We start from the raw sequence: 65,796 nt of genomic DNA on the forward strand, positions 1-65,796 counted from the left end.
AGGGCAATCTCGCTGCATATGGCCAAATCCCTGGCAGCGGTGGCACTTGATGTCGGAGGTGCGACCAGTGGAAGTGTTTGGCACCATAGCCTTTGCTGCAACACCAGGAGGCGTCTAGGACTTGCTGCTGTCTTGTCCCTTTGATGTTGAAGATGCGGTGCTGCGTACAACACCGCTGGATGGAGGTGTGGCCGCACGTACGCTTGAGGATTGGTAACCCTGCAGTTCTTTTTCTGCCAACATAGCTAGTTGAAACAAACGTTGTATAGAATGATATTCCTTATAATCAACTATGTCCTGGATCTCACGCCGCAAGCCCCCATAAAACCTAACAATCTGGTCTTTATGATCCTCAACTATCCCACAACGAAGCATACCTTTCTGCAACTCTTGGTAGTACGCTTGGACAGGCATGTCACCTTGATCAAAGCATTGTAATTTCTTACGAAGATCACATCTATATGATGGAGGAACAAACCTAGCATGCATCTCTTCTTTTAACGCAATCCATGTCTGTGGGGCATTACGTACATTGACAAGTTCATTCCACCAAATGATAGCAAAATCTTTAAACTCACTAGTGGCTTGTCTAACTCTATGATGCTTAGGAACAAGATGGGAGCTAAATTTTTGTTCTACCATCATCTCCCAATCCAAGTAAGTGTCAGCATCATAAGATCCATATAATGGTGGAATAGAAAACTTAATCTTAGCATAAGGATCATTATCTTGCTCAAGACCATGAGGACGACATCTACCATTACCTCCCATACGTTGACGATGACGTATAAAGCGTCGGTGCTGCTGTGCATCAACCTCGTCGTCGTCGAACTCATCCTCCGTCTCATTGTGAGGAAGGCCGCCGGCAGCAGGACAACGGGGGGTGGAGCATGGTGTGGAAAATGAGCCTCCACCGCGTCCAGCCGTGCGGCAAGATCATCAACACTTGTATGAATCCTCTGAAAGGTGGCTGTTGTAGTGGTCTGGTACTTGTTGAAAGCGTTAGTCATCGCCCGCATCATGTCTTTTAGTTCCATATGGGACACGCACTCATTATCGTCCGGAGGTGTAGAAGGAGAGGTCACGTCCATCGGCTACTTTGCTGTCATGGTTACAAGAAAATAGAAATGAAGGCAAAAGGTTGTGAACCCTATGACTACACTCTCTGAAGTGGAAGTGGAAAACAAGCAGTAAGATGTGTCTTACCCCGCTCTTACAAGTGTCTTACCAGCACTGCAGGTGACAAATGGTGACCGGTATGATAACACGAAGAGAGTGGGTGTGATTGCAAAGATTACCTGTTCTGCTCGAGAGAAGGTGGAGCTTGGGAAGGCTCAAATGCAGTATGTGTATGTGGCATACAAGTTAGTAACAGATAGCAATGCTGAATAAGTGTCCAAAGAACTTGACCTAGTTGCCGGCCTAAAAATGTATTAGAACAGTTGTGGTAGCAAGCAAGGAACAAAGATGAAAGATGATGAACAACAAAGGCAGTATCAGCAAGTAACCAGCAGCTCACAGAGAAAAAACAGCAAATTTGCCCCCTGTTTTGTCTTTTAGCACCAGTAGGAATCAAATTTTTGTTTTTTACTTTTATTTTTTTGATATTTTTTTCTCAACTAGGGGCACAAGAATAGAAACAACACCAAATATCAGCTCAAATCAATGAAAGATATGATCGGTATAAATTCAGGAGTGTTTGGAAAAACTGGTGCTAGAATTTCGGAGCTCGAATCGAGTACCTTCCTGATTTTTTTTGAATTTTTTGAGAACGCCCTTCCTAGAAATTTTATGTGCAATTTTTTGAGAGCTTTCCAGGAAATTTTTTTTGACAACAATCGGAGTTCCAAGTGAAAAGTTGTGCCCGTTTTAAGGAGGACCCTCCGAATTAGGTATTTGTGGCGGTGGAAACTGAATCGGATGCGAATCGGTGGATCGGTGGTGGATGGAAATTTTTTTTATAGATTTATTTTTTGTTTGTAGATGGCAACAGATGGAAGAAACAAAACTGAACTAAAATAAATCTAAACCAGCAACCAAAATCAACCTAGGATATGAACTCAGAACTACGGACTCCGAAACTAAATTGTGCAAAAGGCTGAGCGAGGGTTGTAGGTCCGAAAGAGTAAAAAAATTTTGTGGCTTTTTTGTGGACTATAGGACGGAAACAAAACAAATCTAAAGGCACATGAGTATACCTCATGGGCAACCTGATAACTGATACCACTTGATAGGAGGATGAGTCCTAATCTTCCGAGAGGTACGGTAAACTTGATTGGTGGAGAACTCAATGTTGATGAACCAAGGCTCCAAACGAACAGATCCTCGCAATCACTACACCATTGCTCCATTAGTTATCACCCATGTTGTAAGGATGACCTTGCCACGAAGGCTTATCCCTACAAGCGCAATCAAGAACACAAGCAAGAACAGGTGATGCAATCAAACAAACTTGATTACGAGATGGGGTCTCACAAACTGATGAACGGCGACACTGTTAGATGATAGATTGAATCTAAGCAAAACCCAAACCCTAAAGTGGCGATGGCTACTGAATAAAAAGGAGTTAGGGGCATGCAAGTCCCCTGGACGCAACCCTAACAGGCTCCAACACGATACACGGGCCAGCAGCCCAAAAGATGGTGACGCAGCACACGTCCACTTGTTTCCACAATTCCCGTCGACTCAAAAGGAATTTTGAGGTAGGACTAGTGCCATTGGAAGTCTTATAAAATTCTGGTCCAACGATATATAGAACGTCCAAACCCGACTCCGTATGTGGCCTGGGCATCAATTTTGGTGAAGTCAGGTTCTGGAATCTGAGGTGGAGTTGAAGTCGAGTTGGACCTTGACCCCTCCTTGGTGTGGGCGTCGTACTCCTTGACTCCTTGGCCTTCTCCAAGTCCTTGCTGGTCCTCTCCATTGTTCCTAATCAATAAAACATGCATGGAACCAAGCATAAGTTCTGAAAAACAATTGACAAGGTTAGAACGTACCTGGAGATCCAACTGTCGCGCATGTGCTCTAGTGATCGGTCCTTGCATTGTATGCAAAGGAGAGATGCCCTCATCACTTACTAACTGGAAGTGTGATATATATCGCCTTACAGAGGAAAAGGAACACCTTCAGCAAGCCTTTGAAAGCTTTCAAATGAATTATGCAAATCTTACTAAAGCGCATAAAGTTTTCGTCAAACAACTCCATGATGCAGACAAGCAGCTGGTGGCGAACATGCAGATGATCCAGTCCTTGAATGCTACAAGGAGTGAAAACAAAAAGAACTCGACAAGCTCGAGACCGCTACATGCATTGTGGCTGAGATGGTGGATCCCACCGTAGATGTATGTACCTTGCTAGAGCATCTTCGTGATGCTCCGTGAAGTATTGCCAGCTACGCATCTGGGATAGCCAAGGTGCTGCTGGCGCATGTCTTGGGGCTGGTGAAGTCATATCAACCAGCCATGGACATGAAGCCATTTGTAGATGGTGCTGCTGAAGGCTGCACGGAGGAGCAATTCAGTAGGTACTCTTAGGAGGTAGAGCCTGTGGCTTACAAGATAGTTGATAACATGCATGAGGACTTGTTCTGATTGCCTGTAGTAGTCAAAAAACTATCCTATCTTGTAATATATGATGTATTATGCCTGTTGATTGTACGGAGTACTCGTGTGGTACTATCAATCATAGGACTTTAAAAAGACTCGATATGCGTGGGTTAAGCTTCTCAGAGTGCAACGACTCTAGATGTAGTCAATAACTTGGCATTCACTAGTTAGCCCCTTGCAAGGGTTTTGAGCGAATCAAAATTTACCCGCATCGTGTGGCCCTCTGGTTTGCTTATGGTAATAGACATGGTGACCTCTTCAACTTTCTCGTAGTGACTTGCCCAATTAGTTCTGGTGAACCGTATAGGGTAGTACTCGAAGTAATCGGATTGTGCACAAATAGTTTTGCGGCTTAGCCAGAATGGCTTGTGGATAGTAGTCATTTAGGTGGAACTTGTGGCGGTAGCCTTCGAGCACTCCTGGTGACTTAGTGTAGTTAGCCCATTGTTAGTACTCGTGGCCTGAGCCCCCAAGTTTTACAATCTAGCTGAGAGGCAAAAGTAGTCGTTTGGGTACCAAACCAACTCTTTATTGATAAAAAATGTTGCACTGCAGCTGACAAATTTGTGTACAAGTTATCTAGGGGTAGAAATGGCGTAGGTGCTTGATATATATTGCAGGAGTTCGGAACCTCCTAGCCATCAAGGTACTGTAGCTGATACGACCCTGGTCTTGTAACTCTGGAGACGATGAAGGGCCCTTCCCATCGCGAGTTGAGCTTGTGGATCCCAGTCTCATCCTGGATGCGATGAAGGACTAGATCACCAATGTTGAAGGATCTCTCCTGGATGTTGCGGTCGAGGTAGCGTCGGATGCCTTGTAGGTAGTGGGCTGATGGAACTAGAGCATTGCATCTGACTTGTTCTGCCGAGTCCAGCTCTAGTTGTCTTGGCTCGTCAGCCTCGCCTTCTTCCTACATTCCAATATTGGAGATTGCTACAGGATGTCGTAGGGAGGATAGCTTCTGACCCGTAGATGAGCAAGAAGGGTGACTATCCTGTGGCTTTGCTTGGTTGAGTGCGAAGCCCATAGACGGCTAGTGGTAACTCGTGGATCGACTTACCACCTTTTTTGATGTTGGTGTCATAGAGTCTTTTCTTCAATCCATCAGGGATCAGGCTGTTAGCGAGCTCAATTTGGCCATTGGCCCTCGGGTGAGCCACCAAAATGTATTTGACCTCGATGGCGCTGTTCCCATAGAATTCCCAGAACTTGTGAGAGTGGAAGTTTGATCCTAGGTATGTGATGATAGTGTTCGGGAAGCCGAATCGATGGAGGATGTCGCAGATAAAGTTGACTACTCTGTTTGCTGAGAGCTTTGTAATTGGCTTGTACTCGATCCACTCTGTGAACTTATCGATGGCTACCAACACATGAGCAAAACCTCCTGGCGCTGTTGTCAGATGCTGAATCATGTCCAGGCCCCAACATGCGAATGGCCAGGAAGGTGGTATGGTGATGAGGTTGTGTGTTGGGACGTGAGCTTGCTTGCCGAAAAATTGGCAGTTGGTAGTTGGTACACCAGCGGACGAGCACTTTAGCATCTGCCAAAGCCGTTGGCCAATAGAACCCTGATCTGAATGCTTTCCTAACTAGTGTACATGATGCCGCGTGGTTGCCACAGGTGCCTTCATGGATCTCTCGGAGTATGTCTTTGGCCTCCTCGATGAGGACACACTTCATGAGTACCCCTATTGCTGATCTGCATTTGTATAGCTTGTCGCCAACCACAACGTACCCTTTGCTCCACCTGATGACGTGTGTAGCCTCAGCGCTTTTTTATCAACACTGATGTACTCTTGAAGTTGGGTTCTCGATCTTTGATGAAGTCAATGAAAGGTACTCGCCAATCAACCTCGATCATCATGACCTCTTGATCGGGTTCAGTAGGACCCTGACCAATGGTAGCTTGATCTAGTTTCTTGATGGGCGGATGGTGTAACTCATGGATGAATACTCCCGGAGGGACGTTTGCTCGATCAGAGCCCAACTTCAAGAGTACATCAGCCCCAAAATTGTTGTCTCAAATCATGTGGTGAATCTCTAGGCCCAAGAACTTATTCTCCAGTTGGCGTATCTCCATGACATACGCATCCATGGGGTCCTTGTTGACGTCCCACTCCTTGTTGACTTGTTGAACCACCAGCAAGGAGTCATCATAGACAAGTAATCGCTTGATGCCAAGGGAGAGTGCTAGGCGTAGCCCGTGCAATAGTGCCTCCTACTCAGCTTCGTTATTTGATACCTCAGATAGTATTTGCAGTACGTATTTGAGTTGTTCTCCTTTGGGTGAGATGAAGAGGACTCCTGCGCCGCTGCCTCCGAGCTTGAGTGAACCGTCAAAGTACATGACCCAATGCTCTAGCACGCTAGCTGGAGCTGCAATTTGATTTTCTCGCCACTCCGCCATGAAATCGACTAGTGCTTGTGACTTGATGGTTGTACATGGCTTGAAATCAATGCTGAGAGCCCCCAGTTCCACTACCCACTTGGAAATACGTCCAGTGGCATCCCAATTGTGAAGTATATCTGCCAATGAGAAATCAGTGACAACTGAGATTTGGTATTCATCGAAGTAGTGGTGGAGCTTCCTAGATGTGATGAGTATTGAGTAGAGAAGTTTCTGAATTGAAGGATAACGAACCTTGGATTCAGAAAGGACTTCGCTGACGTAATACACTAGCATCTGCACACTAAAGGCACGGCCTTACTCAGAGTGCTCCACCATAATAGTTGTGCTGCTGACATGAGTAGTCGCGGCGACATACAGTAATATGTTTTTGCCTGGTAATGGAGCTGTGAGGATAGGAGGTGTCTGCAGATGATGCTTGAGATCTATCAGAGCCTGCTCTGCCTCTTCATTCCACTGGAACTTGTCTTACTGCTTCAGAAGCTTGAAGAAGGGTAGTCCCCATTCCATGGTTGTGATGGCGGTGTTCTTCTCCGGCTTAGCTTCAATTCCTCGGTGAGTGACGGTGAACCTGAGTAGTTTCCCTGTCGGTACGCTGAAGACGCACTTTGTCGTGTTGAGCTTCCACCTAAACTTGCGCAAGCTACTGAAGGTTTCCTCAAGATCTAAGATGAACTCGTCATGGCTTCTGGTCTTAACGACCATGTTGTCCATGTAGGCTTCAACATTGTGATGTAGCTGGTCGGCGAAGCATAATTGGATGGCTCGCTGATAGGTGGCTCCCGCTTTCTTCAACCAGAAGGACATAGTCGTGTAGGCATATACTCCAAACAGGGTGATGAATGTTGTCTTGATCTAGTCTTCTTCCTTGAGGGCAATCTGATGGTAGCCCGAGTAGTAGTCAAGGAAGGAGAGCAGGACACAACCATCGGTAGAGTCAACGACTTGGTCAATGCGTGGGAGCCTGAAGGGATCCTTCGGGCAGTGTTTGTTGAGATTGGTATAATCCAAAAACATCCTTAATTCATTATTGTTTTTTTCAAAACAAGTACAGGATTAGCTAGCCACTCTAGGTGGTAAAGTTCTTCGATGAAGCCAGCCATGGGTAGTTTTGCTAACTCCTTCTTCATGGCTTCCCTCTTGTCTTGAGCGAAGCGACGTAGTCGCTGCTTCTTCGAGATGGCTTTTGTATCAACATTTAGGGAGTGCTCAATCAGGTCCTTGGGCACCCCTGGCATATCTGTTGGATTCCACGCAAATATGTCTCAGCTAGCCCGAAGAAAGCTGATGAGCGCTCTTTCCTATTTGTCACTCAGCCCTGCTCCAATCAGGGATGTCTTGGATTGGTCGCCCTCCAGCAGTTGGATGGGTTTCATGCCGACATCGTTGGTGGGCTTCACCGTGGACTGTCTCAACTTCTTAGTCGGAATCACCATCTCCGACTGGTAGAGCTGCAGCGCGGCCATGAATACTTTAGCTAAAGCATCTGGCACACGTGTACGACTTCTTCAAATCGCCATGGAAGGTCAGCACCCCTGTCTTGCCTAGCATCCTGAGGAGCAGGTAGACGTAGTGGGGTACAGCCATGAACTTGGGTAGAGCAGGTCTGCTGAGGATGGCGTGTTATGATGACTCGAAGTTCACTACCTCGAACTTGGCGTACTCCATGCAGTAGTTGTTCTTTGTCCCAAAGGTAACTAGCAGCATTACCGAGCCAATTGGTGTGGCCGAGTACCCTGGGATGATGCTGTAGAAAGGAGACTTGCTGGCGGTGAGCATGTTGGAGATGTTCAACCCCATCTTCTTCAATGTACTCGCGAAGAGCAGGTTGAGGCCGCTCCCGCCATCGATGAGTACTCATGTGAGTTGTGAGCCTGCCACCATAGGATCTATTACGAGTGGTAATTTTCCCATCTCGGCGAAGTTGGTCCACTGATCCTCTCTAGAGAAAGAGATCGGGACCTCACTGTATCTAAGGGGTCGCTGCATGACTGACTCGATAGCCATGATCTCACGCAGAGTGAGCATCTGCACTCGCTTGGTGGGGAAGCCGGAGTCGCCACCGAAGATGACGTTGATGATGTTCGCAGGGTGTTGGTAACCCTACGCCTCCAACTTGTCTTCCTCAACATCATTCTTGTCCTTCTTCTTCGCGTTCTTATCGGGACGAGGCACGTTCAAGGACTTGCGGAGGCTGACGGACTTGAAAAGTGTGTGCTTGGACTTCGGGTGCATCGGGCATTGCTTGTGCAGGATCTTTACGAACTGCTCCTACTGGCTCCCCGACTTCTTGCCTTACGAGTTGCGGTCAATAGCCGCGATGAGATCATCTTGCTTGTGCTTTTGGGAGGATCCCGAGTAGTCCCGCCGGCCTTTGTCGGAGCGATTGTCGTTGTTCCATTTGCCCCCGTTGTTGGTGTTCCACTTGGGGTAGCGGTTGCGTTCCTAGTCCTCCTGGTCACCCCATCGCTGCATCATGTCATGAAGTTCCATGATGGTGTTGGGCCGGTTGCGTCCAAAGTAGCGGTAGAGGTGCCGCTCGGCGAAGCCATTTTGGAAGCAGTCGATGACGTCCTCGTCGAAGATGTTGGCGATGGTGGCACGGGTGTCGAAGAAGCACTAGGTGTAGGACCTCAGGATCTCGTTCTGCTCCTACTTGCATTGAGACAAGTCATGACGAGTACTTGCCCGAAGCATGGAGCCCTAGAAGTTGTCGATGAAAACATTAGTGGAAATCAATGCTTCAATGACAAATGGTTTTTGTCACCGTAAAGGCCAAATACATCATGGAAGAAGTTGCATCAAGTTTGATCTACCATGATGAAATGCCCAAAAACATCACAGAACGGATTTTATCTGTGATAAAAAACTTTCATCACGAAAGTATATTCCGTTCTGTGACGCGTCGCAAAATCATCACAAAACAACTGGATCCACATGCCCCTATCCACGCTGGCAGCTGATGTGGCGCCGTCCATGCTGGCAAGTGACGTGGCCAAGACACGCTAGCAGGCGATGTGGCTTCGTCCACGCTGGCAAGTGACGTGTCGGGTGGCACGTGTCGCAAAGGGACCGACACGTGGTGAGCTAGCATAAGGCCACATGGCATGCCAGCATTGCACCACATGTCATTATTTTGTCCACCCATGTGTCCTCATCTCATTTTGACACATAACGTCTTGTAATCAGTCCACGTGTCTTTTCATGATGTGACCACTTGTCATTTTTTGATTTGTCCACGTATCGTTATCCTGTTCGCCTACGTGTCCTCTCCTGGTTCACCCACGTGCCGGCTTCCTGTGTCTCCACATGTTGTTTTCCTATTCGTCCACATGCCCTTTTCTGGTTCGCCCACGTGTCGATTTCCTGTTTACCCACGTGTCCTTCCCGGTTTGCCCACGTGTCGGTTTCCTGTTTGCCCACGTGTCCTTTCGTTGGTGATCAATTGCTTTGTGGATTGTCTCTTGATTAGTTGGTGTTTATCCCCTAAATATCGCAAATTTCTTACATCCAAACAAAGTATTTATGTGTTACTAACAAAAAATCAAAAAGTTTAGCCTACGTCCTTCTTTAGATCCCTTCTTTTACTCCGATAGTATTGCGGATTGAAATCGATGCGAAGAAAATGAATGCATTTACATACTATAATAAAAAGTAAGTGTGATAAATATAGAATTGGATCATATCACATGACTTATTCCATTTATGCTTTATGGGATCTTACGGAGCCTGTTCATGGATGGCATGGTTGGGGTACGACTATAGAAAATATTCTCCTCGAGTTAACCAGCCTATCCTTCCTAGATAGGGGACTTCCGTGTTGATTGGATGTGGAGACACCTTTGGTCGTGAGTTTTAATGTGGCAGATCCAATTCTCTATCTGCATGGCCAAATTAATAATTCAAGTCACACACTCCCATAATCCGCCTTATTTTCTTTCATAAAATTAACTTCAATACTTCGAAGTTGAAGAGAAGTATCCAAATGAAAAATCTTATTGTAAAATAAGACATGTTTGTAGCAATGAAATACAACAACCTACCCTATATGATATATGCGAATTAGAATTCTCTATGATACGCCTTCCCTATGAAGGACCCGAAATACCTTGCTTACGTATCATTGGAAAGCGCATTAACATAAATACGGCAGTAAGCAGAGCAGTACAAATGTATGTAAACTATAAAAATGAGTCAAAGTGGATTGACCCACACTAGCACTTCCACGTAATAATTCCACTAAAGGGGATCCTATTACCGGAGTCGCTTCAGGTACACCTGTCACAATTTTAACAGCCTAATAACCAATTTGATCCCAAGGCAAAGAATAACCAGTTACGCCAAATGATGCAATCAATACAGCAAAAACCACACATGTGACCCAAGTTAATTCACGGGGTTTCTTAAATCCACCTTTGAGATACACACGAAATACGTGCAGGATCATCATTAGAACCATCATCCTTGCTAACCATCAATGACCTGATCGGATTAACCAACCAAAGTTGGCCTCTATTATTATATATTGAACGGAGGGAAAAGCCTCTGTAACGGTTGGTCGGTAGTAAAAAGTCATAGCAAAACCCATAGCGACTTGTACTAGAAAACAAGTAAGTGCAATTCCCACTAAACAATAAAAATATGTTAACATGAGGAGGAACATATTTACTAGTTATATCATCCGCAATTTCTTGAATCTCAAGACGTCACTCAAACCAATCATATACTTTATTGAGATAGATAACTAGCCTCACTCTCCCTCCGAGAACCGTATATGAAAATTTCATCTTGTATGGCTCAAGCAGAAACACACAAATTTTCAACGGATATTAGAAAAAAAAGTTCAAAACTTCACCGGCCACGGTATTCGATTGATTTGCCTTGAAGATATAAAATAAGAAAAATTCATAATTACTTCTTTGTGATGATAATGCCAAAAAATCTCAAGTTGGCTCATCTATCTTTCTTTCCCATATGTTGATCATTAGAGGCCTATTGACTTTTCCCTTCCCTATTTTTTATTTATTTGATTTTTTGATTTTTACAAGTCAAAAAATTAAATAAAAATTTATAGTGGTTTTCTGATAGAAATTAACTTGTTGCGATCCTATGAATCAATTCAATTAAAACCTTAGATTCATACTAGAGCTACGATGATTGAGTCTCAAGCTAAACAAAAGGCAAGGGTTCTTCGAATAAGAACCGCTTGACGAGCATTTATTGAAAGAGAAAAAAGTTGTCTTTTGGGCAAAAAAAAATTGGAAGGAAGAAAATTTATTTTTTTATTAAGAACTGCTTGAAATATTTTTTCAGTCTGGTTGCGAGGTCTAAATAATGAGTATGAATCACAGTTCCATTTTTTTCTTGATCCACTCTATGTATTTCGTGTTCAAGATACTAGAATAAATAATATCCGATGAAATAGAATCATCTTGATGCCCTTTCTATGTATTATTAATAGGATCAATTCTAACAAGTCACACACTCATATTCCAGAGATACCGAGACAAAAAAAAATCCACGGTCGAAATACGAGAATGTCTAGAAATGTGGAGCTTAAAATAGAAAGGCTTTTTCTGGATGCTAAAACTATGACTTCATAGTTTTTGTTAGTTGAAATCTAATTCTTTAAAATTCCATCCAGTAAAACAGAAGATAGATAGATAGGAATATCGCGGATAAAGCCGTTGCAACCCCCAAAAAAGGAGTAGTCCCCCAACCCGGAGCTACTTTCCCATATTTCGAGTTCAAGAGTTTCAATAAACTACCTGCGCCAGTCCGTTTTGGCTTGGGTCTAGAACTATCTTCAACAGTTTGTGTAGCCATAAATTCTATTTAATCATTGGTCTTGACTTTGTATCCTATTCCGTTATAGTTGTAAATACACAATCTTTTCATAGATCCATTGTAATCTTGAAATTCTATAAAAATGGAAACAACAACTTTAGTCGCCATCTCCATATTTGGTTTACTTGTAAGCTTTACTGGGTATACCTTATATATCATGTTTGGGCAACCCTCTCAACAATTAAGAGATCCATTCAAAGAACATGGGGACTAATTGAAGTAGGACTTCTTACTTTAATCAAATAATTTATTTCCTGCAATTAAATTATTTCATTTTTTAGTCAGAACCTTAGGTGGTTCTCGGAAGAAGATAGCGAAAATATTATTCCTAGAGTCGAAACTAAAAGGAACATATAAACCAATGCTTCCATAGATTCAATCCTGATTTATTTACAATTATAACTTCCACACCTATTCACTTATAATTTGGTATCATTTCCCATATAAAAAAAGAAAAGAGCCAAAGAAAGGACAGGAGAGGAGATGTTTCTGATGTCAAATCAAAAAAGAGAGGTGAAAGATACCATAACAATATGGTATCAGGCTGCCAGTCTCCTTGTAGTTGGATCTCCAACTTTTTGGAATGTTCCAAATTCCACTTAAGCATCTAAGTCTGGATCAATACCAGCAAAAACATCTCGGAACAAGGTTCGAGGGCCATGCCAAATGTGTCCAAAAAAGAAGAGTAGCATGGCCAAAAGTGAAACAACCCCTTGGACTGTTGTGGCAAACACCCTCTGATTTCAAAGTAGCTTGATCTAATTAAAAAATTCCCCTAATTGAGCATGTCACGCATTTTTTTTGCAGTAGCCGGATCAGAATAACTTACTCCATTAAGTTTGCCACCGTAGAATGTGGTAGAACCGCCTGAATTATTCCGGCTCAAGTGCGCTAGTCATCGCTATACAACCGATACTAACTCAACGCACTTCAAACGGAACAACTCATTGGTCTATCGGGTCTCCGCCCGATGCAACCACGGTTCAACAGGATCGAAGCAGGTTTACCTCGCACGAAGGCGAGTTTTACAGCTGCACAACAGCTCATCAACTTTTAATTCACAGAATACTAAACATTATTACAAAACGTTCAGACTTAAGTAAACTTATACAAATATTATTCAAATGACAAGCTAAACAGCTTGCCCAGGTTCACAGCGGAAGAAAATTTACACGCGACTACACACGTCGCGGAAGTTGACACCACATTCAGCCCGAAACCTGGTGTCATTTCGGGGGGTCACTGCCAACCGGGGACGGATCCCACTCCACGGACCAGCCAAATGGAACAGAGGTTGGCCATGCAGGACTATCCGTGGGGTTCTCGAGGGTTATGCCTGAAAAATTCACTAGCAAGACTGAGTATACTAATACTCAGCAAGGCTTACCCGGGATTAGGGTATACTTTGCCCATAACTAAACTCATGAAGGCTTGAAATGGTTCTGGGTTTAATTTTAGCTGGAAAGGAACAAAGAGTATGAGCTAACTTTCATATTTTAGCTTTCAGATTCTAGTTTGAATAACCATTCTAGGTAAGCTCCTATTCTAGACAAGCAAGATAGAGATTATCATCCATCAAGATTATTCCAACAATAGTTGCTGTTATTATTTTATGTGGTAGAAGGAATAAGCAGTCTCAATCTCCGCGAGAAACGGACGATTCCTGAATCGAATTTCAACCCTTGCAAGGTAAACCTAACTCACACGCTTGGAACATCCAATGATCGTTCCGAAGCAACCGTTTCCCTCATATTTCGGGTTATGGATCAGGGCCACCACAAGCGACTACAGGACCGTATGCACACCAATTGTGTAGGACGTACGTCTGTAGCGCGACTACATGATCGTACTCCTGTCTGCTACGCAGAACATACTCCCACACGTTGGTGCGTGTGTACAACAAACCAATATATCGAGTGGTGGGAATAAGTCCATTTGCCAGGCCAATAAGGTACTAGGCTTACCGCTTTACCATATTTCGTGTCATGTGGTTAGTACTTTCAAACGCTTAGCCACCACTACCACACACTGCGACCTTATCAACTTTTATCAACACAGACGGGGTAACCTTCCGAGTCATGATACTGTACATGACCCTGTCCATGATCCTTATAGTGACTGCAGAATAGTAAACATTGAACTCCTATATCGCGCGAGTGACAGAAAATCACCCGACTTCTACCGGTCCTATTAGCAGAGCATTTATGCGATAAGGACTCAGGTACAATACGTTGGTTCCTAGGATTCATGCATCTAGGGTTCCATTTCAACTCCTAGACTTAATGCAAGATACATAATATATATGCATAAAATTGCAGTTTGAAATATTGGGTTATGCACCGGGGCTTGCCTTCTTGAGCGTGGCTGGGGTCAGTGGGGCTTCAGTTATAGTCTCGGCGACGTTCGCAAGATCTTCAGAAAATCCTTGCTCGTTTTCCGGGACTAGCTCGTAGTCTCCGTCGTCGAGTGTCGTTGACTCTACATGATATGCAATGATTTAATTAGATGGTTCTTTAGTTAGGATTTTATTTCATAATAAAGTTGCAATCCAATAAATTAACAAATATAAACTCATGAAACAGGGGGGTGGATCCAATTCTATTATTTGTATTTAATTCATTGTCATATTAGTGGAATTACTTTGAAGTAATTTGACAAGTTTGATTTTTATTTTGAAAACCATCAAGGTTCTGACTTTGAAATTTTGGTGGATCAGCTTATTTCTAACAATAAGATTATGGTGAATTTTTCATAATTTCCTGAAAATAGAAACTAAAGTATTTGAATTTAAATTCAAATTTCAAGTTTAAATTCAAATCTTAAACAAACAGAGCTTTTATTCCTTGAAAATTTAATTAGGAACTCATTATCAACAAATTGAGCTATGTTAAAAAGATCTAAAAAGGAAAGTATTAGGAACATGCTTAAAGAAATTCAAACCATTTCAAATTTGATTTGCAAAAGTTTAAAAGAACTTAAACTACAGAGAAGTACTGAGTATAGAATTTTTACACAAGCTCACTTATCACATAAATAAGCTACACACCAAAAATCATAAGAAGATAAGCTTGTATGCAAAGGTTACACACAAATTACCCTTTTTCTAAACTCTAAAATAACTTTAAAAGCATTTGGTTTCAAACCAGACTCTATTAACAAAAGTAGTCGAATTCAACTTCTAGAGTACAACAAAACTGGTTTGACAATTTTTGGATTTTTCTACAAATTCCTATAAATTTTACAATTTGGCTGATTTGTGTTTGGAGAGGGGTGCTGTTTTCTCACAGATAGGCCCTTGGAAAGTTTTGAATGTTCGCAATTGGGTCCCTGGCCGGACTACACAGGAGGTCCGATCGATGCTGATCGAATTCCGGCGAGAGAGCTCACCGGCGGCGAGGGGCAAGTGAGGGCAAATGCTCAGGGACTCACAGCGGTTACATGGGTGGCCGGTGTCGGGGAAAGGAGGGGCTGTAGCGGCATAACGACGGCGAACAGGGATAGGCGGCGGAGGTCCGAAGGACGTCGTCAGCGTTCCGGTGGCTGGAGGGCAGGAGGGTGGTGGGGAGGTGGCTAATCAGCTTCTACGTGATGATGTGGTGCTGGCGGTGTGCTTGGCCGGGGCTAGGAGGCCGGATCGACGGGACAACGGCGAGGCCGAGCGGCGGCGGAAACTCGAGCTCACCGGCGTAGTGGTCCGGTCGTTCCGGTGCACACGAGCGAGATTGGGTAGGCTGGGGAGCACCAGTGGGTCGTGGGGATGCTAATTGTGCACTGGATCGGGGATGAGAGGCGGCGTGGGCGACTGTCGACTGCGAGCAGAAGCTACGGAGGAGGTCCGGTGAGGCGCGGTGGTCGGGAAAAGAATTGGCCGTGGGAATGTGGGTGCGGGGACGTAGGAAGAAGTGTATTAGGAGCTCCAGGATGTGCTTCGAGTTGAAGAGAGGGCACAGTGGGCGATAGCTGGTGCTGGCGGCCGGCGGCGAGCGTGGCGGTCGCGGGCGGAGCTCGGACAGTGGCGGGGGCAGCGCGGCGCATGCGGGAGAAGACAGCGGGGAGGACTAGAGCGGCGGCTGACCGGGGAGTGACGCGTGGGGACTGCCAGAAGCAGGAGGTGGCGCCGGTCGGGTTGCAACGACGGCGAGCAGCGGCGGAGAGCATTTCGGGCGGATGGCAACGCGGCGCGACAAGGCGAGGAGAGGCCAGCGCGAGGCCGAGTGAGCGGAGGCGGGGTGCAGGAGCGGCATGTGGTGCACAGAGGGGCACCGCGGAGCAGTTAAAGCTCGGCACATGGCCGACGAAGGCGGCGAGGCGTCGGGCAGAGCGGAGACAGAACAGAGCAGAGCAGGGGGGCTGAAGATAGACGAAGGGACTGATCTGCTATTTTCCAAAAGTGCAGGGGCTCCTCTGTAAAGACTAGATAACTTTCAAATTATAGCTCAAATGAAAATGTTCCCAAAAGCAAAAGTGTAGAGGTCAACAATATCTACAACTTTGCTTTAAGGTTCAGTTTCAAAAGAGCTAAAGATTTGAAACTAACATAAAACTTGGTAAAACTTTAAACTTTAAGTAAATCCTATGTAGAATTCTATAGTACACTTGCATCCTAGGGGTAGTTTTATCTCTATTTGGGGTTAAAAGTAAGTTCTTGACTTTTCACACAACAACCTTTATATGTTTTGATTTTTACTTCCCATTCTCACCCATTTAACACTAAAGGACCTATAATTTTCAGAATTACATATATGTCCTTTTCCCTTTTGCATTTAAATTTGAGCACACATACACAAAATCAAACATGCACACTTTATACTAAAATTTAGTTTGTTTATAATCCTAATACTTGAATGTCACATAGAACTCCACCATTACGCCTATTTGTTCAACACAATATTTGGATTCTGCTATTCTAAAAGGAACGTCTGCTCTCTGTTGGTGGTCGTTAATTACAACATCAACCACCAACATCTCGGTGAATAAAGTGGGTATAAATATATTTCTATGCATTATTTTATTTGAACTAACAAATTCCACAAGTTTTGGTGGCTTGAGATGTTTTGTAGGATTATGCTCAGAATACGCAGGAAACAACATTAGATGGAGCATATGCAAGAATGGTGAAACATGGACATAAGATGACACCAATAGAAACATTATCTAATGCCAAATTGGACATTACCATGTTGAAGAGCTCATCAAGATGATCGAATTGGATATTTGGTTCACCCAATTTGGAGTCCGAATGAAAAAAGTTATGCAAATCGGAAGTTCCAGACTTGTGCCGTGCAGAAGTAGCCCTAATCCTTTGCCAAGCACATCATACCTTGCCAAAAGAATAATAGTGACCCCCTAGTGGACCCATATCAATAGGAGGAACAAGCAAATACAAAGGATACGACCGGAAGGCTTCCACCATGGATCTGACGGCCACAACTCGGAGTAAACTCAATTAAATTCAGTGAAATCAAGAGTGGTTGATCCATGATGACCATTCACCACACAATGGAAGTTGGATGGATGAATTTGGTGGAAATCCTAGGCCGGCCGACCTCACCTAGGACGGCTGGCTACTACTTTGGGGAAATCAATCAATCCTTTTCGGGCAACAAGTTGATGGCCTCAAGGAGCTAAATCAAGGTGCATCAATGCAAGATTGAAGAATCACAATTTGGCCGGCCTAGCATTTCCACAAAACCACCTCATCTTGCTCTGCGGCAAGTAACCGACATAGGGAGTGTGGAGGTGGTTGCACTTCACGCTAGGTGGCAGCAGGAGAGCATTTGGAGGGGAAGATTCCCCTTGGATTCCAAGAGCATCTCCACTCTCCCAAGACACCTCCAAACTATAAATGAGACCCCTCTCCCTGATTCTCACTTGTACCTTCTTTCACCACTTCTCTCCCACTTGGGGAGGCGCCCCTCTAGGCGGTGCTTCCCCATGTAATTCAAAGGTTAGTTCAGGAGTTAGAGTTAGGAGTTCTCTTCGGTTCTGGAGTCATCTTCAGAAGTCTAGGTATGAGTTCCATTGTATCTTTACCTTCTAGTAAGACTTTTCCTATTTAATAAAGTTGTCTTTATGCATTTCTACCATGTCAATGTTTACATTCCGCAGTACTATCTAATATCTAGATTAGTACCCGAATAGTTGTAGAGCTAAGTAGCTAGGTTGTTGTCTAGCTTCCCTTTCTTAAACGGGACCCCTTGTCGGCGTAGGTTGCATGTTCTACCTATTTGCGAGTGCTCTCTACTACAGATCATGGTAGGAGTAAGTAACTAGATTGTCGAGGCACGGAGCTTAGGCTTGATAGTTACCTTAGGTTGTGTTCCACCCCACGGAACAGTGTGGAAGACAGCAGGTGGTGACAGCTCTGTTCGTGCCTTGTAGTCCACCACATTCGGGTGCTTTCATAGCAATAGTAGCAGGTTGTCGTTGGACTCCCCTCTCACCCCTTTCTGATGTTCTTCCTCTTCCAGCCGCCAAAGTGAATGAAAGGTGATTCTAGTTTACATTCTGACTGCCTTCGGGTTCTATAGTAAGCCGTCTCCCTCACTGCTAATGTACGTCTCGAGCAGTGCTACCTTGGCCTACATTTCCTGCATCTTGGCATGAGAATGACCCATCATAGGAACCGTGCTCCTGTCTCATCCATTTCTTGACTATCGTTATCCTTGTGGTGAGGATGCATGTCATTATCTTTCCCTTCCTTCCATATCATTTTTTTGGAATAGCTAGATGAGTGATGACCTAGTATCCATTGCTCAACTGCATCCTATGAGAAATATGATACTCCGGAATACTCCTGGGTGAACTGCTACAATGGTGTTCCGTGCGCTTGTGGAATTATTCTAAAGGCTTAAGAAATGCCAACACTCTCACAGTTCCCTCTTGATCTACCAAAACTATTAGAAATTGTTTCAAAAAAAAAGTAGGCATACGGCGTACAAAAAGCTCGTGTCCTTCTTTATCTCCAAAGATGGGATGTCCTAACCATCCAACAGCTATTCCATCCGCATTGTCCATTGAGCTGCTCTAAATAATCCCCCCTTTGCCGGATTGCTACCAATATAACCATAAAAGGCTAATTTTTTGGGAATTTTAGACCAAGCTTCTAGCAAACTAAGATTTTTGGCTAACCCCTCGCTAACTCTTTGATATATTTTTTTCTGAAAGTATCCCTAATCCCACTGATAATGAGTAGACTATCAGACTCAGACCACGGGACTGTGCACATGGCATTCATTTTCTAGGATAAGGGATGGGACATGGCCCATACCCTACACTAGTTGTAACTACTCGTACAGGAGTAGGACTAGTCGGAATATAAGGAAACTATCCGAGTAGTACTTGGGTAGGACTCCTGAGCTTGTATTTGGCTAGGACCCCCTCCAAACCAAGACACATTGAACAGAACATCAAAGGCAATACAAACCATCACATAGGACGTAGGGTACTACGCATACTGCAGCCTGAACCTATCTAAAGTTTTGTGTTCCTTGAACCTTCGAGTTCCTGATCTCGGTGTTAGTGTTTTACCGCCACGCCCACCAAGGGATACCCCTGAGGTGGTGAGTTTGTAGGTAGAGTTGTCGCCGAGATCAGGAAGTCGAAGGTGCAAGGAACACAAAGTTTAGACATGTTCGAGCCATCAAGAGCGTAATACCCTACGTCCTGTGTGTTGTTTGTATTGCCTTGGGTGTTGATCAGGGTGATCCCCTCCATGAGGTACGAGTTGTTCCTCATGCTCCTATTCGAGGAGGGTCCCTTTCCGCCCTTATATAGTCTGGGGGGACAGGGTTACATGGAAATCCCAGCCAGATACGAGCTTAGGAGTCCTATTCGAGTACTTTTCGGGTAGTTTCCTACCGTTTCTGACTAGTTCTACTGCTGCTCGAGTAGTTCTACTACAGTATGAGTAGTTAAAACTGGTGTAGAGTGTGGGCCATATCCCATCCCTTATCTTGTTAAGATGTACGCCATATGCACAGTCCCATGGGCCTGAGTCTGACACTCGGCGACACCCCACCTACAATCTACCACCTCGGGGGTATCCCTTGGTGGGCTTCGAGGTTAAACACTGACATAGGACTAAATAATTTGATTGGGATAGTTGCCGATCCATACCACTAGAAAGTACTATTTCAATATTGCCCATATATAATCCTTTGTATAGATGTTGCGGCGGACGGACACTAAGATGGAATAGGTCCGCTAATATGCCAAATGTACCCGCAGAAATATGATGTGAAGCTATTCCTCCCAGAATGAAAGGATCAAAACCTTCTGCACCCCATGCAGGATTTACAGCTTGTAGTTTTCCAGTTAGTCCGTAAGGATCGGACACCCAAATACTAGGGCCATATAAACCCGTTACATGAAATGCACCAAAGCCAAAACAAGCCACCCCTGCAAGAAATAAATGAATTCCAAAGATCTTGGGCAAATCCAAAGAAGATTTTCCCGTCCGCTCGTCAATAGAATATTTCTAGGTCCCAATATACCCAATGCCAGATAGCTGCCAAGAAACACAAGCCAGAAAACACAATATGCACACCTGCCACACCTTCATAACTCCAAATACCTGGATTCATTATAGTTCCTTCTGAAATACTCCAACCACCCCATGAATTGGTTATTCATAAATGAGTCATGAAGTGGATGATGAACATACCTTGCCTCCACATTGGATCTAGAACAGGATTAGAGGGATAAAAAACCGCTAATTCGTATAAAGCCATCGAGCCAGCCCAACTAGAAACTAGAGCTGTGTGCATTATATGCACGGAAAGCAACTGACCCGGATCATTCAATACAATAGTATGAACACGATACCAAGGCAAACTCATGGAAATACCCCTTTAGCAAAGAAAAATAGACATGATGTCACTTTATTTTATCGCATTGGAAAAAAACTATTCATACATATCTATGTGCCTAACCCTACCATGGGATTCTATGTCAGAAAGTGTGAATATTTATTCCATTCTGTTAAAAATAACAAGCCAATTCTATTTGTAAGAAGAAAGAGAAGCAGATCTATTCTATACTCGATAAGAGCCAATATGCAATGGGTAGCTTAGGCTATTTGGGAAAACGAAGAATAGATCCTTAATCCCTTTTTATTTATTCAATCTGTCTTACCTTATATGTATAATCTTTCAATCTATGTATTAATAGAATCAATAGTATTCTTATAGAATAATAAAAAAATGAAGATAATAAACTGTGGATTCTTTCTTTCTCTTCCATTGGTGTAGTTTTCTTACTTAAATTTAATAATATTAATCTAATATGCCTATTGGTGTTGCAAAAGTACCTTACCAGATTCTCGGAGATGAAGAAGCAACTTGGGTTGGCTTATACAATGTTATGTATTGAGAAAGTACACTTTTTTTAGGTCAAGAGATTCATTGCTAGATTACGAATCATATTACAGGTCTGATGGTATATCTCAATATAGAAGATGGAATTAGTGATATTTTTTTTTGTTTATAACTCCCCTGGCGGGTGGCTAATCTCACGAATGGCAATTTTTGATACGATGCAAACGGTGACACCTGATATATATACAATATGTCTCGAAATAGCCGCGTCCATGGCCTCCTTCATTCTGCTTGGACGAGAACCCACCAAATGTATAGCATTCCGTCACGCTAGGATTACGCTTCACCTACCTGCTAGTGCTTATTATCGGGCAAGGACACTAGAATTTTTACTAGAAGTGGAAGAGTTACACAAAGTTTGCGAAATGATCACAAGGGTTTATGCACCAAGAACAGGCAAGCCTTTTCGGGTTGTATCCGAAGACATGGAAAGGGATGTTTTTATGTCAACAGACGAAGCCAAAGCTTATGGACTTTTTGAATATTGTACAGGGGGTGAAATGTTTGACGAGCACTGCGATACTGATCCAATGTGGTTTCCATAAATGTTTAAGGATTGGTAGTAGCTGGATTTCTTGTAAATTTATTTCAAACCTAAATTCAGTTTTTATGTTATTTTCTTGAAAATAGAAATACTTCATGATGATGAATCATCAGGTTAAGACCGATCTAAATGAATCCATATTTTCTATATACATACGACATGCCAATGGTTAAACAACTTATTAGAAATGCAAGACAGCCAATACGAAATGCTAGAAAATCGACCGCGCTTAAGGGATGTCCTCATCGTTGAGGAACATGTGCTAGGGTGTACGTGCGACTCGTTCAGATAATGAGTTCAAACAAATAAGAAAATTTTTGAAGTATCCATGATCGGTACCAACGAATAGAATAGAGAAGCTCTATCCTATATTTCTATGGTATATGGAATTTATGGTTTCCTTTGGTGCAAATCCAATCATCTAGATTGGAAGAAGCAATTCCTCCATTGGTAGCAAATGGTTTCCCATTAAGCGAAGGAAATAGTAATAAAAAGAAAAAGGTTTCTGCTCCTTTATCTTAAAAGAACGGACTAAAGGGCCAGCTACTTGGCCAACTTTCATAATTAAATACTGTCACTGTATGAATGGATAGGTAGAGACGAAGAATGTGAACTATACAAGTTCACAATACCTTTTGATGAAATGAAAGAAAGGGCTCCAGTGTATAGAGAGGGCCTCGTTGTTTAAAGGGGAAGCATAGAAAAGATGGAACCTACTGTTTTTTAAATATCGTTAGAATTTTTTATTTCTACGCCAAAGTCAGTTCGGCCGAACTGAAGGTTCGGCCAAACCAATGGAAACTCCTTTTGTAAGATCTCACTCCCTTTGTAAATTCTTTTGAGAACATGGCTATCTTTCTTTTTTATCTTTTTTTTCTAGGACCTTCAAGTGTCCAACTTTTTTTTGGAATGCTTGGACCTTCATGTGTCCATATATTTTTTTATCGATAGCCCATGTCTCTTTTGTAACAATAGATAGAGAGAGACCGACACATATCGTGGAGCTTTTATTTTGTGGGATATAATGAATGTTACAATGCTAACTTCTCATAGAAGCATAGCAAGGGGGTATATGGTGTGCACATGAATTGTGATCATGAAAGAATGAAAAGAATTCTTCCAAGGGTCACAACAATTTGAAAAAGCTCAATGCAAAGACAAGCAACATATGCATAAGGTTTTCAAGGTAACTCATCATATGGCTTTGGTAGGACTTTGGCATATGAAAGAGGAGCTTGCAAAGGCTTTTGAAGTTTTTCAAATAAATTTTTCCAAGCACTTAAGAATTAAGAGCAAAGATCAGATCATCAAACCATATCACACACATCAACTACTTAGATGAGCATACTGTCCTAAACATATTTGTTTACAAGTATCAACATGATAAGCATGAAATAGAACATATGCAAGCCAACCATAGAAAGTATGTAGAGCTGATGGAGCATGTTGATTCATTTTATTGAGCTTGATTTAAAGGATCAGATTTAAAATCCATCAAAACTCAAAAATTAGGGAGATTGCAAAGATTAAAGACACAAACCGACACGGTGGACAAAGATGGGCCTGAGTGGGCCACCTCCTAGGTCGGCCGAACCTTGGGTATGGCCAAACCCCTATGGGCCTAGCTCTGGCTCCCCTTTAGCTTATGTGCTCGTGCAGCATGGTGTGCTCTATTTGTGGGTGTTGGTGCATCATGTTAGCGCTGGAGAGTCTGTGGCTCTCCCCCCACAGTTATTTTATACCTAGATGCTTCATCCAAAAGACAAGTAAGTGATACAAGGACCCTACTGGGTTGGATGAACAGTGAGTCAAGTTTTGTTAAAATCAAAATGGAGGCGCTTGCAAAATGATTCGAAATAAAATGAAAGGAAATAAATAAACATGTTCTAAAAGTGCCTACTGCGCTGTAACGTAGATATTGTTGTGGCATGTGGCCATGTACAAGTGCTTTATCTTAGCGCGCAGGCCATGACAGAGGGTACGGAAGTCATCCTTAAGTTCTTCTATTTCTAACTTCCGCTTCACTTAGCGCATCACTAAGCCTCTGTTGTCGGTCAAAACCCGCCGGCGGGCAGCGACAGGCAACACGAGGAGCCGGAAGGCTTCCGGGACGGCTGGTGGGCCCCGGTCCCTCGGTCAACGGCCCAGTGATCCGGCGCGCGCCCTGGCTGAGAGTCGCTAGGCGTGCCACCTGATCCTACACCCGATCAGGAAGGTGTGACGTGTCCAACTCCTGCATGCACAGACATGCGTATAGGTCAATCCGAGCCGTGATCGGCTCATTACCTCCTCCCCGGCATCGGCTATGAAGAGCCGATTGCGTCAATACCGGATCGGATCTTTAGAACAGGCAATATGGAAATTGATACGTATGTATACATCTAAATAAAACTTGCTTCATAAATGCAATCTAATCCAATCCACAACAACTAAGCCCTCACTACACGATCGGAACATCCTACACGTAATTGAGCCTAATAGATACACAAAAACATCGACAAAACGATCTAAACAGAGAGCGAGAAAACAACTAAAAGCCGATTCCCGAACAACCTCTATTCAAGCACAAGCCGATACAGAGCATACTATCGGATCATTCAATTCGTTTGCAAGGCCTAATCGTGCACATATTGAACCAAGCTTCTAAATACATAGAAGCCAGCCATAACAGATTGGATCTACTGACAACTACGAAACAAAATAAAACCATCATATCCACGAACAGGTACGATGATCAAACATGCGAGAGCAATGCATGAAGCACAATGAAAGCATCAAAAGAAAAGATTACTCAACGCATGCTAAGATAAATAACGCTACTCGCCATCTACAAGGCTTCAGCACGAGCAACGTATAAGCGAACGAGCAAGGGTAACGCTACCCCGATCACGCAAGACGTGATCGGGGCCGCGTGGCGCTTACCCGATGAAGAACCCTAAAACAGGGGAGGCGATACGCCGAGAGTTGATGATGATTGATTCTTTCTCGTTTATTCACGGTACATATTTATAGTCCGTAGGCTTGTTCTCTTTAACTAACCCTAACCTAACACAACACGAATCTTAACTGTTTATTCCTAATTTACGCGGCTTTATGGCCTCCATCCTCCACGCGGGCCCAACTCGCAAGCTTTATCACGACCGCCTTCCAAGCCCATCTTGCTCCGTGGCCCACTTCTGACCTGGTCAAAATACGGTGATAACACATGCCCCCCTGGTTTCGGTAATAGAAATTCCGAAATCATTACTGCCTTGACCCTTCGTCTTCCGATCCGTACGACCGCGCCCTTTCGGCTCCCGATGGACGTGACTACTCTGCATCGACCTCCTGGGGAACCGTTACGGTGCCGATTCATTTCATCCACTCGTTGGCTTTATAAATTTATTTCCAGCACCTTCTTTACCCACTTTCCTTCACAACCATCGTCGACTCCCTCTCCTTCTTTCACCATGGCCTCTTCTTCCTCTGCTTCCTCCGTCATCTCCTACGAGTCCGGAACAACACGAGAACCCACTCCAGAATATGACCCAATCGCCGCTTATGAGGTCCGTGCTCCCCTGCATTGGGACGCAGTGGAGTGGGACTTTGATTATCAGTCCGAAGATGACGGCTCTCTGACTGACGGCGAGGATCTCGCTTTCCTCCTCGGAGCCGAGCTGGAGGAAGAGGAAGATGATGCCCTTTGGGGAGAAGACTTTTCTTTCTCAGAGGAAGAATCCGACTCCCTCTCCTCCGAAGAAGATCCGATGGCAGGTAACTTTCTCCTTGACAGGTCATCGGACGACACTTCCGACAGTCGCGGAGGAACCGACGATGATGACGGCTTCACCAGTGGCAGCGATGGGAACGACGCTGACGATGATAGTGACGACGGTAGCAGCAGCAGCGGCGCCAGCATCGCTCCACCGTCCAAGCGCCGCAAAGCCTCTGATGTGCACTGGTGGTAGATTGTAGTACCCCTGTTAGGTTGGTTCCAGGAGTAGCTAGTTCCTCTTTTGTTCTTGCTGACTTGCCATGAATACAATCTGCTTTGTGTTAATCCCTCTTATTATGCACAACAATTCATTCAAGAGCCGATGGCATCGCATCGGCTTTAAGGTATACCACCCCGGATCTGAAACCGCTCTTCATTTTACTTTACCTTCTGCCAGTCAATCCAGCGCAAACCTCCACAGGCCGATTCCGATCCCCTTTTCGCTCGCAAACCCTAGCCGCGAGATCTCCCCTAGTCCTTGAGACACACGCTCGATCTTGCGCCGCCACCCTAGATTCATTCTCCAAGGTTTCGATCCACGTCTCCCGATGGCGGAATCTTCGCGCACCGCCGCCGCCGCCTTTGGTCTGAAGGTAAACTCCGACCCCTATTAATCTAACCTAGCATCCGCACATTTTTTACTGCACCGTTAAATGACTTTTCCCCCGGCAATTTTTGGGGTTTTTCAGGCTTCCGATATCTTCTTGCCACATCCTTCCTCCCCCGATTCCTTTTGCCTTGGACCTCGCTCTTACGAAAACCCATAGATCTGATCTCGTGTGAGGCCAACCGAATCCCCTTTGTGAGCCAGAATGTAGACCTAGAATTCTGGTCGGATAGCCTCCGCGCCTGGCCAAACCCTCCTGAAGGCTGGATGGCTTGGTACAATAGGGTAGCGAACACCTACCAACCCCTGTGGGAATCAATTGGAATAGCCGATGCCTTGTCTTTGTCACTCTCCCCTCTTGAGAAAGATGAAAACCTTCTGAAGACCATCGGCTATTTCTGGTCTGATGCCTTGAATTGCTTCCTCTTTGGGCATAGCCCATTAGCGCCAACACTGTTAGATGTTGTGATGATTACTGGCCTGAACATATCTTCAGCCTGTCCTTCTGCTTACAGTCTCCATGTGGTCCCTTACAAGTTGTCTTCAAAAACTGAATGCACTAACTGGAGCACATACCTGAGCCAACACCAAAAAAGCAAAGGCCCTGTATCGGAAAAGGAGCATACGGCCTTCCTGAACTTATGGCTCGAACACTTCCTCTTCTGTGGCCCTTCCCTTGCCCCGACTAAGAACTATCTTTCTTTGGCTTATGAATTGGCCAGGGGTCAACCCATTGGCCTCGGCAAATTATTTCTGGGGGAACTCTACCGCTATCTTCATCTGATGACTTCCAGCCTCCTTACCCAGAAGAAGATTAGAACCGGTGGCCCGTGGTGGTTCATTCAATTGTGGGCTCGTCTTTACTTCCACAATTCTGATCCTGATTTCCCTTCCTTGGTCGGTAATTCCTTCCCTGATCTGAGTGGGAGACAAATTAGATGTACTAGCTTTGGGCAGGCCCTATACAGTCTCCCTGGCGGGAAACTGAATCCCCCAGATGCTTCCCGTTGGTTCAAGATTTTCTATAAAGGCCTCGCCAACCCGGACTTCCTTCCTTATGCCGACTCTGAGCTCTTTGAGAACCCAGCTACCTTCCGTTTGGCTGATATTGCCGATGATGCTGACACCAGGCATCTTTATTCCATCATGGTTCGGCCTTGCCTCCTCCCAGTCGGCATGAGCACCTCTAACCGGATTCTTAAACCCGGTTATGAGTTTTACCAGCCGGTCGTAGCGGCCCGGCAATTTGGCCTTGCGCAAGTGCCTCCCCACTTCCTTCTCCACCTGCTAACATCCAGCAGGGTAGACCTCCCCGACGCTCTAACCGCCCAGCGGTGCTACAGTCTGTTCACAGACCTTCCCCTGGCCGTTCCTGCCAACTTCACCTTCACCTTCTCGGCTGTTGGCTTCGATGGATGGTGGACGATGTGGAAAACTCATGTTTTCCGAGGAGCTCTGGGTCCGCTGCTTCAACAGATCGACCCTGAATATGACATCCCTGATGGAGAGGTACCCCCCTTCTGGACTAGCATCCTTTCTTTAAATTGCGTTGGATCCCTCCTGAATCCACCTTACTGCTGCAGCGAGAAGATGGCCCAGAGCCACTAAACGAGGATGGGTCGCTTTTTTGCTTCCGGGCGGTCGCTCCCGTGGTCCTTTTCGGCAGGAACGCACCCCCTCCCTCGAAGAGTGTAATGCAGATCCAGCCGAGCACCGCCAAGTTGACCCCCAAGCGGAAACGGCTTTCTGAGGCTGCTGCCCCCCGGGTCTGTGCTAAGACGAGAAAGACCCTTGTCAGAAAGGTCCGGAAGGGAACCGCGCCGTCTTCTCCCAATCCACCACCTCCAGTCGCCGACCAGGTTCGGCCCCTCTTTCCTCTTCGCAATCGGGTTTTGTTCATCCCCCTTTTAGTGACACCCTCTTTTCCTGCAGCCTGCTGTTGTAGAAGTCTCCAGCGGGGAGGAACCTCCATGTCAGAAAGGTTCGTCTGTGGAGACGTCAGAGGACGTGGACGTACCCATCAGGGCCTTGATCACCCTTTGCAATCCTGGTGTGACAGACTCGGAAGGCCCTCCTGCATCGGCTGCTGCCCCAACTGCTTTGCTAGGCCTGCAAGTCATTGACTCCTGTCTGGAAGGGTCCTTCCCCGCCTCGGCTATCGCTGATTCCCCTGCACGAGAGGTACGCCCAACGGAGCCGATCGCCGTTTCGTCGGCTGTTGCTGATTCCCCTGCAAGAGAGGTACGCCCAACGGAGCCGATCACCGTTTCATCGGCTGTTACTTCTGTAAAGCCGACTGCTGCTCCATCGGCTGTCACTCCTCCCTCTGGAGGTGCAACCCATGCGGCCTTTACCACCACCGCTCATTCCTCGGGAGGGACACCCTCCCGGGAGCCGATCACCCCTTCGTTGGCCATCGCTGCTTCCTCCTCGAGACAGGTACATCTTCTCTCTGTAACTATTTTGGTCCTTTTCGTAACGCCTGTCTCACTCTCTTCTCCTTCAGAACCTGGATCTTTCAGAGCTCCTTGCGTTTGACCCTGCCACGATTGGGTCAACCATACTGGAGGCCGATGATTCTTCATCAGGCCCAACTAGCGCTGCCGATCAACTTCTTCGCGTGAAGGATCTTCTATCGGGCCCTATCTCTGCTTTGATCCAGGATTCTAGTGCAATCAAGCAGATCCTCGACGAGGTTAGCTCCCAGCTCCCTGTCAGCCTCCAGGTTAAACTTTTGCCAGCAGGGTATCTTTCTTCCTTTCAAGCGAAAGTAGCAGAGGCTCGCCGCAGGATCGAGACCCGGCGTTCCCAATCGCTCTTGAGGACCATTATTGCCGAAATGTGTCAGTCGATCAACAAGAAGAAAGCCGCACTCGACGCCAAAATCGATACATCTGCTTCCGCCCATCGGCTCCACCTCTTGGAGAAAGAATTGGAAGACCTTGAAGCTAGGGTCCAGGCCACCAAACAGCGCATCCAAGAGGAGAAGAATCTCATCACGGGTTCCAAGCAGGAGGCAGAAATCCTAACCACTGAACTGAAGACGGACTTGGCCCAGCTGAACAGCTTGAACAAACAGGTGGTGCCGGGGGCAGACGAAGAGGACGAAGCAGTGCTTGATGAGGTTGACCGCATCCGTCTTGATGCTATCGCCGCTATCGACGCCTTCCTTCTGCAGCCTTGTCCGAGATAAACCTTGTGTTTGTGTGGTAAACCTGTGGTGTTTTTTATGTAGCGAATCTAAAGTCGATGGTGGCACATCGGCTGTTTGGTAACCTGTGACTTCTGATTACCATAAGCACAATTCTAGAACCGGTGGCACCGCATCGGCTGTTCTACTCTGATCGGGTCGATCGATACTTGTTGTTCTTTCTTCGTCTCCTATAATGCCGACACCGATCCTCGTCGACTCGGCCTTTGCCCCCCTACTTAGCTTGCTGGTCGCATCGGCTTGTGGCACGATGGGTATCATCGGCTTCATTATTCATTAGCCCACATACTTGGGAAGTACCTCTTAAGGTGTTGGCCATTGACTGCTACTGGGAATTTAACGCCGTCCAATTCTTCGAGCATGTACGCATTCCCTGGTAGGACCTGGTCGACCCTGTACGGCCCATGCCAATTTGGAGACCATTTACCATAGGCCGCGTCTTTAGTTCCCAGTGGCAACACTGCTTCCCAAACCAAATCTCCCACCTGAAACTCCTTCGGCTTAACCTTTTTATTATATGCACGGGCCACTTTAGCCTTATTTTCCTTGATTTTCTCTAGTGACCATAGCCTGAGTTCCGTGAGATCTTCCACATTGTCGCTCATCAGGGTAGCATACTCTTCAGCGGACAAATCATTCTGGAATTCTACACGCCTTGATCCAGCCGTAACCTCCCACGGTAACACGGCCTCCTGCCCGTAGACCAAGTGGTAAGGAGAAGTTTTTGTCGCTCCGTGACATGATATGCGGTATGCCCAAAGTGCTTCTGATAGGACCTCGTGCCAACGTCTAGGGTACTCATCAATCTTCCTTTTGATCAACTTGATAAGACTCTGGTTGGACGCTTCGGCTTGTCCATTTGCCTGAGCATAATATGGAGACGATCTAATCAACTTGATTCCCATAACAGCAGCAAACTTCTTGAATTCTTCTGAAATGAAAACCGAGCCACCATCCGTTGTAATAGTCTGTGGAATTCCGAATCTGTGAATGACGTGCTCTTTGACAAACTGAATAACGTCCCTGGACGTCACTGACTTCATCGGAACCGCTTCCACCCATTTGGTGAAATAATCTGTGATAGCTAGGATGAACTGATGGCCCTTGCTAGATGGGGGATTAATTTTGCCGATCATGTCCATACCCCAGCCTCTGAACGGCCATGGTTTAATGATGGGGTTCATAACGGACGCTGGTACCATCTGGATTTTTCCAAACCTCTGACATGCCTGACACCCTTTATAGTATTTAAAACAATCTTCAAGCATGGTGGGCCAGTAATATCCTGATCGCCTAATCAGCCATTTCATTTTGTGTGCCGATTGATGGGTTCCACACGTTCCTTCATGAACTTCATGCAGGAGCCGATTGGACTCCACTGGCCCCAAGACACTTAAGCAGTAACCCCTCTAAGGTCCTGTAGAACATATCATCCCCTATGAGAACATACTTCATAGCTTTGTATCGTATCCTCTTGGGTGCCCCCCGAGCCGAATCCTTCAAGTAATTGAAGATATCGGCTCTCCAATCTCCCTGGTCCAGGAAGTATACCTGATGAACTGACTCATCGGCTTTGTACCCTGAAGCCAGCTGTGCTAGATCATTAGCTTCGGCATTCCGAGCCCTGGGTATCCAATAAAAATTAATGTATCTGAACTGGGCTATTAGCTCCTGGCATTGGACCCACATTGGGAACAGCAGTTCGCTTTCGCACCTGTATTCTTCTGTAAGCTGGGAAACTACCAATTTTGAATCCCCAAAAACTTCCACTGCTTCAGCTCCGGCCTCTAAGAGCAATTCCATACCTTTCCGTACCGCCTCATATTCTGCAAGATTATTGGTACAGGCGACAGGTAATCTGATCGAAAAAGAATACGTTGCCCCCCGAGGCGATACCAGTAAGATGCCGATGCCGCATCCATCCCCACAAACTGACCCGTCGAAGTACATGGCCCAGGCTCGTATAGAAAGTACTGCGATATTGGTGTTAACCCTCTCTGCAATAAGATCCGCTAACGCCTGCCCTTTAACTGCTTTCGCAGGTTGATATCGGATATCGAATTCTGATAACGCGAACATCCACTTCCCTAATCGGCCTTTCAAAACAGGAGCCGATAACATATGTTTTATGACATCCGATTTGCAGATGACGACCACTTCAGCCGATAGCAGGATATGGCGAAGCTTGGTGCACGTAAAGAATAAGCATAAACAAAGTTTTTCCATGTCGGGGTACCTTGTTTCCGCATCCAACAATCTTCTGCTAAGATAAAAGACCACCTTTTCTTTGCCATCATACAATTGTACCACCACTGAAGCAATAGAAGTGTTGCCCACTGATAGATATATATGAAACGGTCTATCCTGTTGTGGTGGCACCAGCACAGGCGGCTTCGACAAATATTCTTTGATTTCCTCAAATGCCCGCTGTTGGTCTGCCCCCCAGCGGAACTCGTCAGTTGTTCTAGTCTTGACTAACTCCATAAAAGGCTCGATCCGTCCAGACAAATTAGAAATAAATCTCCTGACAAAGTTAATCTTACCAATGAGCTGCTGGAGCTCTTTCTTGGTGGTGGGTGGCACCATGGTGCGTACGGCTTCCTGACTTTTTAGGCCAATCTCTATCCCTCTATCATGAACCAGAAATCCCAGGAACTGCCCAGCCGACACACCAAAAGCACATTCTTTGGGTTCATCCGGAGCCCGAACTTTCTAGTTCGTTCCAGAACCCGCCGCAGGTCGTCTAAATGTCCCTCGACCGATGCTGACTTTACCACAACGTCGTCGATATAATTTCTACTAGATTACCGATCAGATCATGGAAGATATGGTTCATAGCCCGCTGATATGTAGCACCAGCATTCTTCAAGCCGAAAGTCATAACCACGTACTCGAACAAACCCACGGCTCCAGGCACTCTGAACGCAGTCTTGTGTATATCTTCAGGGGCCATGAAGATTTGATTATATCCGGCATTACCATCCATAAACTCAAAATTTATGACCGGCGGCAGCGTTGATTAATGTCTCTGCAATGGGCATCGGGTATTCGTCTTTTGGAGTAGCCCTATTAAGATCCCTGAAGTCCACGCACACCCTCCATCGGCCATCTTTCTTCTGTACGGGCACGACGCTCGAAATCCATTCGGCGTACCTGCAAGTCCTGAGAAATCCGGCTTCCAGCATCTTTTCTATTTCTTTCTTCACCTCGACCAGAACTTCGGCTTTCATCTGTCGTGCCGTTGCTGGAACGGCCGAAACCCGCTCTTGAGGGGAAGCCGATGCTCTACTATTTTCCTATCTAGTCCAGGCATCTCTGTGTAAATCCCAGGCGAAGCAATCGGCGTTCCCTTTAGCAATGCTATATCGGCTCTCGTAGTGCTGGGTGTAACTTCCTACTTATGAAGGTTGGTCGTGGCTTATCCCCAGGACCGATATCTATCTCCTCAAGTTCATCAGCCGATGTGAAACCATACCCTAACTTCCCTTCTTCTTCCATTAGATCGACATTGCAAATGGAAAAAGGACACAGTATAAAAAAACTCGGCCGATCGTTAAGATCGGCCGTTCCACACATCCCTTTACTTTCCAAGTTTTTGTACGAAGAACAGGGCCGGCTGTTAATGCTGGCCATTTTATAACACCTACGAAACACATTTATATTTACAACTTCGACCCTTTGGGGCCGATTGCAAGAACCGGCCTTTACGACTCCACTACCTCGTGTTGCCTCCTTTTCCTTTACTCTGTGAGGCCGGTGGATAAGACCAGCCTTACTCCGTTTTTTGTAGCTTCGATGCGATCACACCCTTCCAGGCTCATTCCTGAAATCGGCTCTTGATCTTCCGCATCCCAAATGCTCATGGCCGCATGTGAAATTTCGATCGAGTCGTCTGCCTGGACCACTTCCACCTCATCTCCGTCCCATTGGATCAAACATTGATGCATCGTGGAAGGGATGCAGCAATTGGTGTGGATCCAATCCCTACCAAGTAAGACATTGTAGGTGCTCTTGCTGTTGACGACGAAGAACGATGTCGGGACAGTTTTATTTCCGACGGTGAGATCCACACTAAGGACACCTTGGGCTTCTGAAGTCTGGCCGTTAAAATCACTTAGGGTGACATTGGTCTTGATCAAATCTGCGGTGGACCGCCCCAAACGGCGCAGGACTGAGTATGGCATAATGTTGACCGCCGCTCCCGTATCCACCAACATCTTATTTACAGGCTGACCGTTAATAAACCCCTTAAGATATAAAGCTTTCAGGTGTTTGTAATTCTTAGCTTGCGGTTTCTCGAATATCACTGGCCGGGGTCCCAAATCAAGTTGGGCCACCGACAGCTCTTCCTGGGGCCTCGCATGGAACTCTGCAGGAAGCACGAAAACCATGTGTGCATCAGCCGATACCTTCTTATCGGCTTTCGTTGACTTGGGTCGCCACTCCTTCCGGGGCGGGCGCGACTCCTTTTCCTGCACATAGTTAACTTCTTCTGCCAAATCTGGTCGTGCCTTCCTTAGAGTCTCGATATACTTAGCTTCGGCCTCCTCCAAGCTACGCAGCCGTTGAACCCTGCGCTTCTGGGAACGACTAAGTCCATCGGGACACCAACGAGGACGATGATACCTGTCTTCCTCTTCATCTTCCATTTGTGATGACCGAACCCGCGCTTGCCGGAGTGGGGCAGGTCCTATCCGCTGAAAAACCGAATCCCTTGCTTCTGGTCTCCTTGGTCCACACTCTGGGCAATCCTTGTTTGTAGGCAATCGGCTCATACCTGAATCCCAACAGTACCTGAAGAACGGGCAGTGCCAATGATCGCGGGCTTCTTCGTGCTTCCTCAGGCGCTTCCCGGTTCGGCGCTCATACTCCTCTTCCTCAGACTCCCGATGGAGGCGCTGCTGGTACTGGTATTCGTACTTCCTGAGAAGATCAGAAGAAGTTGGCCGTTGGTTCCTTACGTACCTTACTTGCCTTTCTGTAACATATTCACTCTTTTTATTTTGGAGCCGATTGCTTGAATCGGCCTCTCCATCTCCAATCTGGCGGCATGGTGCCACCCCCGCCATGTTGATGCCCAGTGCGAAATTGAGTTGTCGCCTTGCCGTCCGATCGTTACTTTCCACCATATTGACACCAGGGAATGGCTGAGTGTCGACTTTCATAGCGGTCTGTCCCAATATCAATCGGCCCTGCTCAATAGCCGATTGGATCTGCCGACGGAGCTCCTTACAATCGCTTGTGCTGTGGGTAAAGGAATCATGCCATTTGCAATATGATCTTCCCTTCAAATCTTGCGCCGTAGGGGGTTTGTAACCTTCTGGAAACTTCAACTGTTTTTCCTTCAGCAATAAATCAAAAATTTGTTCCACTTTACTTACATCGAAATCAAACCCCTTTGCCGGTCCTGTTTGCTTTACCCACTTGCACGATACGGGATTTGCACCTCGAGCCCATTCTGCGACTGATACTTCCGCTTCTTCCCCGGAGTTATCGGCTTCTTCAGTATCAGCTAGCGCCACTTGGCGCTTAAACTTTTCCTGGTACAGTTCAGGGTGACCTGCTCATACATCGTCAACTTCTGGACCAGATGTGCCAGCGAAGTAAATTCCAATTGAAAAGCCAGATCTCGAATCGGCTTCAACAACCCTAGAGATGCCAGTTCCACAGCTTCCTTTTCTGGGATCCGTGTTGAATAACACCTATTTTTCATCTCCCTGAAGCGTCGAACGAATTCCGCCACAGTTTCTCCACGCTTCTGTCGCATTTGGGCCAGATCGGCAATTCCTGCGTCTGCGGCTTCTGAGTGATACTGAATATGAAATTGTTCTTCCAATTGTTTCCACGTACGGATAGAGTCAGGACCCAATGACGTATACCACCCGAAGGCCGATCCCGTAAGCGATTGTGAGAAGAACCTCACTCGTAGCGGATCCGACACAGAAATCATTCCTAACTGTGCCAAATATCGGCTCACGTGTTCGATGGAACTAGCACCTTCTGCCCCACTGAATTTGGTAAACTCAGGGAGCCGATACTTGGGTGGCAATGGAATTAGGTCATAATCACTCGGATACGGCTTTGTATAGCCGATCGCTCTCCTTTTCGGCAAAATACCAAACTGATCCCTCAGGATAGCGCCAATCTGCTCCGCTGTTTGTAATCCGGGGGCCGAGTGCACACTATCATGACTCGGCCCTGTAGCATAGGTTGCTAACCAAGCTTGCTTATCCGCGTCAGCTCCAGGAACCCCTCCAGCTACTTTCTGTGAGAGATGCATTGGGTTATTGCTATCCGGGATGTATGCGCACATGTAACCATGTGGGATTTCCTTGGGCGGTTCGCTGAAGAACTGGTGGTCTGTAGGATCACCTCCCACTTTGTAAACCACGTAAGCTGGAGCACCATGTGATTCCGCTGCTGCAAGCGCATAAGGCAAAGAAGGCCTAGTCTGGAACGGCAACTCTCCCTTATGGCTTCCCAGAGCGGGTCCAGTCGGAGAATGTTGATGCTTCATTATTTCTTGGACCACCCGTAAAGCCACACGCTCAAAAGCATTAACCAGACTTTCAGAGTGCCGGTGCAACGAATGAGCCACTGCATAATTCACCTCCTGCCGCAAAGCTCTGGTACGATCCTCGGACGGGATAGACAGATCCACTCCATCAAGAGCACCCTCAGGTGAAAAACCTCTCCACCTGATACCATGGTTGCGAGTTCTCTCGAAAGAGCCGATGAGATCGGCTTCAAACTGAGCCTTGATTTCGTCGTACCTTTGCTTGTGCTCAGCAGAAAGCTCCTCATAAGAGATCGGATCCTCCCTTGCCATCTTGTTGACTACTACTGACGGAGTCAATGAAGATGACGAAGTCGATGAAGAAGGTCCCACTGGGCGTGCCAGAATGTGTTGTCGGTCAAAACCCGCCGGCGGGCAGCGACAGGCAACACGAGGAGCCGGGAGGCTTCCGGGACGGCTGGTGGGCCCCGGTCCCTCGGTCAACGGCCCAGTGATCCGGCGCGCGCCCTGGCTGAGAGTCGCTAGGCGTGCCACCTGATCCTACACCCGATCAGGAAGGTGTGACGTGTCCAACTCCTGCATGCACAGACATGCGTATAGGTCAATCCGAGCCGTGATCGGCTCATTACCTCCTCCCCGGCATCGGCTATGAAGAGCCGATTGCGTCAATACCGGATCGGATCTTTAGAACAGGCAATATGGAAATTGATACGTATGTATACATCTAAATAAAACTTGCTTCATAAATGCAATCTAATCCAATCCACAACAACTAAGCCCTCACTACACGATCGGAACATCCTACACGTAATTGAGCCTAATAGATACACAAAAACATCGACAAAACGATCTAAACAGAGAGCGAGAAAACAACTAAAAGCCGATTCCCGAACAACCTCTATTCAAGCACAAGCCGATACAGAGCATACTATCGGATCATTCAATTCGTTTGCAAGGCCTAATCGTGCACATATTGAACCAAGCTTCTAAATACATAGAAGCCAGCCATAACAGATTGGATCTACTGACAACTACGAAACAAAATAAAACCATCATATCCACGAACAGGTACGATGATCAAACATGCGAGAGCAATGCATGAAGCACAATGAAAGCATCAAAAGAAAAGATTACTCAACGCATGCTAAGATAAATAACGCTACTCGCCATCTACAAGGCTTCAGCACGAGCAACGTATAAGCGAACGAGCAAGGGTAACGCTACCCCGATCACGCAAGACGTGATCGGGGCCGCGTGGCGCTTACCCGATGAAGAACCCTAAAACAGGGGAGGCGATACGCCGAGAGTTGATGATGATTGATTCTTTCTCGTTTATTCACGGTACATATTTATAGTCCGTAGGCTTGTTCTCTTTAACTAACCCTAACCTAACACAACACGAATCTTAACTGTTTATTCCTAATTTACGCGGCTTTATGGCCTCCATCCTCCACGCGGGCCCAACTCGCAAGCTTTATCACGACCGCCTTCCAAGCCCATCTTGCTCCGTGGCCCACTTCTGACCTGGTCAAAATACGGTGATAACAGCCTCCTATTTTCTAAGCGTAGATTTAAGATCATGAAGGATAGCTTCTTAACCGTGGGGTCTTTGGAGATTTTTCATCACTACCCTAAAATTGGACCCCCAGCCTTCTGATTGGCGGTGGTCAAAGATGCTGCCTAACCTTACTGCCTCCCAGAGACATACTAAAAAAAAACCTAGCCTGCTCTTTTTCCACTGGTCTGAGAGTGGGCTTGATTCCCTCCCCGCATGCGTCATTCGGGGTTTGCACTCCACACACCTTAAAGCTAGATGCTGGCGGCAGTGTCTCCAGTGAGTAGGATGCTGATTCAGTGCTACTGGGTCCTCCGATCTTTGATGGCCCCGGGATGCTAATCCCGTGAGGCTATTGCGCTCTCGCAGGTTCCCTTGGGCGAATGCCAGTCGTTGTCGGCCTTCCGGGTGGTAGGATGGCTAGGGGCTCATCATTGATTGCTCGAACAATGTCCAGTGACAGATAACCCACGGGGATAATGCATTTGCTAGAGCAATTTCTCCATCAAGGTCAAAGGTCGAGCCTGAGTCGGCAAAGGAAACAAGGCCTTTGCCAGCTATGGTGGTGAGCAGGATGTTGCTGGTTTGGGTCTTGGTGGGTTTGAGTGAGAGTGAAGTGAAGAAGGAGAGGAGAAGGATGGGATTTTTAAAGAAAAACTCCTCTTCTCTGGCATTCAAACCCAACGGGTCGACGACGGATGGTTTAAGGAACGTTGGAGGAGAGTCAGCGCGAAGACTTGGAGGAGGCAACGCTAAGACCGGTTTGGCCAAATCAGGGGTTCGACCAAACCCTTCTGGGCTCCGTAGGGTCCGTTGGTCGAGTGTGTGCATGCAGCAGAGAGGAAAGCATAGAGATTGTGGGTCCAACCACTATATGTCCAGGACTTTAGAAAAAGCTAGGATAGAGCTGGGGTCAATGACATTGACCTTTGCTTAATTTCACTTTTATCTAAGCTGATGTATATTTCTATAAAGATCGTGGTGATGGACTTTCCTTAACAACATAACTTAGTCATCGTGGGGTATGATCGCCCCTTGATAATGTATGATGATGTTCATTGTGCCTGCGGTGGTGATGTTGTCCTCTCGATGCACTTCCTCCCTTACTTCTCCTTGTTCTTGACGTAGCCTCTCGTAACCTTTAAGGTTAGTGTCCCAAGAGTACCTGAAGGGTAAATTTTCCTTAACCAGTAGTTCATTTAAATCAAAGGAAGCTTATGATCATGGGCATCCCATGGCCTCTTGCTCAAACATATGTACATCCACCTTGCTTGCCATTTGGAGTAGATCAAATAATGTCTTGGCTTGAAGGTCAGTGCACAAAAACAACTACGAGCCCTGCATAGATGTTATGATAAAGCAGAACCGAACTACAACCATCTAAAGGGCAACCCGAGATGAACTACAACTCGCAATGCCTTAGCACAACAGACGGTAGATCTCGAAGATATCAAGGATGAGTATGATCTTTGTGATGAATCGGAACAAAACTTCATGCTCATGGAGTGGGTGGCTTGAAGTCTGAATAGAGCAACTCAAGAACGTTCATGGCCCCATTAGTGAAGAGGATGTGTAACTCTGTGGGCCAAAGGAATGATTCCGAGTTCGAGTTATGAGGGAAATGAGTTTCTTTCAACTCATCCCCTCCTTAGGTAGAAGAGTTGTGCATTTCAAAGGTGATCATGGTGGCAAGGCAATCCAACCTAAGCTTCCAATAGAAGTTCATTTGATAGGAAGGGTGAACATAACTTCTATTAGGCATCAATCAAAATTAAGGAATGAGATATGAGTTTTGAATCACTTTTGATTGGCATCGATCGATGTTGAGGATATGAGTTTGGTTCACTCGATTCAATCGGCATGGCCCCTACGATCCCTTGACCAAAAAGATGAGTCCTACGGACTATGATACGGCGATCAACGTCACAACATATTCGTTGGTGTATATGAAACACCTTGGATGTTACCATGACACAGGACCATGATGGGCTTCCTATGGTACCTTTTTCAGGAAGTTGTGATTCAAACAGAAAAGTTATTAAGAATGATCCTCTTCTTCCAACCACTCCTTCCTCAACCTCCCTCAGGACATGGTCTCGAGGAAAATTCAGGAGAAAACACAATAAGGGAATATGGGAGTAGGGTTCACACAAAGTGATCTATTGGAAATGGAGGTGGCCCTAATCACCCACTTGAAGGTGGACCTATACCTAGGAACACCCACTCACTCTGTAGTGGACAGCTTTATAATTTCTAATTACTTAGTTCCTTTTGGTCCTTTTTGGCTGCAGGGCCGACCTTCTAGCTCCCGGGTGGCAGAGCCAACCTATAGATGAAGCTTGCTTCCGGGTGGTAGCCAACCTTCAGATGAAGCTTGGACCGTTGTGATTCTGGGGGCAAAGCTAACCTTCAATAGATCACAATCCATGCACTAAGTAGTTAGAAACTATAGAAGCAGATTGGGAGACCAACTCTTTTGAACAACACTTTATTACACGAAGAACAATATTACACGAGAGTGTGAACACCTCTTAAGTGGCTATCCTAGCACTCATTCACACACTCACCTAGCACTACAACCCCAACTCTCTCTTATGCTTGTGGCTTGTATGTGTTGTTGCCTCTTAGGTTACTAGGGGAGGGAGAGGGGGTTCTCATATATATAGACCATGGCGACACATATGGTGATGACATGTGTCCCCTACTCTAGAACCTTTCTAGATATTTTCTACTTTACGATACAACAAAAGATCTTCTAGAATATTCCTAGATATTTTTTCACTTGCCATATAAGACAAGTGACTCTAGAACTTTCCATAAATATTTATATCCATGGTAATATCTTCACCTTCAAAATATCTTCTTTCTTGCATGGTCAAAAGTATTCTAGAAGATTGACTTGCTTTCTTTCAATACTCCCCCTCAAGGTAATCTTCTCACAATAGTTGCTTTGTCGACCATGCCAAGCGCCTCCCGAAATCTCTCAAACTTTTCCCTATGAAGGCTTTTGGTGAAGATATCGGCATTTTGCTCTTCAGTCTTGATAGGCACCATCTCAATTTCATCCTCAAGGACCTTTTTCTCTTATATAATGGTAATGAACTTCTATATGTTTGGTCCTTGCATGAAAAACTAGATTTTCAGCCAATCGGATAGAAGATAAGTTATCGTAGAAAATTCTTACTTGGTACTCTATTGGCTGATGTAGATCCTTCATTAATTGTTTAAGCCAAGTGCTCTCTTGTGCTGCCATTGTTGCTGATCGGTATTCTACTTCGGTGCTTGATAATGCCACAGTAGGTTGTCTCTTGCTACACCAAGATATAATCTCGGATCCAAGACTGAAGGAATACCCGGTTGTTGATCTTCGTGTATCATAGTCTCCGGCATAGTCAGCGTCACAATAGCCAACCAATTGATAGTCTTTTATCTTCTTATATAGAATACCAAAATTGATGGTACCCTTGACATACCTTAAAATACGCTTGACTGCATCAAGATGAGATTTCTTTGGATTGCTCATATATCGACTAACCACACCAACGGAGTAAGCAATATCAGGACGGGTTAGTGTAAGATATATGAGATTTCCAACCATTTTTTGATACATGGTCACATCCTCCAAGTTCTTATCATCAGCCACTTTGAACTTCACATTAGGATCCATAGGAGTAGAGATAGGTTTGCAGTCAAGCATGCCATACCTTTCAAGAATATACTTGGTATATTTTTGTTGACCTAAGAATATTCTCTCTTTTGTATGCTCCACCTCCAATCCAAGGAAATGCTTTAAATCTCCAAGCTCCTTCATTTGAAATCGGATGGAGAGATTCTTTCTAATCCTTTGTATCTCCTCAACATTGTCTCCCGTGATAATTAAGTCATCAACATAAACAAGAACTATTGCTATTCTTCCTTCTTTAAAGTTCACAAACAAACTAGAATCCGATGGAGCAACCTTAAAATCATTTTGAATAAGGAACTCACCGATCTTTCCATACCATGCTCTTGGGGCTTGTTTAAGACCATAGAGTGCCTTCTTCAATTTGCAAACATATTCTGGATGTATCTTACTCTCAAAGCCTCTTTGTTGCTCCATATATATCTCTTTGTCAAGTTCTCCATGTAGGAATACATTCTTGACATCCAACTGCCATAATCTCCATGATTTAGTTGCTGCCAGTGCAAGTAATACTCGGACAATTGTAATCTTGGCAACCAGACTAAATGTTTCTTCATAATCCAGTCCATACTGTTGAGAGAATCCCCGAGCAACAAGTTGAGCTTTATACCTCTCAATTGAGCCATCAGGGCGAGTCTTTATCTTATATACCCATTTGCAGGATATTGGTCTCACATCCTTTGGTTTTGGCACTAATTTCCATGTTTGATTTCCTTTTAGTGCTTCAATTTCCTCCTTCATAGCATTTTGCCACTCTTGACTTTTTTCTGCTTCTTCATATGAAGATGGCTCAATAGGTAATTTATCAGTGAGAGCAACAAACCCATACCTTGGAGGTGGCCCTGTTTTCCTTGTCCTCCGTAATTTTAGGATAGGCTCTTAAACCTTCTTTTGAGCTGGCCAATGTACACCCGTTTTCCATGGGCTCTTCCCCTTGCTTGGAGAATGATCCGGAGTGGGTATTTGCTCCTCTCCTTGTACTTCTTCTAGAACCTTTTCAATGCCATCATGAGACTCCTCTTGAATCTCTTCCGGTACCTCCACCAAGTCATGAGATTCCGGCAACGCAACCTTCTCAGGAGACCACCATGCCGAAGCTTCATCAAACACCACATTCCTTGAGATGTGGCATTTCCCCGTGGTTGGATTACAGCACCTCCAACCTTTCCATGCATCATCATAGCCCACAAAGATGCATCAAATTGCCTTCTTTTCAAACTGGCTCCTTAGGTGGTCTGGCACAAATACGTAGCATACACATCCAAAGACCTTGAGATGGCTTACCGTTGGCTTCACCTTCCATAGCATCTCATGAGGAGACTTGAATCCCAACTTTGATTGTGGGAGCCTATTAATCACATAGGCTGCTGTCCTCATACACTCAGCCCAGAACCTTCCAGGAACAATCTTTGCATGGAGCATACTTCGACATATTTCTGCAAGATGCCGATTCTTTCGCTCTGCAACTCCATTTTGTTGTGGGGTATGAGGGCATGTTAATTGCCTCCTTATCTTATTCTCCTTGAGATAGTTGGTGAACTCATTTGATAAATATTCTTTCCCATTATCAGTCCAAAGACACTTAATTTTCATCTCCTTAAACTCCTTAAACTTCAAAAAGGTTTCCGACTTCTCCTTCATAAAGTAAACCCAAACATACCTTGAGAAGTCATCAATAAAAGTTACCATGTACCCCATACCTCCAAGAGATATTTGCTTCACCGGACCGAAAACATCCGAATGTATGAGTTCCAACGGTGTCATCGATCGGTGCTCAGGCTCTTTGTATGGTAATTGATGAGCCTTGCCAAACTAACAACCGGCACAAACCATATCAATTCGGATATCCATTTGAGGAAGCCCCTTCAAAACTTGCTTTTGCATCATCTCCTTTAATTTCCTATAATTGACATGTCCAAGGCGGGCATGCCAAAGATCCCCGGTCTCACTCCTTCAAGTCTTTCCTTCCAAAATTGGTGTGCCAATCACCTTTACTTTTCTATATATAGAAATACCTTCCGGTCCAAAGAGAACATATTTTCCTTCTTCTGTCAACTGAGAGACTATAGAAGATTTTTCTTCAACCCGGGGACATGATATACCTTGTTGAGTTGGAGTTGATGAGGACCATACCTTGGAATGGTTGTCTTTCCAACATGAGAAATAGCCAATCTTGAATTATCGGCTATTAATACTTCTCTTCCTCCTTTGTAGTCTATCATATCCTCTAACTTCTTGTCGTCATTAGTCATGTGATTGGAGCACCCAGAATCAATGATCCAATCTTCCTTATAGTCAATTTTTGGATCAATTTTTGCTGCAAAAGCAGGTACCTCCATATCCTCCTCCAACTCATTATCTTCTACTTCTTGAGAAAAACCGGCTTCAATATCCCATTCTTCTTCACTGTTAGGTGCTTCCTCCTTTTTCTCTTCCTTTATGGTAGTGGCTATATTTCCTTCAAAACGTCTTTTTGGAAGATGACAATCTCTAGCAAAATGGCTAGCCTTACCACAATTGAAGCACCCTCCATTTTGCTTTTTTGGTTGATATTTTTTATCTTCTCTTCCTCTTGCTCCCCCTGAAGAACTTCTTTCCTTTGCATGATACTTGTCACCATCTGTCCACTTTGGTTTGAATCTTTCTTGTCTCCTAAACGAGCCCTTCTTCTTACTTGTAAAGAGAGCCTCCTCTTCTTCCTTATCGGTAATACTCCCCATCTGCTTGGCCAACTCTTCTTGGTTAACCAATAGATTCTCTAGCTCAACCAAAGAAGGTTGATTCGGCCACCCTCTCACGGCAGCAATAAATCCACTATACTCAGGTCTAAGCCCATGAATTATTATCCTCTTCATACGAGCTTCACCAATCTTCTCCTCGGGCTCAAGCTGAGATATCTCTCGACAAATAGACTTCACCTTGGTAAAATATTGACTGATAGTCAAGGTTCCTTGAGAGATACCTGCTAACTCATTCTTCAGGAGTTGTAGGCGTGCTTCATTCTTCTTGGAAAATAACTTTTCCAAAGTCTCTCAAGCTGTCTTCGGAGTATCTGCATCTCTGATATGCTATAGTAGGTCCTCCTCGATTGTAGTCTTCAACACGAACATGGCTTTGCCAGCTTTAATTTTCCATTTTCGTAAGGGCTCCCCTTGATCCTTCTCCTTCGCTGGAGGCACAACCTCACTGCCTGCAACAACCTCCCACAAATCTTGACCTTGCAAGTAGGACTCGATGCAGGTCTTCCAATAACCATAGTTGTGGCTGTTGAGCTTCCTGATTCCACTGCTTGCGCCAAGATCTGCCATAGTGATCGATGCCCAGCGTCAGCTCCTCTAGTCCCTGACCAACAAGCTTCATAGTCCCAAACTGTGCACCGACAGAGTCTCCCCTTAGCGCCTGCTTGATAGTGGATACCACAAGCACTTGTGCTCACCGATGCCTCCTCAAGATGATGGTCCCGGATGAACCTGGCTCTGATACCAATTGTTGGAAACGGAGGCCCACTTGAAGGTGGACCTATACCTAGGAACACCCACTCACTCTGTAGTGGACAGCTTTATAATTTCTAATTACTTAGTGGCTTTTGGTCCTTTTTGGCTGCAGGGCCGACCTTCTAGCTCCCGGGTGGCAGAACCAACCTACAGATGAAGCTTGCTTCCGGGTGGCAGAGCCAACCTTCAGATGAAGCTTGGACCATTGTGATCCCGGAGGCAAAGCCAACCTTTGATAGATCACAATCCACGCACTAAGTAGTTAGAAACTATAGAAGCAGATTGGGAGACCAACTCTTTTGAACAACACTTTATTACACGAATAACAATATTACACGAAAGTGTGAACACTTCTTAAGTGGCTATCCTAGCACTCATTCACACACTCACCTAGCACTACAACCCCAACTCTCTCTTATAATTGTGGCTTGTATGTGTTGTTGCCTGTTAGGTTACTAGGGGAGGTAGAGGGGGTTCTCATATATATAGACCATGGTGACACATATGGTGATGACATGTGTCCCCTACTCTAGAACCTTCCTAGATATTTTCTACTTTACCATACAACAAAAGATATTCTAGAATATTCCTAGATATTTTTTCACTTGCCATATAAGACAAGTGACTGTAGAACTTTTCATAAATATTTATATCCATGGTAATATCTTCACCTTCAAAATATCTTCTTTCTTGCATGGTCAAGAGTATTCTAGAAGATTGACTTGCTTTCTTTCAATATGCTCTTTCCCCAAGATTCATGCTAATCAAGAGAGGTACCTTCAGGAAAATTTTAGACATAATTGAGATGAAAGCTCGAATTCTGCTAATGATAGTCCTCGGTCGCTCAATGCGCTCTCCTCCTAACGGGGCATCGTCATGCATATTGATTGGGGGAGTAGTTTCTCGGATATAATCCAAAATTTCCTTCACTTCAGTCGGATCCTTAAGCAAAAATGAGCCTTCGAAGAGGGTGTGAAGCTATAGGCTAGCATCCTTGGAAAGTCCAAACTGAAAGTGTTGAAGCAACACGTGCTTGGGTATGGACAGGACTGGGCAAATCCGCATAAGAGTAGAGAAAAGAGCCCATGATGTGCCTAGTGATTCCTTATCTCATAGGTGATGTTAGGGGTTCACATAGCTAAACCCTGAGAAGAAATTTCCTAAACTAGCTCTATGAGTGAGGGATGAATCTCTTAGCCGGATGAGGAACTGGGTCCTAGAAAGGATGTCTTTAAAGACTCACCCTGAAGGGTAGAAAGGTGTGTAGGAGGATAACTGTTGACGCTCGTTATGGACCACTTCTAGAGCGTCAATTCCTGCATAAAATACATAAAATCAGTGGGATAACACTAGCATAGGTCCATTATCTAACAAATTCCATAGGTGCTAGTCAAAATATGTATGCAGGTGGATTTGGGCTAAAATGGAGGGAAAACACACCTTTGAATCCAAGGCACAAAAGCACCAACCAATCAGAGTGGGTTGTTCAACATCACATGGATCAAAGGGCCCACCAAAGCAAGCATAACCCAAGTGAAAAGCCTCCGACCAATCATGCGCAAGCACAAGGATCAAAGGGCCCACAAACAAGACCAAACCGACGTAACTTGGTGGCTACCTAGGACAACCAACATTGGGGCCCACCTACCAGCCACCCTGCCAAAGGCGGTGGCTAGAGGTGGTGACCCTGGTTCGGCCGAACTAGGGGTGGGCCCCCTCACCTCCAGCTACCACGTGGCGACCCCTGGTGAACTCTAGAAGGCGGTTGTGAGTGCCCCAAGCTTCTTCACTGGCCGAAACCCCCTTGTCCAAAGCTATAAATAGTAGAGGAGGGGGTAAGAATAGAGACGCACCATCACACACTCCTCTCTTGTGCTCTCACTTCCATAGCTGAGCTTTAGGTTCATTCTAGAGGCTTAGTGCTGCCTAGGTAGTGCTTAGAAAATAGGGAGAGAGTGAGGGGGAGTCGGGGAGGTGCCGGGTTTGTCGACCCCGGTGCTCTTCTCTAGTCTGTACCTCGATGGATGCTTATCAATCATAGTAGGTATTCGAGACTTCTTTTGTGCTTTAGTTTGTTAGTTAAGATTAGATCTAGTTCCCCCTAGTTGTTTATGAAATCAATAGTTCACTAGTGTAGTGGATGCTCTAGAGTAAGAACAATTCTAGAGTAGGTAAAAGATGATATAGACATGGTGTCTAGACCAGACTTTACATGTTGGTTGTGGTATATTCCATGGTTACATGAGGTAGGCGGCAGGTAGTTACAGCCCTGTATATCCAGCATAACCCTCCCTGTTCGGGTATATCCCAGTGCCTTATTGCTGGAACAAGTTAGGTTCTATCCGGAAGAAGCTAGTTGCCCAAGTAAACAATTAGGATAGTTCTATCTTATCTTTGAATCCTAGCCTTAGGAATCCTCTCTACCCCTTTCCTCTATCTAGTGTGGTGTCCTTGGACGAACCTAAACCTTAGATAATATACTCACGTTCCTTTGTGGATACGATACCCTGGAATACTCCTGTGTGAAAGCTACAATAGTATCTATACGCTTGCAGATTTATTTGTGATCATAAAAAGTACCAACAATAACCTTTCATGGATAGTGGGGGTAAAGGTAGAGACTAAGAAAAGCAAAAGATACGAGGACCACTAGGTTCGTAGATGAACAACAACCATTCCCCGGCAACTGCGCCAAAAAGCTTGTTGGGCATTTTAACGACTACAAACAAATAAGCAAGCGCACAGATACCATTGTAGCCTTCACCTAGAGTATTCCAAGGGTTATTGAATCCAAGGGAAAGTGTGTCTATCTACAACTCTAGTATCCAAGGATAACCAACCATACAAGATAGGCGAAGGGTAGAGAGGATTCCTAGGGATAGCACTTCGATAAGTTAAAGGTCAATCTCTCTTGTAAGACACGCTTCATGCGCCGGCTTACTCCTGGTCTGCCAGGAGACTCTAGCCAACGGCTCTACACTATATCCGAATGTGGAGAATTACAAAGGACCAATAGGGCTATTACCACCTGCGGCCTACCTCTACCAACCGATGGAAGATAAGGCAAACGAAGGATAACCCTTAGCCCAAACACCACGTCTGCGCTACTAGTTACTACTGTAGTCTAACTACGTATGTCGACCCATAACAAACTACAGCACTCCATATAAATACGGAGCGATGAACCCGCGAGTAAGACAACTGATCTCACTTATACATAAGTACTAAACCAAAGAAAGAATCATGAATACTCACTTACTTTACTCAGAAGGATGCCAACATCCGTAGAGGTACATAACCAAAGCAAAGTGCTGAGGAACTCAACACTACTCCGAGCTACTCCCTCTCTCTCCCCCTATTCTAAGCACTACCCTAGGCAAAGCTTCACCATGGAGTAGAGCGCTACATCTTCAAGAGAAAGTGTTGCTGGTCTTGGTGGTGTGTTGACTGAGGGGCTCTCCTCCTCCGTGTATACTCCTCCAAGGGTGGTTCCCGATGGAGTTATACATGAAAACATGGGATACCGACTTGAGGAGGGTGCGGGAGATCTTCCCGCCAAAGTTGGGGCCGAGAGGCTCCAGTGGTGGGTTGGCCGACCCAAGGCCAACCCCCCATCGGCTCCTTTTCCACTACCCTTTGGCTGGGTGACTGCTAGGTGGCTCCTCAAGACGGTTTGGGGCGTTTGGCGGTAAGTTAAGGCGGTTTTCTCTGCTAGGGGGCCCTCCTTAATTTGTGTGACGCAGGATGGGATCTTTTGTGCATTACTTCTGTGTTCTGTGTGTGTTTCCCTCCATTTCCAGGCGTGGCTTCGTGAAATCAATTATTCACCAACACTTGTGGAATTGGTTAGTAATAACTCCTACCACTACTGTTGATGTTGATTCTTTTTGTGTTCATGTAGGAGTTGATGATATAGATTTTGTACTTAAGAGCCGTCAACACTCACCCGTAACCACTTTAAGTGCCCACTTACCAGTTTCCTAGAAAAAGTTGGTGGCGAGAAGCGGTAGTCAAGGTTCGGCCGAACCACGCCCGCTTCCACGTGGCGGCCTCTGGTGACTTCTACTAGTCGGTGCTGCATGCCTCAATGAGATTACCGGTCAGGAACCGCATCATTCCCCACTATAAATATGAGGGGAGGGGCTCCTAAATGAGACACAACATCACACCATTCAGACTCCTCCCTTGTGCTCTCACTCTCATACCTGAGCTTTAGGCTCATTCTAGAGGCTTAGTGCTGCCTAGGTAGTGCTTAGAAAATAGGGAGAGATTGAGGGGAAGTCAGGAAGGTGCTAGTTTTTTGGCCCTCGGTGCTCTCCTACAGCTTGTACCTCGATCGATGCTTATCAATCAAAGTAAGTGTTCATAATTTCTTTTGTGCTTTAGATTCTTAGTTAAGATTAGTTCTAGTCCCCTAGTTGGTTACAGGACCATCGTTCACTAGTTAAGTGGATACTCTAGTCTAAGGCTCTTGATAGAGATGGATGTCCTTGATCAATTCTAGAGTTAGTAAAATATGGTGTAGATGTGGCGTCTAGATTAGACTTTACCTTTGGTTGTGGTATACCCCACGGTTTGTTGAGGTAGGTAGCAGGTGGTGATAGCCCTGTCCACTCTCTGTAATCCTCCCCATCTGGGTATATCATAGTAGCCGTATTACGGAGCGACATGGTTTTATCCAGGAAGAAGCCGGTAGCCCAAAGTAAACAATTAGGATAGTTCTACCTTATCTTGGATCCTTAGCCATAAAAATCCTATCTGTCGGTGTTTTACCGACTGCCCATCGAAGGGTATACCCAAGCTGGTAAATTTAGGTGTGGAGACACCGAGATTAGGAACTCGAAGGTGCAAGGAACACAAGATTTAGATAGGTTCGGGCCGCGAGGTGCGTAATACCCTACGTCCTGTATGGTGGTTTGTATTCCCTTGGGTGTAGATGTTATGTTTTGAATGGGTCCCTACCCCCCTTATATATCCGGGAGGTCAGGGTTACACGGATCTAGTCAATACTAGCCAAGGAATCGTACCTGGGTATAACTCGGGTAGTTTCCTTCTGTACCGACTAGCTTTATCTCCTACTCAAACGAGTAGAAAACAACATAAATAAGAGATAAGACAGGCTTTATCTCTTAACTCTGTTTAAACTATGTTATGTATACAGCCCCGTAGCCCCGGGTCTGACACTATCTACCCCTTTCCTCTATCTAATGTGGTGTCCTTGGACGATCTAGAGCGGTAGATAATATACTCATGTTTTTTAGTGGAATACGATACCCTTGAATACTATTGGCTGAAAGCTACAACGTTATTTGTACGCTTGCAGATTTATTCGTGATCGTTAAAAATACCAACAAACAATTGGCTCACGAAATCACCGTCATCAAGTTCGTCGTCACTACTATCATCACGGCCAACATCACTACCACCATCGATGGGCCCCTCCTCAACACCATGTCACACCCGGTTTAGAAAAGGTAACCGAATGCATCCCATATGTGCACCAGGATCAAGTTCCGCACATACAGTAGACGTCACAAGCGAATATCCGAAACAATGCATTAACAAAATATAGTATAATAGTACTTTATTACATGACCGACAGTCTTAATCTTAAACAAATAAATAAACGTCGATAAATGGCAGCGGACTTCCAACTTCACAGGCAGATGACTGGGAGACATACGCCTAGTATTCTTCGAAATCTTCGGGGAACGCTGGACAGTTATCTTGTTCTGAGTAGCATTGTTTTTAATAAAGCAAGTGTGAGTACACTTATGGTTGGTACTCAACAAGTGGAGTAAATTATATGACATGCAAGGCTATGATCAAGGATAAGCTGACATGGTTTGACTGCAATAAGCATTTTAGTTGATCAAGTTTTAATTAAGCAAGCTTTAGCTAAGTGTATGTATATACCCACCCTTTAAACAAACTATCTGAGGTGAATCAATCCACAACACAATTTTTGTATAGATAAACAAGAACCATCAATTTAGATCATCTTCGAGTTTAATTATCATATGAGTGTCCAAGCCGCTCTTAACCGTGAGCATGGCTGATACATCAGTTTTCACTCTGCAGAGGTTGTACACTTTACCCACAACTCATGTTTCCCTTGATGCCCGAGTTTGCAAGGCCCTTAAACACTTCCAAGGTGAGTGACAGGGATTCACTATGAGGCCTTTACAAAGATCCCCTAACTTATGACAATCCGCTAAGGTTTCAAGCCAAAATCCGCTAAGGTTTCAAGCCAAAGCGGTCATAACTCTCCCTAATGAGGAAATGTCTTAGCCAAGGACCACATATAGCCATATGCCTCAAGAGGACCGAGCTATACCCCGAAGATGCAACCCCTCTTGCCCTTTCAGTAAGATCATCATAAGCTAAACTTTCTAATTAATTAGCCAAGGCTAGAGCCATGTAGTATTGTGGTTGTACTATTTTTCTGGGTGGTTCTCCATGTTCCAGTTTAATTCAATAATCTTATTTATCACCAATCAATATTCCAGAACATGAGTAATCCATTATCATGATATCCAGGTTATCCAACCAAAATCTAAGTAAAAGCAACTAGCATAACTACAACATAAATATAAATAACCCAGGTTTAATCAAGGAAGTTAAAATGAAACTGGGCATATCCTTAACTTGGGATCCAGCATATTCTAGACACAGGCATGCATATAAAATAAAAGTGTATAAGTGTAATGTTATAGGATTGAAATATGATCAAGGACCACTTGCCTTCATTAGCAAACTGCTGCTGCTCAAGAATTTCTTCAAAGTTCGGCTCTTGCAGACCCTCGAACTGCGTATCATCTATCATAGCACACAAACACACACAAGCAAGCAAATACAATAAATAATAAATAGTACACCAATTAATATAGACAAAACAAAATAATGTAATAAAGCTACTGCATATGTCGTAAGGATCGCGTGAGCGCAAGAATCGATGAAAACGGAGTTAAAATGGAGAAATTAGGGTGAAAACATGATTCCAGGGGCTTAATTGTGAAAGATTTGAAACCAGAAGGGCCCAAATAGAAGAAACCAAGGGCTAGATCATAATTAAACCATAGACCTAGGGGTTAGATTGTAAAACAGAAGGATCTAGGACTGCGGGTTCTATATTTGAAAAAGTCAGGGGCCTAATCAGAAGAAAAAGGATCTATTCGTGAATACTTTTGAACTAACATGGACTGCGAGTTGATTTCCAGAAAACATAAGGGCTAAATTGCAAAAAGACCATGGGTTGACCGATATTAGATCCGATGGCGAGGAACGCGGCTGGCGGTGCGGGCAGCGGCGCGGGGCGCCGGCGGTGAGGGAGCGCGATGGTGAGCGGTGGAGCATCACCGGAGGAACGCGAAATCGCGATTCCGGCCTCGGGTTTGGCTCGGATCTAGACTGGGAGGTAGCCCGCGTGACGGGGAACCCAATTGGGGGGTTAAGAGGGTGGGATGGTGGCCGTAGGCGGCGGCCGACGGCGAGCGGCGACGGGGAACCTTCGGTGATGTTCGTGCGGGCACGGGGGAAGCTAAGGAGCTAAGGAGAGGGAAAAGAACAGCGGCCGAGCGTCCTCACCACCCCGTGAAGCTTCTGGAGCACTTGTTCATCGATGGGGAGCAACGGAGCGGCGGCGCGGCGAGCTCCCGAGGTTGGCAATGGCGGCGGCAGAGCGAGCGCTCGGGTGCTAGGGTTTAGGGCTTGCGGAGGCGGCGGCTGCGGGTTGGGCTGCTAGGGCTCGGGCCCGCGCCTTAAATAGGGGACGCGGCCGCTCCTGGGCGTGCGGGCTCAAGGCGGAGTGCGGCAGAGACGGCGCGGGGGAGAACCGGACTCGAGTTCGAGTCCGGGTCCGGCGCGGGGGGAATGAAGGGAAAGAAAGAAAGAGGGAGGGGGCGCGCGGGCTGGTGGGCCGGGGCGAACGGCTGGTGGGCCACGTGCGGAAGGGAAGGGAGAGAAGGGGAGAGGGAGGGCGTGGGCCGGGCCGCAAGGGGAGGGAAGAAAGAGAAGAAGGAAGAAAGGAAAGGGGCCCGGCCCAAATAAGAAAAAGAGAGGGAATTTAAATGCTATCCAAATGCATTTGAATTTGAATTTGAAGATTAAATTCGAATGAAAAGCAACCAATAAAACAATGCAATGAGGCATGAAATGCACAAACCCTATGTTTCCTTATATTTATTTTTTTATAGATAAAATAAATACTATTAAGTGGAGGTAAATGTCCTAAATTCAAAGGAATTTAAAAAGAGAACCTATGAATTTTAAACAAGACCTAACAAAGTTTATTTTATACTTCTAGTTTAAAAATTAGGGTGTTACAAACCTAACCCCCTTAAGAGGAATCTCGTCCTCGAGATTCGGTTGGGCTAGCAAAGAGCTGGGGAAATTCTGCCTGTAACTCATCCTCTCGTTCCCAAGTAGCTTCATCCTCTGCATGATGACTCCACTGAACCCTACACATTCGTATCCTCTTAGTCCGGGTAATTCTCTCTGTTGTGTCCAGTATTTTGACCGGGTGCTCCGTATAAGTCAAATCATAATGCACATCTAGTTCCTCCAGTGGCAACTGTTCCTCTGGTACCCTCAAACACTTCTTCAACTGGGATGTATAGAACACGTTGTGCACATCTGACAATCGCGCAGGTAACTCCAGCCGGTAAGCGACTTCGCCTTTCCGTTTTAAGATCCGAAACGGGCCAATGTAACGAGGTGACAACTTCCCTTTGATCTTGAACCTGCGTAAACCTCTGATAGGTGACACTTTCAGATACACATAGTCTCCTTCCTCAAAAGTCAACTCTCGTCGTTGGGTATCTGCATAACTTTTCTGCCTCGACTGAGCCACTTTCAGATTCTCACGGATAACCTGTACTTGCCTCTCAGCCTCTTTAATGATCTCAGGCTCAAACAACTGACTTTCACCTGTCTCACTCCAATACAACGGAGTCCTGCACTTCCTACCATACAATGCCTCAAACGGTGCCATCTTCAAACTAGCCTGATAACTGTTGTTATAAGAAAACTCTACGAACGGTAAACTCTTATCCCAACTGCCTCCATGTTTTAGGGCACAAGCCCTAAGCATATCTTCCAACACTTGGTTGGTCCTTTTGGCCTGCCCGTCAGTTTGCGAATGATAAGCAGAGCTGAAATTCAACTTCGTGTCCATTAACTCATGCAGCTTCTGCCAAAACCGAGATGTGAACTGGGTACCTCTGTCCGACACTATCTTCTTGGGTACCCCATGCAAACACACAATCTAAGAGATGTATAACTCTGCTAATCGTGCCCCGGTATAAGTAGTCTTTACCGGTATAAAGTGGGCCACCTTGGTCAATCGGTCCACTACGACCCATATGGAATCATAACCATCTCGTGTGTGTGGCAACCCCATAATGAAATTCATACCAATTTCTTCCCATTTCCATTTTGGCACCTTCAATGGTTGTAACAAACTAGCTAGTCTCTGATGTACTACCTTGACCCTCTGACACACATCACAAACTGCCACATGAGCCGCAACATCACGCTTCATACCATACCACCAATAACTCTCCTTCAAATCCTAATACATCTTGGCACTGCCAGGATAGTGTAACACCCTAAATTTTGCAAAGTACAAAAATTGAATAAAATGATAGGTTAAAGGGGTCATAGGATTTTGATAAACAATTTTCCTTAAGTATAAAAATAAATATAGGGAAAACCATATGATTGTGCATCTCATGCTCTTTGCATTCGTATTTTGGTTGTCTTTCTCTTGAATTCAAATTTCATTTTCAAATTTAAAAGCAATTGTTTTATTTTTCCCTCTCTCCCCATCCCTCTTTTCTTCCTTGGGCCCAGCCCAGCCGGCCCACCTCCCTCTTCTCTCTCCTTTCTTTTCCCCACGGCCCAACCGGCTGCGGCACCCCCTCTCCTTCCTTTTCTTCCCCCGCGCGCGCGGCCCACCAGCCTCCCCGGCCTAGCCTCCCACGTGTGGCCTCCTTTCCTCGCCCCCGGCCCAACCCACCTGCGCCCCCGCTCCTTCCCTCTTTCTCTCTCTGACCAACCGGCCCCACTGGTCGGGGCCGTCTCCCTCCCCGCGCCCGACTCGGACTCGCGTTCGAGTCCGGCCGGTGCGCGTCGCCGCGTCGTGCGGGGCCATGGGCCCGCACGCCCAGGCACCCGGGGCTGCCTCTATTTAAGGCACCACCACCCGTGCCCTAGATCCAAGCCACAGCCGCCGCCTCCCGCCCCCGCAAACCCTAGCCCGTAGCTTCCACCGCCGTCGCCGCCTCGGGTCGTCGCCGCTCCGCTGCTCCCCGCTGTCGCACAAGCCATCCCGAAGCACCGCGTGGTGGTGAGGACCTCCGGCAGCCTCTTCTTTTCCCCTCTCCGGCTTCCCCGCGCCCGCCCAGCTTCGCCGTCGTGACCGCGCCGCCCCTCGCCACCGGCCGCCTCCTACGGCCCCCGGTGGTCCCTCGCGACCCCCTAATTGGGTTCTACGTCGTGCGCTCTATCCCCTGGACAAAACCCGAGCCAAACCCGCGGCCGGGAACGCGATATCGCGTTTCTCCGGCGAAGTCCGGCCACGCGCCGCCGTCCGGGTTGCCGCCGGCGTCACCCCGCCGCCGCTCGAGCCCTCCCCCGCGTCCCCACCGTCGGATCAAGATCCGACGGCCCAGATCCAATCGAACCCGAGTCAATTGATCAGCATACCAGTTAACCATGCCACTTTTGCAGTCTAGCCCTTATGTTTTTCCAGAATCAACCCACCGTCCTTCCCAGTTCAAAAGTAATCGCGATTAGGTCCTGTTTCTTCTGTTTAGACCCCTGTAGTTTTCCAAAATAGAACCCACCGTCCAATATCCCTCGGTTTTACGTTCTAACCCCTCTGTCTAGGGTTTAATTGCAATCTAGCCCCCAATTTCTTCTGGCAGAGCCCTTTTTAGATTCAAAACTATCACAAATAGGCCCCTGGAACCCTGTTTTAGCCCTAGTTTCTTCGTTTTAACTCCGTTTTCATCGATTCTTGCGCTCACGCGATCCTTACGGCATGAGCAGTAGTTTTATTACATTATTTTGTTCTGTTTATATTGATTGGTGTACTGTTTCTTATTATTTGCACTTGTTTGCTTGTATGTGCTTGTGTACGACGTTAGACGGTGCGCAGTTCGAGGATCCACAGGGTCAAGACTTTGAAGAATTTCCTGAGCAGCAGCAGTTTGCTAACGAAGGCAAGTGGTCCTTGATCATGTTTCAGTCCTATTAATATCACAATTACACCTTTACTTTATATGCATGCATGTGTCTAGAATATGATGGAACCCAAGAAAGGACATGCCTAGTTTCAATTGAACTTTCTTGATTGAACCTGGGTATTTACATTTATGTTGTAGTTACGCTAATTGCTTCTACATAGATTTTGGTTGGATAACTTGGATATCAATGACAATGTTTTACCTATTTTGGAATACTGTTTGGTGATAAATAAGATTATTGAATCAATTGGAACATGGAGAACCACCCAGGAAAACAGTACAACCACAATACTATATGGCTCTGGTCTTGGCTAATTAATTAGAAACTCTAGTTTATGATGATCTTACCGAAAGGGCAAGAGGGGTTGCATGTCGGGGTATAGCTTGGTCCTCTTGAGGGTGTGATATGGTCCTGGGTAAGGCGTCCGCCTCATTAGGGGAAGTTATGACCGATTTGACTTGAAACCTTAGCAGATTGTCATAAGTTAGGGAATCTTTGTAAAGGCCTCGTAGTGAATCCCTGCCACTCACCTCGGAAGTGTTTAAGAGCGTTGCAAACCCGGGCATCAAGGGAAACATGAGTTGTGGGTAAAGTGTACAACCTCTGCAGAGTGAAAACTGATATATCAGCCGTGCTCACGGTTAAGAGCGGCTTGGACCCTCAGATGATAATTAAACTTAAAGATGATCTAAATCGCTGGTTCTATCTATTTATCTCTGTGTTGTGGATTGTTTCACCTCAGATAGTTTATTTAAGGGCTGGTATACACTTAATTTAGCTAATGCTTGCCTAATTAAAACTTGACCAACTAAAAATGCTTATCACAGTCAAACCATGTCAGCTTTTCCATGATTATAGCCTTGCATATCATATGATTTACTCCACTTGCTGAGTACCAACCATAAGTGTACTCACGCTTGCTTTATTAAAACCAATGCTGCTCAGAACAAGATATTTGTCCGGAGTTTCCTGAAGACATTGGAGAATTCTAGGCGTATGTCTCCCAGTCAACTGCCTGTGAAGTTGAAGTCCACTGCTATTTATCAACGTTTATCTATTCATTTAAGATTAAGACTATCGGTCATGTAATAAAGTGCTATTATACTCCTCTTCGTTAATGCATTGTTTCGGATATTCGCTTGTGACTTCTACTGTATGTGCGGAACTTGATCCTGGCGCACATATGGGATGCATTCGGTTACTTTTCCTAAACCGGGTGTGACAGATAGATAGAATAAGCCGAGTCATGAGCCTCCTGCATAATTTTCTCTCGAAGGTGGTCCACATCGGGCACACATATCCTCTTTCTGAACCATATTGTTGCCTGTTCATCCTCGGTGAAGTCAGGTGCCTTGCCTGCTTCTATCATCTCCCTTATCTCCTGTATCTTAGGATCCTCAAGCTGACCCTTCCGTATCTCTTGTTCAAGGGTCGGCTCTACCTCTATAGTGATTCCTTTCGTGTGAGCGACGAACCCCAGATTGAGCCGTTCAAACTCTTCGCACAACTCCCGAGGCAGCTGGCTAACCGTGATCGCATTCACATGACTCTTGCGACTCAAGGCATCAGCAACCACATTTGCTTTTCCTGGATGATAGTGTATCTCCAGATCATAATCCTTGATGAGCTCTAACCATCTTCACTGTCTTAGGTTGAGATCATTCTGAGTGAAGATATACTTCAGGCTCTTATGATTGGTGTATATCTGATATTTGTGACCTAGCAAATAGTGCCTCCATATCTTCAGGGCATATATCATTGCTGCTAACTCCAAGTCGTGTGTAGGATAGTTCTACTCATGCTTTCTCAACTGACGGGACGCATATGCAATCACATGTCCCTCTTGCATCAACACACAGCGAAGACCCTGCTTAGAAGCATCACAATAGATGCCAAAACTCTTGTGAATATCGGGCATAGCCAACATCGGTGCGGTTGTCAGCCTTTTTCTCAACTCATCAAAACTGTTTTGGCATGCCTCTAACCATTCAAACTTCTTGTCTTTCTCTAGTAGCGACGTAAGAGGTTTCACTATCTTAGAGAAGCCTTCTATAAATCTCCGATAATATCCCGCGAGTCCTAAGAAACTCTGGATCTCCGACACTGTCGTGGGCGGCTCCCAATTGAGCACATCTCTGACCTTCCCTGGGTCTACTGCAATACCTCCTCTGGTGATAACATGACCAAGGAACGAGACCTCCTTCAACCAGAATTCACATTTGTTGAGCTTCGCATACAACTGGTTATCCCTGAGTTTCTGCAAAACAAGTCTCAGATGTCCCTCATGTTCCTCCTCATTCCTGGAGTACACCAGAATATCATCGATGAACACCACCACAAACTTATCAAGATACTCCATGAACACCTTATTCATCAGATACATGAAGTAAGCTCGAGCATTAGTCAATCTAAATGACATGACTGTGTATTCATATAGCCCATATCTGGTAGTGAAAGCTGTCTTGGCAATATCTGAGGGTCGTATCCTCAGCTGATGATACCCTAACCCCAAATCAATCTTGGAGAATACCCTGGCTCCCTTCAACTGATCAAACAAATCTTCTATATGAGGCAATGGATACTTATTCTTGATGGTAACCTCATTCAAGGCCCTGTAATCAACACACATCCTCTGTGTACCATCTTTCTTTCCCACGAATATCACAGGCGCTCCCCAAGCTAAAGAATTAGGATGAATGAACTTTTTATCTAACAATTCTTTCAACTGTTTCTTAAGTTCTTCTAATTCACCAAATGACATTCTATATGACCTTTTAGCAATAGATGCAGTACCAGGTAGAAGATCTATGAGAAATTCAATGTCACGTTCAGGGGGCATACCTGGTAAGTCATCAGGGAAGATGTCCGGGTACTCGCAGACAACTCTGATGTCCTCAATCGAATCTGCCTTCAACTGATTCACTGCACAATCTGCTGCCGATGAAAGTGTTGCAACAAACTCAAATCTTTCACCTTCTCAGCTAGTGAGAACCACAGATCGCTTAGAACAGTGAATCACTGCATCGTACTTTATCAACCATCCCATTCCGAGAATAATATCAATACCACTTGATTGCAAGACTATCGGATTTGCACAGAACTCCCTTTCCATCATCTATATTTTTACCCCAAGACACCGATACACAGCCCTCATATTTCCCCCAAGTGAATTCACTAGCATGGAACTAGGCATGGTGCATAAAGGAATAGAGTACTTAGCAACATACTCAGCAGAGATGAATGTATGCGATGCTCCAGAATCGAATAAAACTGATGCAGGGGCTGAGTTGATAAGAAACATACCGACCATAACATCTTGAGCCTCCTGAGCTGTCTTCGCGGCCACATGATTCACACGCCCGCGGACGAAGTTCTGTTGTCCCTTGTTGCTTTGCGGCGTCTGGTTATTGTTCCTGGGCTGCTGCTACTGTGGGGTCTGTCTCTATCCACTGTTGTTGAACTGGCCTGGAGCATTCTGGATGTTCCTCTTGGGACAACCATTAGCATAGTGTCCCGCTTCGCCACATCTAAAGCAAGTATTGCCACAAGTGGAAGCAAGGGCATTGTTCCTCATCAGTGTACCCGTAGGAGTGCCCTGGCGATTCTGCGGAAAGTTAGAACGCTGCACCGACTGACCGGCATGCTGAGCTTGCTGCTGCTGTTGACCCTGCTGGTTGAAGCGCTGGTACTGACTCTGCCCGTAGTTGACATTCTGTCCTCCTAGGCAGAAAGGTGTTCCTTGCGGGGATGTATAACGAGGACGGGAATTGCTGTTGCTCTGCCCTGAGGACTCAAACTTCCTTTTCTGCTCACCCATCTCCTGACGAGCACGTTCCACCAGGATGGCATTGTCCACCATTTTCTGGAAATTCTCGAAGGTATGCACCATCAGCTGATACATGATAGGACCAATCAGACCCTCCCTAAAATGATCCGGCTTCTCTTCATCATCGGCTACATCTGCGGGAGCGTAGCGAGACAATTGGATGAACTTGTCCCGATACTCACTCACAGACATAGACCCCTGTTTCAACGCAAGGAACTCCTTCTTATTAAGCTTCATCAGACCCTTAGGTATGTGATGCTCCCAGAACCGATTCCGGAACTCCTGCCAGGTGATGGTGTTGGGGGTGTCGTGGGCTGCAGTGTAGGCATCCCACCAATCTGCTGCGGTCCCTTCCAACCTTCCTGATGCATAAAGGACCTTCTCTCTGTCAGTGCACTGAGCGATGTTCAGCATTTTCTCCACTGTCTTGATCCAGTCATCAGCTTCTAGAGGATCAGATGAATGAGAGAACGAGGGAGGTTTGTGGCTCATGAACTCCTTGTGTCTATCCCTTGCTGGTGATGGTGGAGCTGGTAGAGTTTGGTACATCTGAGCCTGCATGTTGGCGATAGTGTTCACCATTTGGGTAAGCAGCTGAGTCTAGGTGGCGAGAAACTGCTCCATCCCTGCAAGTGGCGCCTGGTGTGGTTGACTTGATTGCAGATCGGGGTTGGTGTTGTTGCACGTTCCTTGTCGCGGCACTGCAGGCTAATCAACTCCTGACCCGGACCTGGTGTTCACCATCTGATTGGTTAGAAAAATGAGACTCATGAAATTAATCATGGAAAAAGGGTATGATCAAGGATAAGATAAAGATAGTAAAGAAAATAGATAACCCCAAGCTTTCACTAAACTATCTATTTGTATCGATAACTTGATATGATTGTGGTCATTACTCTGCAATCTATTGCAATCATTACAAAGACAAAATCATATCATTTTCACAAAACCAAGCACACTTTCACATTAATCTAATTTAACACACTATTAAGATCATTCGAACTAGTGATTACAAAAGACTCTTAGAAAACTTCTATCTGAAAAGAAAATATACTCCTATCTTAATTTCTAAATCTATCCTCTTTAACGATAGCTAGTACGGTAGCCGGGCTCTCCGTAGTGGATGTGCTTGCGAGGAGGTGACTCTGGCAAGTACTCCCTCGGCTCATCGCTGTCGTACTCTGGGGGTAGTTCCAGATCTCCCCTCAGCCGAGCCTCCAGAATCGCCTTCTCCCTGATGGTCTTTCTCAGCTTCCTCTTGACCTCGTGGATCTTAGTTTCGGCGGTGTCCAGGTCCGTACTGAGGGCAGCGACCAACTCCTGCGTAGGGTCCAGGAGCAGGCTCCCTGTCCTAGGGGGTGGAGAAGGGATCCGCGCACAGGTGGCTCCCCTCCGGCACCGTGGGGACATCTGGAACTCAGTGCCCTAAAGTTCCTCCTTGTAAGCGTGACAGAGAAAGTAAAGTGCCCTCCTGGCGGCTTCACTGGTCCCTACGGCCAAGGTCTTCCTGGGCACCTCGTCAATGTGCTTGGAGTACTCCACCCGACAGCCCGGCCTCTCATCCGGAACACAGATCATCACTGCCACCAACCACTCCTCCTCCTGCTGTGCATTCTTGAATAAGTGGGCTTCGTAGCGTGGCATCAGCGGGAAGCCAATCCTCTGCATGACCGTCTAGTGAAACGCGTGGATTGGACCCTCAGCAGAATCCAAGTGACTCGAACCCGAGTACGGCGCGGACGCCCGCCGCACGGAGCCTCGGGCCCGCCCGCCTAGGTGCCCCGGCCGCCCTATTTAAAGCACCCCCGTGCCCTAGCTTCTCCCCCAAGCCGTAGCCGCCGTTCCGCCCAGAAAACCCTCAGCGCCGAAGCTTTCCCCGCCGCTGCCACCACCATGCTTTGGCCGCTCGCTATGCCGCCGCTCCACCGCTCTCTGTCGTTGAGCAAGCACTCCAAGAGCTTCACGTTGCAGTGAGGGTTCTCGCCAGCCACTTCTTCCCCTCTTCCCCGCTTTCCCATGCTCGCAATTTGCTCGCTGTCGTCCCGAGCCGGTCCTCACCGCCGGCCGCCGTCTCCGGCCACAATCGCCGCTCCTTGAGCCTCTAGATTCATTCCTCGCTTCGCACTCTTGCCACACTCAGAAACACGTTTACGCGTTACTCCGGCGAACCGCCACCGCTCGCCGCCGGCGCTCAGCGCCGCCGCCCCGCACCGTTAGCCACTCCCCGCGGTAGGATCCTGATCCAACGGGTTAGATTAGATCTAACCTGAGTCAATAGAACCAGGTCAACTCAAGGCAGTTTTGCGCTTTAGCCCCTGAGTTTCATAGAAATCAATCCGCTGTCCACGACAGTTTAAAAGTATTCATGAATAGATCCTTTTTCTTTTGTTTAGGCCCCTGTCTTTTCCAAAAATAGAACCCGCCATCCTAAACCCTTCTGTTTTACAATCTAGACCCTAGATCTAAGGTTTAATTATGTTCTAGCCCTCGGTTTTCTTTGTTCAGAACCCTTCTAGTTTCAAATCTTTTACAAATAAGCCCCTAGAATCATGTTATAGACATAATTTCTCCGTTTTAACTCTATTTTCATCAATTCTTGCGCTCACGCGATCCTTGCGACATATACAGTAGTTTTATAATATTATTTTGTTCCAATTATATTGTTTGGTGTATTATTTCTTATTTATTGTATTATTTTCTTGTATATACTTGTGTGTTACGATAGACGGTGCGCAGTTCGAGGGTCCGCAAGAGCAAAGCTTTGAAGATGTTCCTGAGCAGCAGCAGTTCTTTGACGAAGGCAAGTGGTACTTGATCATATTCCAGTCCTAATAACTTTATAAATACACACATTTACTTTATATGCATGCATATTTCTAGAATATGATGGATCCCAACTAAGGATGTGCCTAGTTTCTTTTGAACTTCCTTGACTAACCTGGGATATTATATTTATGTTGTAGTTACACTAGTTGCTCTTACTTAGACTTTGGTTGGATAACCTGAAATCATGCTACACTGGTTTACTCATGTTCTGGAATACTTTTATGGTGATAATTAAAACCGGCCATTGCATTAATTGGAATATGGAGAACCACCCAGGAAAACAGTGCAACCACAATACTACATGGCTCTGGTCTTGGCTAATTAATTAGAAACTTTAGCTTATAATAATCTTATCGAAAAGGCAAGAGGGGTTGCATTGTCGGGGTATAGCTCGGTCATCTTGATGGTATGATATGGTCCTAGGTAAGCCGTCTGCCTCATTAAGAAGAGTAATAACCGCTTTGACTTGAAACATTAGCGGATTGTCATAAGTTAGGGAATCTTTGTAAAGACCTCATAGTGAATCCCTGCCACTCACCTCGGAAGTGTTTAAGGGTCTTGCAAACCCGGGCATCAAGGAAAACACGAATTGTGGGTAAAGTGTACAACCTTTGCAGAGTGAAAACTGATATATCAGCCATGCTCACGGTTAAGAGCGGCTTGGACACTCACATGATAATTGAACTTAAAGATGATCTAAATCGATGTTCTTTATTTATTTATGTTGTTGAATTATTTACCTCTGATATTTCTTTTAAGGGTTGGTATATACTTATATTTAGCTAATGCTTGCTTAATAAAACTTGATCAACTAAAAATGCTTATCGCAGTCAAACCATGTCAGCTTTTCCTTGATTATAGCATTGCATGTCATATAATTTACTCCACTTGTTGATTACCAACCATAAGTGTACTCACGCTTGCTTTATTAAAACCAATGCTGCTCAGAATAAGATAATTGTCCGGAGTTCCCTGAAGATTTCGAAGAGTACTAGGTGTATGTCTCCCAGTCATCTGCCTGTGAAGTTGAAGTCCGCTGCTAGATATAAACGTTTATTTATTCGCTTAAGATTAAGACTGTCGGTCACGTAGTAAAGTACTATTATGATCTATTTTGGTATTGCATTGTTTCGGGTATACACTTGTGACGTCTATCATATGTGTGGAACTTGATCCTAGCGCACATATGAGATGCATTCGGTTACCTTTTCAAAATCAGGTGTGACACTTGCACCTATACATACAAAAAAATAAAAGAGCTTAATTATCACATATATAAAAAATGCATGTTTTAAAAAGTTATAACATTTCAAAACTAATTTAGTTGCTAGCTACATTTATACATAAAAAATAAATAATCAAAGCTTAATTATCACAAATATAACAATTATAACATTTCCAAACTAAACTAGTTGCTAGCTATATCTATACATCAAAAATAAATAATTGATGCTTAATTACCACATGTATAATAATTGTAACATTTCAAAACTAAATTAGTTCATAGCTACACCTATACATACAATAAAATAAATAATTAAATCTTAATTATCACATGCATGATAATTATAACATTCCAAAACTAAATTAGTTGCTAGCTATACATATAACATACCAAAAAAAATAATTAAAGCTTAATTGTCGCATGTATAATAATTATGACAATTCAAACTAAATTAATTGCTAGCTACATCTATACATACAAAAACTAAATAACTAATGCTTAATTATCACATGCATTTAAAAATTGCAAACATTTTTTCCTTTGGTTGAGTCAAAAGAATTAAAAACTTCCCCATACCTCCCCTCACCGAGCTGCCATTAACGGTGATTGAGTTCATGGCCCTTGGGTCAGGGAGGGGCCCTAGTATTTATAAACGCAAAATTAGTGCCGAGTCAACACCACATGGATCTTTGATATTTATCTCAGCTACATTTCAACCTAGGACTAATTAATCTAGGCATTAGTCTTGGGTCCAATGGCTAGAGAGCGTGGGGAAACTTTAGTCCCGGTTGGAACCACCAACCGGGACTAAAAGTCGCTCTTTAGTCCCGGTTGGAGCCTCCAACGGGGACTAAAGGGCCCCTCACGTGTTACTTTAATAGAAACACACCCCATCTAGAGTCACATGTGCAGTGTAGGTGGGGTGGTAAGGAAGTTATACGTGAGATAAGAGATCTTGGTTCAAGTCCTGCGGACCGCAGGAGTTGGTGGTGCTTGCTAATTATTTTTTGGCCTTGCGGGCCTTTCAGTTCCGATCGTAACAACCGGGATTAAAAGCTGGGACCTTTAATTCGTTCCGATTAGGAAACCGGAACTAAAGAGGGTTTCCCAACCGGGATCAAAGGCACTTTCTGTAGCAGTGCCCGGTACTAATGACTGCGCGTTAGTACCGGGTCCTAGCATGACGCGGTACTAACGAGTCCACTGTTGAGATGAATGTTGCAACCGGTATTGATGCTGCTGCAACAGCTAGTATATTTGGGTTGTACCGATTGATTGTTTTCTTGCAGTGGAATACGATTTTTGGGATGGTACAGTCCTATGCATAAATTGGTGCTCCCTCCGTTCATAAATATTTTACACGAATGACTTTTGGACATGATGTTTCATCACTGATAAGTTTCGATATATAAATATTAACTATTTTCTAACAAATATTTAGGAACGTAGAGATAGAACTGTGTCTGTCGGAGGATTTTTTCAGCCGGGTGGCGGAGTGACCCGCCTAATCCTAGTTTAGGATGAGTTTGGAGCAAGTCGGGAATGCTCGATCTAGAGGCGAATGAACACGAGAAGCACACAAGGGTTTAGAGTGGTTCGGGCCACCGGAGCGTAAAACCCTATATCCACTATGTGTTGTATTGCTTATGAGTTTGTGAAGACTTGTGTGTTCGTGGAACTTGGAAAAACTTGTGTTCTAACATATGCGCTCTCCCTTTTATAGGCTCAAGGGGAGCGCGTACACTGAGCGGGGTCCCGACAGGTGGATCCGACGATATATTAAATAACATACACATCGGAGCCTTAAATGCCTCATATCCGGAGATCTTCCTTACCAGCCTCCGTGCGTAACCTCCATCTGGATATGGTCTTGTGCCGTCTTACTAGCATAGGGTCTGCTGCCGCTGACATGCGTAGAGGGACCCATGCTGTCGCTGTAGAGTCAGCTCCCACTGATAGGCGAAGGGGCTATACTGACCTGCCATGTTGTAGCCTTTGCGCACTATAGCAACGCACGCTGTGGCCTTCCTGTAGCAGGTCATAATAACCCTTCGCCCATGCGCACG

General features: G+C 45.5%; 1 protein-coding gene across 1 annotated transcript; it reads right to left on the reverse strand.

Annotated features, from left to right (window-relative positions):
- Positions 1 to 8,460: 8,460 nt before the first annotated feature.
- Positions 8,461 to 60,261, reverse strand: LOC112880891. The gene is made up of 3 exons (XM_025945620.1): positions 59,490 to 60,261; positions 58,827 to 58,834; positions 8,461 to 8,634 (listed from the first exon to the last, which is right to left on the reverse strand). The coding sequence occupies exons 1-3, from the start codon at positions 60,259 to 60,261 to the stop codon at positions 8,461 to 8,463; spliced, it is 954 nt and encodes a 317-aa protein (XP_025801405.1).
- Positions 60,262 to 65,796: the final 5,535 nt, after the last annotated feature.

Source organism: Panicum hallii, chromosome 2, assembly GCF_002211085.1.
Source record: "Panicum hallii strain FIL2 chromosome 2, PHallii_v3.1, whole genome shotgun sequence".
Lineage (NCBI taxonomy): Eukaryota > Viridiplantae > Streptophyta > Magnoliopsida > Poales > Poaceae > Panicum > Panicum hallii.

Excerpts from the sequence above, each read along its gene's own strand:
- LOC112880891 (XM_025945620.1), bottom strand. The coding sequence starts at position 60,261 with ATGGTGAACACTATCGCCAACATGCAGGCTCAGATGTACCAAACTCTA.